Genomic DNA, 72,089 nt, shown 5'->3' on the forward strand with positions numbered 1-72,089 from the left:
AAACTACAGCTCATTAGCCTGAGGCTATGAGTGATCTACCAACCATACAGAAAATTGGCAGCCGTTCTGTCTTTTGTCCTCAAGGAGCCTGTGTATTAAACTAATTGTTAAATATAGCAAACAGACTTGCAGTCCACTCAGACTATTTTTTGCACATGTAAAATAATGGGGTTATTTGGATTTCATTGAAATGCTATCCATATATGTTTTACAAATGTGCAAGCACTTACATGCTTCACAGAAAATCTTCAATATTGGTCTGAGATTTTAAAGAAGCCACTCTAGTGTAAACTGCCTAGTTAGAGGAAAAAAAAAAATCTCTTATTTACAAGGGAGAAATGAGTTAAAATTACATCGAAAGGCTGTTTTGATGGCTAATTCTTAGTAAGTTTGGAGTTGTTTTGTTATATGACAATATTCTTTAGAAGCATACTTAAATATTTGGAATAGGAGTGAAAAATCATATTGTGTTCATTATTCTATGCTATGTCTAATTCATGTACATATATGTATAAAGACTGTGACATGCTTCTCACTTCTGAAATTATAGTTTTTGAAGTGAAAATCATTTGTGATGGTCAAAAATTGCTGAGTGAGATTTGTTCAATATTAACTGATATTATTCCTTATCGTTCTCATTAAAAACTTGTGATGCAGCACAATGACTGTGTTGGTGACAATGAAGATGATTTCATTCTATTTCCTGATTGGAATTTTTAGATTATACCAATCCACTGTCCACATACTTTTTGAGATATAATATAAAATTACCATAACAAAGGAGAACACTATATGCACAGAGAACATTACTATAAGAAGAAATTGAAAACAGCATATAAAACAATCTCTGACTGGAGAAGAATGGGAAGTGGGGGAATGAGGGAAATAGGAGAATTAATTTTATCTAACTTTACTTATAGAAAAGATAGGCCTATAGTCTTATTTAGTTGTCTATTACCCTCCAACTCCTAACCAAAAGGGTTGCTTCATTTTAAAATTTTTCCTTGCGATACTTTACATGAAGAGCTAGTGGATTTTGTTTTAATTACTGAATTTGTTTGTAGCATGTTAAGACCAAAAAAATCTATATGAAACAGAAACAGCTGATAGCTTCTATTCATAAATTTAAAAATAACTATTTTCTGCAGGAGACATTTAGAAAGTACATCTAAAGTCAGATTTAGTCCCAAAATTCTAGAATCAGTAGCTTCTTAAGGACATTTCTTATGTCAAAGAGTATTTTCAATATTGTATAACTTAGGAGAGGTAACTTAACTGTATATTATTTCAGATATTTATAGACTATCTAAAAATCAGGCCATAAATTTAGGAACAAATGCTTACTTTTTTTCCTGCACTCTATGCTAGAATTTTAGTAGATTTTATGTCGGAAAAAACCAAACAAACAAAAAAAGTAGTTGGCTTTGAGTTATGAAAAGCAAAAGAATCACTAGAGTTTAAAAAAAAAGTTTTAGAAACACAAATTGAAAACAACACCCACAGCTCATATGTTTGCAGCACAGATAAAGAAGATTACAAGATTTAACAAGTATGCATTTATATGCATCATATTGTTGAGGAAAAGAGTTGATTTTAGAAGGATTACTCATGTGCTTAAAGCTAAGCATATGCTTTCATGGGTCAAGCATGCAATGATCAGAGCTAGTAGGACTGAACTTTTGTTCCCCTCCCATCAAGAAAATGAAACTTTAAGCCCTCTGTGGTTGCTTCCAGTGTTTGTCCAGGACTTACTTCCATTCCAAAGGAATCCTTGCTGCTTCAGTATATGTTGTATCCAATGATCACACACAAATGGGTGGTGCCATACATCTGAGTGTACTCCAAACAGCTAAATCATGTCTGCAACAAAATCAAAGGTAAACTTTCACTGCCCTCAATAACTGAAGAGTTTGGGTTTAAGTAAAATCAGTTGGCAAATAGCAGCAAGGGAGGTTGCTCTCACATTCTCTTCCATCTTTACTTGTGTTAGAAGTTTAACTTTAATATATTTTCCTTTTTATTTTTAATGGGAAAAATACATCCATATGATGGAGATGATGAGATACAGTTGTAGTTTGACTTGTGAATAATATCATTCAAGTTATGAATTATCTTAATTTAAATCTTTCAAAGATTATGATACAAAGAAAACTGTATTGTTGCTTTAAGATCAGAATTATTTTTAATTGCTCTTAGAAAAATTCCACTGTAGTTATAAAGAAAGTTCATTATGCTTTTTTTTTTTTTTTTCTCAATATCACATATTCCCAAACTGAAACTGGCATTAATAGACATACTAAGTAATCATACCACTATGAACTGGTATCCCAGATATTTATCCAGACTTCTTGGTTTCTTCTAATTTGGTATATGACAAGGTGTTCTGAGAAAACACATAAAGCAGTTGGTGAAGGGAAAATTATCAAATGCAGTATCTATTGTTTTCAAATTCACAATTTTTCTACAGAACATTGATAAAGCTAAAAAAATGGCTTCATATCAAGTGGGTTTGAAAAGACCTCTTTACACATTACTTGCACTTAAATAGTCAGGCAGTACACACAACAATATCTGAAATAGAAAATGGCATTTTTAAAGAGTAGCAATGTCCTTCCAAGATCAGTGTAATTTTTTCCATGAGCTATGATCATATAGGCAAATTCTGCATTCTTTTCCTTAATGCAGACAAGACTGCTCAGGACCAGAGTCATCAAAGTATTTAAAATCCCTTGAGCAGCTAGGACCATCAAAAAGAAAAGATAACATAGACAATATTTCCCTAACATGATGTTTTAATACAAGTCAAGACTTATGTGTGCTTATAAAGTAATTTTAAGCAACCTAAGCTGTAATTAGTAAACCCAAAACCCAAGAAAATGGTCCAGAAATGCTACCATCAAGAGTACATCAAGGTTCTGAATCTTCCACAGACCATTCAAGTTGTAGTCTGCATAGACTTCACTTGATTTTATACCAGCACTAAGACAGAAGCACAGTAAAAAGTCATTGGATGTCTTCATGATACATATAGATATTTTTTCTTAAATAAAAGTCCTCCAAGTGTTTAAAAAATTGTATTTCACATGCCTTCCTTCATTCCTTTTCCAGTATCATGAAGGTATCACCTAAAGACTCTATCCTGTGCCCTGCAAAAGCTTTTTGTCTTCCTTGAAGCATTGCTGGATCTTCTGTTAACACTATAATGCATTAAACAAGAAGCATTAATACCAGCTCTCTCTGTAAGGTTAACTCTGGAAATTCAAGGCAAAACAATACTTTTTTTTTTTTTTAACTGAAGGAGGTGTACAAGGACTCTGTATATGCAGAAACAAATCAAGAGTAAAAGCATGCCATTTTCACAGTAATGTAAGTGGAATTAATGTTACAAAAGGTCTTAGCCTGTTACAATGGACCATTTAAATCACAAGACGGTTGTATAAAATGCACACATTGGGGTTATGTTTTCATTTATACCAATTTAGAAGCATAATAACAGCACTGTAGTTTGCTGAATAAATATTGTAACTAAGAGAAGTTTCAAGTGCATCCTCCTTATAAAATCTCAAACTGAACCTGTTTCAAACTCTTAAATACTGAATTCTTTTCCTTGCATCAGTTTAGCCAGATGAAGAAAAAGTTTATCAAACCCTGATGCTATTAAGGAACTTGTTTCTTGTTTTATCTATTTCCCTCCATGAGAGTGCAATAGAAACAATTAACCAAGTTTCGATTAACTGCTTGAAAAATCACCAGCTGTTTATTCTCAGTCACTTAAACCTTTCATTCTTGACCTAGATTTAGCAAATAACACAGACAATAGCAAGGTTTTTCCCTAGGAAATTTGAACTTGTAGTATATTTATAACAATGGCAAGAGTATCTATGGAAATCTGGATTTAAAACAATTGTCCATTTCCCCATACCTTTTTTTTTTTTTTTTTTTTTTTGTAACTACGTTAAGACCAACTTAATTATCAAGCAAATAGGAAGCTAACAGTGTGGTTTGAATCAGCTGAGAAACATAAAAGAATTCACCACAGACCTGTAAATTCATCTCAACTCTAGCCTCAAGCAAGTCTGTTTTTCTCAACCTGATCATGCTGTCAACAGAGCCTGGCAGGAGGTTTAATTTCTGTGATGCTTAGTTGATGTATGTGTCAATGTATATGTATATGATGTGAAACTTAGACATCTTCCACATTACAGATTGGAATACTTTATACTGGCGAACAGTGGCATCATATAATGTGTGGGTAGTTGACTAGCAATGGACTTAAATGGTGACGGAGATGGGATCACTAATCTAATAACTCTCACACTATTATTAAGATTTTCAATGAGTGCCAATACACAGCCCACTTCACCCCTTCTCTCTTCTTTCCCATGTCCTTTCAACAGATTATTTAAATCACATGAATATTTAATGAAAGTGTCTCATCATTTATTGTTTATTATGCTTGAGGACAGGTCCATAGCTGAGATGCAATCAAAGTTCAGAGCCATTGATAGATGTCTTCCATGAGCCTTTTCCAAAACATCTTAACAAGTTTTGGTCTGAAATAGAATTGTCTTGTAGGACCAGGCAGATTTTACTACACTGAATTAATGCAAATATGGCTGTTCTTGCGGAAAACAGAAGGCACAAAACCCCACAGAGTTCAGAAAAGGAAATTGTCCAATACTCTCTTACACCTGTAATTCCAAAAGACAGTCTGTATGCTGAAAAGCTCTTGGACAACATTCAGTGGCAGTTTTGGTTTTGGGTTTTTTTTGTTTGTTTGTTTTGTTTGGTTGTTTGTTTAGAAGGGAACATTTCCTATTGTCAAAAGACAGAGAGAACAGCAAGTTTCTGTGACTGACAAAGCCGATCATTTGGAAAGTGCGTATTTGGACAGATGCAATAGGTAGTTTGGAGGCGAAGCCAAATAAATGTACTCAGGATGTTTTCTGAAGAAATGAAGCCACTTGGAAAAACACCAGGAGGAATATAAGGTGGATGAAACTGATCTTTAAATTCATTCCACCATTTTTTTGCATCAGATAAATCCATGATTTGGAGTTCTGCCCAAAGGAGAAAAAGTGATATTCTTTCAGTAGACAGTTTTTAAAAAAAACCCTGAAAAGCTTCTTTTCGTGTATACACTCAAGATGATATGAGAAGTTCAGTTTAGGTCATGGTAATTGAAGGGAAATTTTCAGAACTGGCAATTCACCTCTTTACAACTCAGTTTTCTCATCTTTAAAATGGGAGTAGTGAGTGGTATTCAGTTTGTGACAAACAATAGAGTTTTACATGTCTTCAATGAGAGCAGCCAGGTAAGTATGAATGATTTCCTCAGTTTTACAGATGCAGTATCTGAAGCTGAGAAATGTTTCAATAAGTTGAAAATAGGGCAAAGTGTTTTTGTCTGTGGTAAATTCTTCTAGTGATCATGGTAGTAAAATATGAATGCTCCTTCTAACATTTCAAATTATTTACCTTCCTTAAACAAATTATAAACTGTTTTGTTCCTTCTCTGGCTCTTGTTTCATTACTTAACGCTCTTCTATGCTCATTGTAGTGGCGTCTAAATTTGTTTTCTCAGGCCATTTTTGATGACTTTTGTGTGTTTATGGACAAAGCAAAGGAAAATGTAAGTTATGCTGAATTTGAAATAGCGTGAACAGCATAAACATGCTTTTACTAGTAAACTGGGCAAACATGACTTGGAAATCTTAGAGGGAATGTGCAGAGTGCATGTAATACCAACATATCTTTTTCTTACAAAGTGTATTATATCACCAGAGGGACACTTTAAAATGAAACCTTTCAAAGTTTTCAGATACTTCTGTGGCATGCACATTTATAGCTAGCAATTAAACACAGAAATTATGGATAGAATGCAATTGGAAGTGAAAATCTAAAAAGTCTGCACTGATCTAAGAAGACAGCCTGATGCAAAGCATCATCTCCCAAAGGCCCTTCTGTCTACGTAGTTTTGAAACATACACTAAACCAGCTGCCAAACCTGGCTTTTAAATAGAGGCTACAAAAAAGGTGTTCTGAATTTTCAGTGCATGCCACTTTACAAAGGAAAGCAGCACTGTCTGGCTGCCATATAGTCAGGCAAAAGGGAGCCAGCTTGCAAGTGATTAGAATAATGAAACTGGAAAGGATTTGCCACATTATCCAAACATGAAGCAATAGGCTAGTCAAACTAATCCCTGAGGAATAGTTAAAGGAAACAAATGACATGATAGACATAGGGTTACTTCTGGGCAAGATAGCATTAGAGCATGTGGTACTTGCACTCCTGCTCTGCTCACATATTTTCTGAAAGTATGAAAGCAGGGAGAAGGTAAGACAACGATGTGTCTGTGTGACAATACTGAGCTAGTTTTATTTCAGATTCTGCATGTCTTATCTGACTTTTAAAAATAATTAAAATGTTATTAGACTGACTGATATCAGTGGAACATCCACATCCTGTGGAGCCCTTAATTGCAGGAAAAGAAGGGTAATGATCCAGGTTTTAATATGACTGTGTCTATTGTGCCCTGTTGGATGGATTCATTATGCAGTGAGTGAACATTTTTTTCCTCATTATTTAATTATTTCGGAACTGTAAGAAGTAATTCCAGTGATAATCACAACATTTATATTTTAGAAGGATAAATTAACCCCAAATATTTTTTATTTTATAAAAACTCATCACATATGGAAAGAATGACCCAGCTCTATATTCACGTATTGCTGGAGTTGTATCCATACAGAGATCTGAGTAATAAATTATTGCTAGACCTATTGACATTACAAACAGATGAAAACAAGACATGTAGTGGGTATTTCTAGAAGACCTAATTCAAAGTCCACTGTGGTAAAGAGCATAATTCCAAATTCATATACAAGCTGTAACTGGGAATACAAAGGGCAAGGCCTGCATTCTCATTGAAATAACCATGCATAAATGGAAGGACTTAGATGAAGGGCAAAATAGAAACCAAGCTGCTACTGATTATTCTTTTGATGATTTCAGGATGTGCCACAGGTACAGGCTTTTAGCTGAGAGGGAGAAGGGCTCTGGCAGAGCTGTAGCCCTCTACTCAGTACAAACATTGCCTGAACCAACTCACTCATTCACTCACCTCATGCAAGTGAGCCCAAATGGCCATCTTTTCCTTCAAGCCAAGTGTAATGAATACCCCACTATAAAGTTCCTGACTGCAGAGGGAAGTCTTAGGGAACATGGAACATCAAGTTCTGTACCAGAGATGGCTCAGTCCTTTACAGTGTTTCTGACAGATAGGTAGACCATGATTTCAGAGGGATATTGAAGTCCTTCAATGGACAACTCTGCCTACCAAGTTTCTTAATCATGATCAATTAGATACTAGCTTCTGTACTGACACTTAGGGTGCACAATCCTACCACCTTTTGCTCTCAATTTAATGAGGTGCTGAGTATTCTCATTGCTCATATTCAAATCTCACCTTGTTAAAGATCCAATAATCAATTGGCTTCAATAATATTTTTTGAAAATTATTTCCTCAGGTTAATTGCATGTGCTATCTAAAAAGTATTTCTTCCACTTTTTATCAGCTGCTTGATAAAAATATTTTTTGTAACTTTTTCAGAAGAGATGAATTTGGGAAGAGCTTATCAGGTTCTGAAGGAGTGTAATCATCCATTCCTAACCAAGTGATATATTAGATCATTTATTTGTGGCAAGACAGACATTTCAATAGTGCTTATTGTTTCCCATAATGAAAGGTTTAAATCTTCCTTTAGGTTCCTCTGAAATTTAATTTTTGTTGATGGAGACAAGCCAGTTTGTGCAAGATTTTTTTCATGTCAAGGCTTCAGAAATCCCAAACTATTAATTATATTTTTCCACTCCCTAACTCTATGTTGTGAAAAAAGGAGGTGGAGGAAATCAAGTACAATAGAAGCTTTCACACACCTCACCTTTAAAAACAATAAATTCCTTCCCTTTAGCAGGATTATTTATTGAGCTGCTATTTAGTCACTGAAAAGGGATTTTGTCATACACTCTACACCACTCACGAAAACTGCATCCTATTGTATTTCTGTATTTGCATTTGGCAGAAGTGCACAATGCAAGTGAAAAATTTATCTCCTTGGCCAAGTTAACCCCAGAAATGCCCTTTCCACTAGAGAGCTAAGGTTCCATGAATAGTGTGTTCTAAGCCTGAGTGACTTGTGTGTGAATTCCCTTCTACCTACATCTAAGTGTTTGGGGTTTTTTTAAGAGTATAACTTACCTTAATTAAGAACACTTACCTTAATTAAGAACACTATGATAGCAAAATACATTTATTGTCAGTATATTTATTTTTCATGCAAATCAATAATATTATTGGTACATAGTAATAAAAGTCTTTATCTTGCAGCCTTTGCTTAGATAACATTCACACTATCAAACAGCATAGCTTCCATAACACCGTAACACTTCCTGCTGTTTTGTTTTCAGTCTAGGGAAATCTGTGCTTTCTCTTCTCATCTGCAATGCATTCTGAGGTCATGGGCAAAGGCCTGAACAAAATTTTCTCTGAAAAAATCAATAATGATTTATGATATCTGACTTCAAAAAATGTTGTTTCATAAAAATGAGATACAATGAAGCACTAATCTAGTAAGATGACTCTGGGTTCCAGTCCACCTTTTATGTTATTTTCCAGCAGCCAAAATACTGTGTGGCAAAAGGGCTTTTGGTTCTCTGGAGAAGTTACTTCATTTTTCAAATACACTGAATTCATCAGCAAGCTGGCAATTTCACGATGTATGTTATGAATAGGAAATTATTCAGAAAATACTATTGGAATATTCAGAAACTGCTACTCATTCAGCTGCACCAGTGGCTCAGATCCTGGAAGGCAAAGTAGCTTGACTCCAAAACTTTTAAAAGAGATTTAATGATACATAAACTAATGTCATGATTTTGAGGCACAAACCACGATTTTTACACAGTTCAGTCTTGCAGTGTTGCCATTAGTGGTGTATAGTGGGCAAAGGAGCAGGTGTTTAAGCAGATTGCAAACAGTAATTTCTTCCATCTGAAAGGAGGGTGGTTTATTCAGACAAGACTGCCTGGGTAGTTTCTCATAAAGTTTCATAAAATTTTTTATTCCATAAAGAACTGGTTTTATCCACAGTTCAGTACTGGGGATGAATGAGTCATTGCTTCCCACAATGTACAGAGGACCAGGAAATTCATTCATCAGTTACCTCCTCTAAAAAACTTGCTAGGAGTACTTTGGCCCACAAATATGTACATCTGTATGTGCTTGCATGTAGTTACTTGCATGTATATGACCCAGCTTGAGCTTCTATAGGTGGTTTTCCCAGGACTGCATTTCACCATCTCCATGTCTTGTCCCATTTACTATTTTCCTGTTTTATAATGTGATATATGCAGGGATGAACAAGCTAACTCTGCAAAAATTAATGCAAGAGGCTTGAAATACAGGATTAATTAACCTAGACATATTATCTTGATAGAATTATGTCATTTAATGGATTCACATCTACTTCTTTCCACCTCAGTGTGACAACATACAACACTGTTGTTGTCATGCTCTCCCACACCTGTGCTAGACTTTTTGTAAAAGAAAAGATGCTCAGAGGTTTCAGCAAGCTCGGGCACAGACGCCTCTCTCTCCCTAAGAAAAGGGGGAAGTTGGATCCTTCCCTCCTTTCAGAAGGAAAGGGCATAATTCATTTTCCTGGATAGCTGACTATAATGTGGATGCTTTCTACCAGCAGTGGTGGACCTGCTCAGCTCTTCACCTGGCTCAGTGGTAACAATGAGCACATTTGAGTCACTCCACTCTCCTCACATTTAGTTGTAGACTCTGACTGGACTGAAGTAATCTGCTGAATTGGCAGCTTGTGCCAGGGCAAGAAGACTGTCCCTCTGTCCTCTCAAAGGCTGTGCCTTGAGGTGTGGAGGTGGTTCATCACTGTCCACAACTCATTTGGTCAACCACTGAAGCAAATACTTCCCCATTTAATGTCAGCTTCTCATGCTAACCAGCACAATGAATTTGAAGTGATGAGCATCCTCTGATGTTGACATTAGACACATAAAACAGGACATATAACAAAGCAGGACTGATTTGCCTCGGGTCCCCCTAATTCTTTTATTCCCATAGTATAACTATAATTCCATGAAAAATATATATGTTGTCAGAGCATTGCAGCTCCACATTCAGCCACGTTCAGAAACATCCACAAAACTTTCTATGACCGTACCACATGTTCTTAGCAAAATTCTTTGCACAAAGGGTAAGCAGTACTCATAAATATGTGTATAATAAAACAAATTAGCATCATTGCTATCTCCTGTGTCTCACACCTTTTGTTTTAATTTTATAACCTGATTCCTTCCTGAGAGCTAGGAAGAAATAACCTCCTTGCCTTTCACATCAAATCTGAAAGTCATTTGAGAGTCATGATCTACCTTTAAATAATATATTCATTCACCTCACTGGCTGCAACAAGCTTCTTATATACATTTTGTGTATCACGCCTATGTAATATATTAAAACAGCCCTGAAGACATGCTGTTTCTATAGAGGGAATAGGGCAGGCTTTCTAAAAGTTAAATGCTGGGTGAATTTCTGGGGATATTGATAATACTTCCCTGATGTAATGGCATTCAGTTTTTTATGTCATAAACTAGGTTCCTACAAATCAGTACAGAAACTCTCCTGGAAGAGGTCTAAGTTTGTATTCTGGAGCTGTCATTTACAAGCTATTTTAGACTAGATTTATATATAAGAGACTGCTTTACATTTCTTGGAACAGGTGATGCTTTAACATGTACAATCTTTTTCTTCAGCAGCCTTTAATATATGGGTACAAGTATTACCTGTTATTATAGGTAACGCAGAAAATGATGCCTATATTTAAGACTGACTAACAATCTCCACAATAAAGCTCTTGCTTATTATATTGTTAGACTTAAACTGTTCAGGATGAAGTTTCTTGTGCCAGAGAGTTTCCTCAGGTTGCATGTTTGGGGAAAATTTCAAATACAAAAGGTACAGTCATTTCCAAGAAAGAAGTTAAATAAAAAATTCTACTGTTCTGCACACCGAGAATTTTCATTGGAACAAGATGTCCTATGACTACTAGTGAATACAGCAATGGCAAATCAGAAAAAGAGATTATACACTAAGTACAGTCATACTGAGTAATGTAGACACCTTTGGTGATGCCATGGCATGTCCCTCAGAGATCTGGTCTTTCAGTTGTCTGTCTATGGGTTCTCTTTGGAGTGAAATGTGGCTCCTGTTTGGCTCACACATTTGATTTCCTTTTCAGTGGAAGCAAAAATATGATACCAAAATGTCAGGCATGCACACTGGGGAGGAGGCAGAGGGGGCTGTTCCATAAGGGGAGTCAAGCTGGCGGCCATGGGTGACAGCCAGGCTGGCAAGTCAGTGCCACACCAATGGAGTGCCATCCTACTGTGTCCAACTGGGAGAACAGGGCAAGGCTGGCAGTGGGGACTGCGTCTGCCTCAGCACAAGAACCACAGCCACCACCCTAGTGATAGGCCAGTCCACGGTCAAGCCAGAAAGGAAGCTCATCAGGTTGGGATCAGGAGTTACAAGGCTGGGCACAGGCATGGCTGTGGTACAACTCAGAGAAAGACCTAGGATGAGGGCTCCAGCAGAGTGGGGAGCCTTCTCACAAAGTTCCTCAAAGCTCTTCCTCCTCTCAGCTTTGACCAAGGCATGGGAGCTGACCCCAAGCACAGGCAGTCAAAGCCCTCAAAGGGGGAAAGAGGCTACAGATCCAGCAGGTACACTCAGCGCCTTGCCAGTGCCCTACCTAATCTCAGAGTGGAGGTGAATATGACTATCAGGCTCCCAGTCACACCTGGGAGCTCGGACATCTTCCAGTGCCGCCCACACGGGTCCCCTTGAACTGCCATGCTTCAGTGAGGCCACTCTCAGACCTTCCTTGCTTTCAGATGCTGCATGGCTCTGGGGCTTGCCCCTTTACCACTCCATTCAACCTTTCATGAGCACAAACACAAGCCGTGCCAGCACATGTAGTTTCCTTCCCCAGTGTTAGACCCTGAGTTTAGCTATCTAAAATTATCTGTTCTGCCTGCCCCAGTATCCTGGGAACATGGAGTATCAGTCTCACACTCTGTTCTTAGTAAATACCAGGAATTCCACTCACAAAAATTGTTTCTTTTTCATGTAGAGGTGAGGCAAAAACCCGAGCTTGTTGAAGAAACCTGAAGGCATGCAAAAGTGAGGATAGGATTTCAAGAAAGGAAAAGATTCTTTTATAGGTAAGGCACTTAAATGTCTCATTAGAAAATTGCCTCCTACCAGGTTGCCCGTATAGGGCTAGTGAAGTCACTTCAACTTCTTACAATTGACTGCTGAATGTGCTCTTCATTTTCCTTGTGATCTACTTGATAGCTCTCGCATTTGCAGAAGTGTTTGGTCTCAGAAACGTAACTGTGGCTGATTGGAACGCTGTAAATAACATGCTGTAAAAGCATGTAAAGTTCTATAAAATAGTAAACATCCTGGGAAATTGGGATCTAAGCATCTCATCCTGGAACCCAAAATTCATGGACACTTGGATCTTTGAACTAAAGCCTCTGTGGTTTAATTTCCTTTCTGTAAAAAAGGATAAAGATAATACCACTTCATACAAGTACTTGTAAAACTTAATTAGTTTAGATTTGTGGAACACTCTGATGAATGTTTTAAGGATGTACATAGCAAAATTCATAATTCTCCAGTCAATGCAGGTTTAAATGACAGGCTACAGATAAGTTCGGGTATGACACATTGCTTGGAGGTGTGAGACACCAGAATGTACAAAAGACTAAGCTGATGACGCAACTTGGTTGAAGTTAGCTACAAAACTATGTATACAATAATCCAGACCTATCAGGTTCTCCTCTTCCAGTCTGTGAAATCCCCCACATTTGCTCAAGTGAGGAAGAAGGCATTTTGAGAGAGGGAAAGGACTATGGTACTAATTTGCGACCAAACAGCATATTTCTGTTCAAGGCTGCGAGAGTTGGGGCTGCTTAGCCTGGAGAAGAGAAGACTCTGGGGACACCTTATTATAGCTGTTCAGTATATAAAAGGGGCTTTATAAGAAAGACAGAGAAAGGTGTTTTACCAGGATCTGTAGTGACAGGACAAAAGGTAATGTTTTTAAACTGAAGGAGAGTAGATGTAGATTGTACATAAGGAAGACACCTTTTACAGTGAGGCTGGTGAGACATGGGAACAAGTTGCCCAGAGAAGTTGTGGATGGCCCATCATTGGGAGTGTTCAAGTCTGGGTTGGACGGGGCTTTAGTCAACCTGATCTAATGAAAGATGCCCTGCTCATGGCAGGGGGGGTGGGCTAGATGACCTTTGAAGGTCCCATCCAACCCAAACCATTCTGTGATTCTATGAATCTATGATTTTATACTGGGACTTCTTTTTGGTTAGTGCGCCAGTAGGTGATATCCAAGACTACATTACATCCAGCACCTTCAGAGAACAGACTGATCAGAAATCATAGATTAAAGTGAAGGCCACACTATGGTCAAGTGAGACTTGGACTTTATCACATGAAAGTGAAAGACAGAAGCCAACTGGGGAAGTGTGATTCTCACTGTGAGATCAAAATTTAGACAGGTCTAAATATTCTGGTCAGGAATGCCTGCTATTTATGTACCACTGTTGATCATGTTACTCTAATTTTCATCCATTCTGGATTTCTTCTCATCACACTGTTGACCACAGCTTTAGCTGAGTATTGACAATGGTAATATTAGTACTACTTTAGTTTGCTAACATCGCTCTGTTTATTAGGGTTATATTTTGAAGCTCCAGACCTTGATTTGTCAAATAATTAAAAGTGACTTTAATTTTCAGCATGTTTCTATTACTCAAAGCTGGTTAACAAAGGTTAGGCAAGCGCTTAATTTTAGATCTATCTTTATATGCCTTGCTGAATCAGATCTTCAACAATGATACCAAATGGCTACCCTAGGTTATGTAGGGTGTTATAAGTGTTTCTCTTATTGTTGCTTGCTAATCTTTTTAAGGTTTTGTTTGCTTCTTTCTTTTCCCTTGCTAAGCTCCGTACCCTGGAGCTTACACTGTTTTTCTAAATCATGATAGGTTCATTGTTTGTTTAGCTAGGCTATTGTCTAAGCTATATTAAAATTGTCCTCAGAGACAGGGTGACACCCATAATGCATGTATCCTTATTACAGCTAGAGGCACAGCACAAAAGCACTACTAATTTATTACAACAGACAGTGTAACCATTGAACCCAGTTCAACCTTGACCAGAGGACCCAGGTGGCTTAGCCATGCAAAATATGGCTCATTTGTATCTACCTATTTTGTATTCACAGCTGATATATAGCTATTGAGAATATATGGCTATAAGGATATAATAGTTATAGGTAGAAATGGATGAGGTGTCTTTAAATAGGAGATTAGCTTTGATAGTCACTTTCTCTTTTTCCTTTAGGATCAGGTTTTTACAAGACTATTGTAGTCATTGGGCTGATATTGAAGAAAGTACAAAGGGGACCATGAGATGAGGAGAATGAGGGAATAGCTCTAAAGCAGTAAAATGAGGACAGGTACAAATGTTCTGAAATGACTGGGACAATTATCTGCATCTTGTTTACCATCAGTGATAGCTATAAGCAAAATCCTGACTGCAGAAATCTGAGAAATAAAGGTTTTTGTCTCATTTATTTGGACCAGAATCTCATTTGACCAGACCAGTATCTGGAGGAGGAGCCTTGAATTTTACCAATATAACAGCTAGTTTTTTGCCCCACTGATGTTTTCAAATTCAGTTACTGCTTTTCCTTATGCCACATATATTCAAGTATTTGCCTGTGTTCTATCTTATCCAGGGAGAGAAAATAAGGATGCTATCATGATGGGGTTACGGCCTGGAACAAAGAGGTTCCATCACCCCCAAGAAAAATGAAATGAAGATGCGACAAGCATAGAAATTTGTTGGTACCAGAAGCAGGGAGAACCTGGAAGGGTGAGAGAGCTGCAGAATGCCAAATTACATGTGGAATCAGTCCTAAGTTCTCAGCCACAGATGTTTTTTTTTTCAAAAGTCCTCCCTCCTAGCTCTGGATGGCAACTTCAAAGCCAGGAAAGCTGGCAGATAAGAGGGCTAGAATCTGCAGGTGTAATGAGTGCATCGGCAGATATTAACGTAGGGAAAGAAAAAAAGAAAAAAAAAAAAAAAGTGTTCCACCTTACTGCAAAACTATTTTAGTCTCCTGTTAAAGAGAAAAAAGAAATATCCTAAAAGAATTAGATTTCCAGAGTGGGGAGTAGTGGCAGCTTTCATGTTAAAGAGTCCATGACATATGAAGAGAGTTAACCAAAGTTTTATGCACTAAGCGTGAAATAGGAAACGCAGTGCTCACAGTCACTGGTTAAGATCCTCTTATCTCAGTGTGGAAAGAAACTGAACTTTATATGTTTCTGTTGCTGGCAAGGCAGCCTGCTACGGTTATCAGAAATACAGAGGAAAGTCTAGTTAGAGATTTTTTTCCCCCCTTTGGCTTCTATGCAATAACTGTGGCTGATTAATCCAAGTTGACAGAAAAGTCGGCCAGTAGCATAGCATAAATTAGAGGATTTTGTTGTTGTTTACCCCTCTGCCTCCTCCCTTTTTATGGAGTTCTGGTATTGCAGAAATGTGGGGTACTGACACATTTTCTTGTTACTATACATCGTAGATCTATGCAGCTGTGGTTTTTGCGAAGTTAAGCATGTTATTTTCCAAAGATAAAAATATATTAAATGAATTTAGCTACAGGTTGCTTTTGTTTTTACAAAAGAAGAACTGATAGTACTTTTTAAAAGAGATCAAACTTCACCCTTTCTAAATGCTTTAACCATGGCTGACTCACTTAAAATTGGGGCAGGTTAAAGCAACAAATGGATCACAATTTCAAGATGGCCTTTGTCTTAGCCTTCTTGGAAACCCCTAGTAAACCTGTTCTCTTCCCTGTGGCAAGGTCATGACAAGCTTGTTTCTCTTTCTTCCAGTAAGCTTGTTTCAAACTTATTTTTATCTTTGCTTTAAGCTTGTAATCCTCCTTTCCCTTCTCATCTTGAATCAGACCTAAGTCCTCAGATACAGTGGAACCAAACTTTCAATGTTTGAATGCCCCTCTGCAATCCTTTACAAAGGGTTTGTCTTTACAATTAAAGTCAGACAAGTTAGCTGCAGAGCAGGCTTACCTTCAGATTTTGGTCTTTTAACAAGAGATTGAAAGATATGAACCTTTTCAAATAATCCTTTGAATACAATTCCTAAAACAGCCGGGCAAACTGCAAACTTCAGGTAAATCCAAACAACAAATAAACTGATATCTAGACCAGCAGTGACCATTGCTAATTCAGGAAGCTCTTTGACCTTTTGGTTCAAAGTGCTACTGCTGTGCAGTATCTTTTACAGCTGAAAGAGCACATGTTAGAACAAAGAGCAGAAGGAAGTCTTTTAATATGATCTAATACACCTGGGATGCAGGGCCCAGATGTAAGAAATCTAACAGAGAGCAATAAAAGGGGAATGAACCAGCTAAATTAGTAGCAAATTTGTGTACAAAAATGGCCCTTAAAAAAAAAAAAAAAGGTCAGGCCAACTGGCAGAGCAAGATTTAAAGATAACATTGAAGTGCACAAATTCTGCCATCACTCCTCTAGTTTAGGTCTTTCTTCATTCCATAAGTAATCAATTAGACACTTGTTCCAGCCTCTGAGAGCAACATCAACAACACAAAAAATGAGTCTGAATATGATGGAGTCTAATTTATAGACCAGACCTGATGTGTGCCACAATTCTAACAGAAAAGCAATTAAAGAAAAAATTGCTCAGATTTCAGGAATAGAACAGATTTTTTTGTTTCTGTCTTGATTTTTAATCTGGAGTTAGATTATCATACCTGGATGAAAGTGAGGAATGAGGTACCCTTCTCCTTTTGTACAGGTCAGGACTCATGATCCCGCTGCCCAATAGTGCATGACAGAATGGGAGGGAACAAACTGAAGATTAGCCTTTCCCCCTTGCACAGTGAGAGCTGAGGAGAGGCATGCTCAGACACACTGGAATATGAGTGATGAATACTGTGCTGGTCAAAAGTTTTGGAATGAGTTACTTCCTTTTCTTCTCAACCCCATGTCTTCCTCCACCTGTCAATCAGATTGGAAATTTTTCCTTATTTGCAGTTAACAAGTGAAATCTTCTTATGTTGTATTCAAGCAGAGCTGACTTCACAATTTATAGATAAAAAGGTTTTTCAAAATGGTACAGTATTCTCCAGAATAGCACAAGACTATGCACTATTCACACTGAAGACAATTTCACATTTCTTGTCTGTAGAAAGGAACTGGAAAGGACCCAAGACCAAGAGAGAATTTTCTTCTGTTTTCCAGACACATTGGCAGTTTGTTGAAGCTGAGCAATATCTACATATCAAAAGAACACACTTCTTACATGGAAACACAACTTCGTTTTAAAAAACACACAAAAAACCCCCACACAAGAAAATACCCCAAAATATGTCTGCATAATGGAAGCCTGTAGACTATGCTCCAAAAAAATAATTGCAGAAGTGCACAAGATTAATTTAACCTGATCAAATGATTCTTGTACATTTATTGAACTTGCACACTAAATCAAGAATATATTTTTTGACTTATGGGTGATGTGGGGCAGTGGTTTACCTCTGCTAATGCCACAATTACTAGTATATCTTCTGTTTATACAACTTGATGTGAGAACTAATAGAATATATTAATGTGAAAATGTGCTGGAAAAGTATGCCCATTTTTCATCATTATAAATTACATTTTAAATTGGATTCAGTGGTTTTATGCTTCATAACATCCTGAAGAACTTTATTAGTGCTTAGCAGGTTCACACTGTTATCTCTTAGTTTGCTATTTCTATAAGAAATCTATAGAAGAGATCTAGAAATCTCAGCATGTGGTTGTTGAGGCCAGAAAGTTGTCCTTTCATGGAATGACAAGAGACATTGCTTGCTTTGTACTGACTGTAGAGCTATATGATTTATATTTATTTAACTGATTTCTCTTTTTGTTTGATTTCTGAGACACTCTAGCATCCAACATTGCTGCTCTTTTACACCACTGAGAGTTTTCATTGTACCTCACACTACCTCCTCCTTTTTTTAGTGTTTTTTTTGGCTTTGTTTTGCTTTAAAGTTGGAAATTTTAGCTATAAAGAATTAATAAAGAAAAACATACAGTCATTATTTTTCACAACTCTTCTATATTGGTAAGACATCAAGGTTACCTTAATTCTGAAACGTATTTACCCATTTATATATTAAAGACAGTGAAAACAGCATTTAAGGAGTTATTATTCTTGGGCCGCTTTGATTTAATGGTCAATATTTTTTTAATGGCTATGTATATATGCTAACTTTCACGTCACCCTCTGACATAACTATCTAAGAAATGTCAGCTGTGATCCTGTTATAAGAAAATGGCAGATTTTTCTTCTGGTTTTGGTTTGTTTTAGAGGGGGTGTGTGTGGCTCTTTGTTGTTGTTGGTTTTTAACAGTAATTTTATATATAAATTGACAGATTTCTGGTTAATTCTGCTAACTGTGGACCAGGTCCTGAGCTCCTAAAAATCTGTAAATCTTGCACCTTGCAAAACCCAGGGAAGACTCCCTAAATACATCCTCTGGGTAAAAGATAACCAAAAAGAAATCAGAATCATGGTCCTATTGTAGTTGATACTGACTAGGAGAGCTCCTGAAGTTCAGAGGGAGAAGGAAAAGGAACATATCACTGCATGGAGAATTCTTCATAAAGCTGTGCTCAGAGCTGTGGCTGAGGCAACTCCCCACTTTTCCCCACTTTGGGACTTTGGGACAAGAAGTCACAGATGCAGTTTGCGTGACTAAAGTTTTATTCCACACCTCACTGATTTTTGTGATGATACCTTAATGGCTGCCAACTGCATTGTCCCCATCTTGCCACTTGTCACAATATGTAGAGACAAGGAAGATAAAATCATGCCACAAAATCATGCCACTTCAACTAAGTATGAGCAAGTGTTACAGCCTAATGGCACATGTGGCATTATTGTGGTGGAAATTATAATTTTAATCAATGCTGTTCAGTGTTTGTGAAACTTTCTGAAATGTTGTTAGGAAACATATTATGCTGTCCTTATTTTGATGCTGGTTAGTTCTTTTGATTATATTTCTTCCCACAGGCGAAGTCACAGTCCTCCTTTCTGTACCTTCCAATAACAAGTGACAGCAGATTCCCACATCTTCCATTATTGTAGCAATAAGCAAAGATTCTTGTTGACTGTAATAATTTTATAAAGCAAGGCTAGCTATTAGTTTTGCTATCTACTAAGGTGCTTCCCACTAGAATATCTTGCTTTTAATTGCTTATAACTTTTTCAAAATCCTAATGGTTTTGTTAAGAAAAATCACAAAAGTGAGTAGGGTATGGAGTAAAGCTACAGCCCCACCAATCTTGTCACAGAAGGAGGACCCGCTATCCCAGGCTAGCATCTCCATTGTCTCCATTTCAGCAACATCTCTTCTCATCTGTTTACTGTTAACAGTCAAAGGTAAATAGCCGATGTCATTTATGAGCTGCCTAAATCAGCATCTTTAAACACACTAATGCAGAGATAGAGGCAATCATCTCAGTGACCATCAAATTACATGATAGAATATTCTTCTATTCAGCAGAACCAACATGGTAATACTTCTTGGTTTTCAGCTACTTGTTGTTTTTGTGTTTAGGTGTGGTTTATTTAAAACCTGAGAAACAGAGCATAAAATACTGTTAAAAGCACCGTTGCTTTCTTTTGTGCATATATATAAAGATGAAGTTTTTAGTTGTATGTTACATGTTTTTATTTTTCCAACAGACTTTTAGTATAGGAGATGTAAGATGCGCTTGAGAGCAACCAGAGTTGTGTAGAAAATTCATATGCTGGGCATGCTGGGGATCATGAAGTGGACGAGGGAAAGAATTAGAAGAAGACAAGGGAGAGCCTCATAGCTAAAAAAATCTAGTGCTGACCTGGGAAAACTGAGTTTGTGTCTGCTTCTGCCATAACATTCCTATACATTGCTAAGGAAGCTGCCTAAGCCACACTACTATCAATAATTTTATGTCTTGCATATTCTTGAAATGCTGATTTAAAAATATGCTGGATACTTGAAGTTGCAACTGAAGTTACTGGAGCCATGTAAGTTCTCTAAAATTTCTAAAATTCTTTCAAAACTCAGTGTCCAGTTTTTTACACTTGGTGTCAGTAGACATTTCTGACATTACATTTTTTTCATTCTTAAATCTTCATCTGTAAAAAGGGAATAGAATTTCCTCACATAAATGGTTTCTGTGGAAAGAATCCACTATTTCAGATATTTTGTAAAGGCATGTCCTCACAAAACATGCAAGGAAATTAATACACCTGGTTTTACAGAAGGATTTGAAAAGTGTCAGCTTGTTAAAATTAAGACATGAGGCCACAGAGTAAATGAGGCAGACTTCCTACAAAAGGAAAAAAAATTGTTCATGTAATTAAAGCGCACATTGTCATGCATATACCTCAATGAGTGAATTAATGTTGCACAAGCAACCTTAATTCTGTCACCTCGTAACATCAGTTTTGGACTTTGCTTTCCAATAACAGCTTATGTGTGAGCAAGTGTATGTGTAATATAGCGTAGGCTGATCCTAACATAGATGCTTTTTTACTCAAGATCATCAGACTATATACTCACCCCTGAAAGAACATTGATAGTTACAAACTTATCCTATTTACTAAGTCTTAACAGTTTTGTAGTCTATATCACAAGAATATGTTTTAATTATTTGGTGTAGTAGCTTACATCTTTGGAAGTAATACCTCTTGTTTGGAGCTCTAGAGCCTGTAGATAACATTTTGGCACTCATGTTTTTCCTAATGGAAAGTTACTTCTGTAACTGTCCATGGATTTGCAAAGCTCATAGCATTTTTTCTCCAGTTTTGAATATAGTATGGGATCTCTCTTGCAGGAATACAGTGTTATTCAGTGTTACTCAGTTACCCCAGGGGATGGGAAGGATTTTAAAGCATCTGCTGATAACACTGTGTATTGAAAAATACCTTTTTCACATACATGCTAGCAGATATTCATTTACATTTGGTGTCATGATAGAGTTAGCTTTGTGGATCAGAAAGAAGGTATCCTGACAGAGATTTTTTGCATCACTTGTTCCGCATGAATGCAGCTGGAGTGGGGGAGAGTTTGCATAATTCTGCTTCTCTAATACTGTGGCCTCTGGCTCCCTCATGTTTCCCAGCAGAAGGCATTGCTTTCTGAAGAGCCACTGCTGCTTGAGGGCAAAGCTTTCTTTGCTTCCAGACCTCTCTGTTGACATGGGCTTTTACCAAAAGCAAGTTAGTACCACAGTCCCAGCTCCAACGATGGGAAGTTAGACTTCCCTGAGTGTCCAGAACAGCAGTGGTTTCCTTTGCAGCACTACTACTATCATTAAGGGACCTAGAAGTCCTCAAATGTCTTCTGTATACCATCAATTACCTCAGATTACTGCTAGAAAATCAAAAGCGTATGAGACAGACACAATTGTAAGATCTGACCTCTTCCCAAAGTAGATAAAACAAACAAAACCAAACAAAAGGGAGAGCAGTGAATATGACTCTTTGGGGAAATGAAAATGTAAACTTGCCTTTTAACTTCAACAATATTTTTTAAGGAGAAAGGGACATTTTTTCTTCAGAGTAAATCCTGTAACCTTCATTTAACCAGTAAAAAATGACTGAGGTGGGCAAGATTATGAAGGTGAAGTTCTGACAGATATTCTTCCATCCCTGCTAGGACAAAGGTTATGCTCTCGTCTTTTGTGTTTCCTGCCATTTTCTTCCAGGCAGCTGAACCATTCCTTCTGAAAGGTCTCTTTGGTCTGGGGCCCCTACAAGCTCATATAATATCTTCAGCAGGTTTGTGTTTCTTCTCTGTCTCTCTTTTTTTTTTTTTTTTTTTTTTTTTCTTTTCGTTTCTCCCACTGAAACCCGTTTGGAGCTTCTTTAAGGGCTTGAGGTGTGTAAGCTTATAAAATTGTGGCAGCAGCAACAGCCTTGAAGAGGATACAATAACCGCCGTACATCTGCTACGATGTTCTTAAGTATTTGCGGCATGCTGGCTTAAGCCTGTCAGTTTTTGTAAGGGCTACCTGTTACAATGCACCTAATTAGCTTACTGGCTATTTGGAGACAGCTCTACTGGTTTTTCTATCATCCAGTCTTTATTAAGTGAGCTGTTGCTGAGACGAATAGGTTCTTTATAATGATGAGGTCCTTTTTACGCTTATTAGTCCTTAAAGCAAGCCTCTTCTTCTAGAACAAAGTTCTCTCTCTTCCCCCCCCCTTTCCCTCTCTCTCTCATTTTTTTTCTTAAGACTTACAGTAGAAGAAGTAAAGCAGCTTTTTTCTGCTGAAGTATTTTATTAAAAGTTTTAGTGGCTGCACTAAGAGCAAGGTGCCTGTGCCTTTAATCATTTTCATCTTTAAAACAGAACCTTATATTTTCACATCTTCAGCTGTCCCAGAGGGCAGCTAGGCCATCTTTAACAACATTAATTTCTCTTTATGACAGGACTAGTGCTGCCCCAGGTCTTCAGAACTGCCTAAAATGTCTGGAAAAGTAGATAATGAAGAGGATATTAGAATTGTAAACAAGAACAATTTGGTAATAAAAACCATATATTTTCTCCATAGGACTTTGGGCTTAATATTGCAGCAGCAAAAGTGTCATGAGTTGTAATTTGTTGATGGCCACTGTACATTAGTTACTGTAGGAGCATGTGTATAAAGGGCAAGAACTATTGGCTTTGCATTAAAGAACATCTAACATGGGTAATACTAATTTTCTTGTTTTGATTAATCTCTTTTGTTTGCTTTTATCACAGTATAATCTTACAAAAAAATCTCACACGTTCTGCATTGTAAATCCTGCAGCTGGTTAGGAAAAGCTGCTTTCTGTATCTGGAAACACTGGGCAAACACCTCAGCCATGCTGTCCGCCTGAGCTGCGGCACCCCCCTGCCCCAGGAATTAGTCTCACCTCCACAAGGTGCAGATTCCTGAATACAGAGCCAATTGAAAGACTGAAATGCTGGTATCTTTTCTGGTATGATTATGTAGTTTACTAGCTGCACATCCCTGTCTCTGCCTACCCATACATCCTTTATTACTGACAGCGTTTATGAGTGTAATATGATGGAGTAAGAAACAGAAGATTTTTCCCAAGAAGCCAAGCACAGCTCTTTGTCCACAAAGAATGTGGGAGGGAAGTATAAAATGGTAAGCATTGTAGTCTGCAGATGTCATAAACAGGGCTATCTTTTCATCTTAAGGTGCACAGCCACTGAGAAAGTTCATGCTATACTTAACCTTTGGCCCTCTGCTGATCTTTTGTTGCTCTGCATTAGTGTGCTGAAATCTGAAAACATAATCCTTACAATACCTACCACCTTTCTTTCAGTAGCATGGTTTTCCTTCATAATTTGCATCTGCTGCTTTCAGCAGCCTGAACAGTCCATCTTCTTCCCCCAGTCACCAGATTTTAGACTTGCAGTATAAAATAAAACTAAAAAAAAAAAATAAAAAGGACAAACAAAAACTAACCAAAAAATCCCAGACCTTATTGACATATTTCATATTAGTTGATAGCAACATCATGTGTTTCCCGTTAGAAAGTTATAGGGTTAATCAGTTGTCTTGTTTACTCAGAGTATGAAGTATTTCAGCACTAAATGTTTTAAGCTAATTGGTCCAATAGTAAAGTATCACGTTATGCACTTTAGTGAGGAAAATAAATTGGCTGTGTTTTCTGAGATTCTTTACAGAGTATATGCACATCCACCCATCCTCCAGTGCCCCCCACCAACCCCCCTGCCCTGGTCAGGACAACAGCATTTCTATCATTAATTCAACATCAAATTATTTCCTTGGTGAATCAGTCCCGAGGCTAATGAGCTGCCCGTGCTTGCAGTTTGCTTCATTGTTTTTAGTGGAGTTTCAGATGGGGGCATATCACTTTAAGGCTTGATGGTGATAGCAGGATCATTCCCCAGACAGGGCTCACTCAGCCTTGATACAAGCTGAAAGGCTAAAATGAGCACTCTTCTATTATTTAGGCACCTGTCCAGAGGTTGGAAGAAATCCTACTTGTGCGGATTTAGCTAAAGAAAGCAGAGATAACCACCTTGCCTTCTGTGTCTAATAAGATGTGAAAGGGGAGAAATAATGAGTATTACACTGTATTTCTCATGTAAAAGGCTGAGAAACAATACTCTCTGAACACTGGCAGCAATTCCTGTCATTTTCAAATGAAAAGGACTATTTGTTTCCAAATTACACCAGCCACTGGAATGCATACATATATGGCTCCAAAATCCTCATTTTGCAAAGTAAAATTACCTTTCAGTAATTTAGTCACTGCAGGCTTTCCCCTGCTGACTGGTCAGGAGCTATCAGATAGCTTGCAGCTGCAGGCTGAAACGGGACCATTTTTTTTCAGGACAGGCAGTTAGTTAGTAGAGCCATCAGTGTGGCATCTGTCATCCCGCTAGGCCCAAATTGTTTTCTATGATGGATGTCACAGTCTGTATGATCAAAATAGGAGCCCTGCTGCTTTTAATTGCAAAATCGGAGTACTTGCACATTTGTTATTATGCTGAGGTTATTACCTCACACAAAATGAATTAACAGGTGAAAATAATTGATGAGAGGAGTCTTGGGATTTTTAGCCTCTTCAAAGAGACTTTGTAATTATGGCATAATGAATGTTCTGAGACATATCTGTGGGGGGCAGCATGAGACCACCAAAGATCTCTTTAGATTGATGATAAATTCACTGAAATCTACTGTAATACTGCTTAAATTTACTTAGCAATTAGTTTAATAGGCCTACATGATTCATGATAACGTAGTGAGAATTTTTAAATAAGTTTGTTCCATCCATTTATAAATTAAGCCGCTTACCTCAGCTTTCTTCCCAAGGTGATGGAATATGTTAACTAATCAGACTTTCTGAAACAAAGATGATGTTGGGCAGGGATTTTGGTTACTGGAATACATTTCTATTTAAATACTTTGCTGCTTTCTTCTTACACAGTGTGACTCTCCCCCACCCCCCTCCCCCCAACTCATCTCATCAAATTTTGTCCAAATATAGTATTGATAGTCCTTTAGCACAAGGAGACTGTTCAGTTGTCTTGTGAAGTAAATCGTTCAAGCATTTTGTAATCTGAAGTAATTGTTCCTGGCTTTCTGACCACTATTCCATTCAGACTTGGTCATGTTTCAAATTCATTCAGCCCCTGAGTACAGCCAGACTGATGCACTCCAGTCCATCTCTCCTCTCCCTCTGACACTCTTTAGTTTCACAAGGTGTCTGAGGCACAGCGCGCTTTCTCTACAGGCCGTCCTGTTGATGCTGAGGGAAAAATGCACTTTTTTATTTTATTTTTGCATTCCTGTATCAAACAAACAGCGACTGGCTCACGGAGCAGGAGGTTTGCATGTGATGTCCATTCAATTAAGCATATAAGCAGATTTTAAATATCAGATTTTAAAAGTGCCAAAAAGTAAAAATTGTCTGATTAATTCAATAACTAGTAAATAATTCACCGTATAAGACTCACAGGGGAAAGCCTCCACATGGTGTATGAGCAAAGTTCATCCTTTTTCTGTTGCACATTACGTTATTGACATACCAGATACATTCAAACACCTCAAGGTTACTCATTAATTTGCGAGAGTTGAAATCTAATTTAATTCCAGCTACTACTGACAACCTGAAGATTCTTCAATAGAGTTTGTAACAGATCTGCCTTCAGTTCAGACCGTGGGGTAAGGGAAATATGCGACAGAGGAAAGGAGAAGTTGTTACTAATTAGAAAATAACGAAAAGATACCTATCTTGGGAACTTGGCTGATAGGTCACATGGGGCTTTTCACTAATTTACTATACTTCCATAACCTCTCTCCACACCCGCAATACATTATTTATTATCATCCCAGGTATAAGACACACAGAGATTGGGTAAGATTAAATATAGACGGATATGCACACAGTTTACTTTCCTCACAAGACAATGACACTTTGTTTTGTGAGAATTCCATTTATTCTTGAAAGAATTTCTAACTGCAGCTTTGAATGGTTTTCTAAATAATACGTACATCACCCCGGTGAGCTAAAATGACATGTATCATTGGGACATGCAGCTGATGTTCAGTTAATTCCTTTTAAATTCTGATTCCCTTTCCTCATGCACACACCATTTAAAAAAAAAAAAAAAAAAAAGAAAAAGAAAAAGAAAAAGAAAAGAAAAGAAAATCTTTGTGGTTTCTTCTTTATTTTATTGTACCTACATTTTACATCAGTAGTTTTGTCTCTTTTTCTACATCATGAATTCCTTTCAGATTTACTGTCAATGTTTGGTATTTAAAAGTATATAGTATCAAAGGGTCTCAGGAAAAGAAAGAGAAAATGCCTAGCAAGAAAATATAATAAATGCAAGACAAGTAGTGGATTGCCCCACATGTGAAGCGGACTGTGGTAACTCATATCAGGCTTCCTGTCACTTGCTGAGACATTTTTCATAAACCCTCACACGCTTGCATTTATCTTCAGTATAAACCCCAAGATGAATTCTCCAAAGACATTAACAATAGATAAATGCTTATTAAACAAAACAGTCTATTCAAGAATAAGTATAGCATCTGTACTAGATGCAGTAAGATGTTTATAAAATCGGATACACATTGTGTCTTTTGGCTTGACACTATATGTTGTTCTATGAAAATTTTTCCAGCATTTGGTTATAATCTTGATAAACATGAGATAAAAGACCACCAGAAGCTCTAGTTTAAATAATACCACCTCTGGTGCCAGTTTGATTCATAATATATAGGTGGACTCTCTGGATAACTTACAATATAGTAGTATTAAAATTAGGGAGAAACAGGGCCAAGGGAAGATGACTCTGGATATATTTCATGTCGGTGGACATGGCAATATTGTTATGGAAGTCTTTTTGTTAAAAGCATTTCAGAATCCAACTCATAACTTAGAGAACAGTAGAATGCACCATTTCAGTCCCTGGTGAATTCTGAAAAAAAAAAAAAAAAAAAAGTCTCCTACAAAAAAGAATGGCAAAGCCTCACAAAAACACAAAGGGAAAAAACAATACAAAACAGAACAAAACCCCAGCAGAATTGTGCATACTTTATGATAGCTTTAAGACAAATGATACATGAAAATGTGCTACATAATTGACTGCAAAAGCAAATACCAGTTGCCTCTTTCTTCTGAATGCACTGTGCAAGTGCAAATGTTTGTATGGTGGCCAGTGTCTCCAAACAGTTTCAAATAAAGTGTTGTTTTTCTAAATCTGGTTTTATAGCTACACATTTGATATGTTGTTTAACTATCCTGGAGTGTAAGATGGACAGAATAGAAATAGCTGCATTATTCATAGATCACTATAAAATATTGGGGAGGTTATGGTTTCTGAATTACTCACATCAGCAGGCAAATCCAAATCCTACAATTACTACCTAAAATTGCAAGGTTAATATGTAATAAGGTTGCAAATTAATCTCATGGATGATGTAAGAATGTTAGCATTACGTGTAACCTTGGTTCTGATAGCCATTTCATTCAGTAATTAAACTGAATTCGACTCTGGATCTGTTTTCTTTAGATGGCCCCTGTTTCTGAGTAATACCCCGTAGGAGCCCCACACTACTGATGTATTACATTAATATATCATCAGAAGCAGTTGTCATTCCAATGATATATTAGTGTAATACACGAGAATGAGGCTCACTGATGATGTATTTAGTCCTTACAATATGGCATTGTCCAGGGAAGCAAGGGTCCAATAAGAGATTCATTACAATTACAGTATGAAGTCAGCTAATGCACTGCAGGTTGGGAGATGCATTTCTGGTACCAGGTAGGTAACTTTCATGCTAAATCCAATGTCTTGTGATTTTTTCTGGTGCTTCAGACTACAAAATTTGTGACTGCAGTTGAAAATAATTCCCAAAAATGCACAAGCCTTACCCTATCGCTATTTACATCTCTCTTTTTCTTCTGTGCTGGTCTTCGTGAGCTATGTATAAATTGTTTCTTTTCTCTTCCTCTTGGTGTATTTCTCTGCTCTGAATATGTAATCATCTTAGACCTGGAACCTGCATTTCATGAATGATTGGAAAGCATTTCTCACTTCCTGGAATCTCCCATAAGCAAATACTAATTAAGAATAATGGTAAGATCTGCATCCTGTTTTGGGTGCTGGCTCGATAACTTGTCATCAGAGCTTTCATAGCTGCTGAAGCTGTCCCTCCCCAGTGAAAGATAAAGTTTCTGGTATCACTGTGAGTCAGTGATACTGCTGAAATAACAAGTCATCTTTCTCACTTTTTACCTTAGTGAAGGCTGGATGTGGATGCTTATTTCCTCTCCTATAAGAAGTGGTCCTTGTTGCCAGAGCTACCAAACAAGGAAGATTCAAAGAAAGCCATTTTGTTTAAGGGTTACTAATACATTTTCTGCTAATAGACCCTGCAAAACATACTTTAAGTGTAGGTGAATTAGAGACTTGTATTCAGCACGCTCTATCTACCCCCTGCTGCTCTTTCTGAGAGGACAAGAAAAAGAGGAAAAAAGGGAGACTTTCAAATGTTTATAATATAGGGCTAAAAGAAAGAGGGGTTTTTTATGCATTGAGAAAGCAGTTACTGCTCACTCTCCTATAGCTTTTGATTGCATCATAAATAAAACGGTAGTGCAAGTCATCCTGGACACAGGATGTATTGAGATACTGGCTGGAAGGCCAGTTGAGAAGTTAAAATTATGGTGGCAGACCCCTAGGTTGGTGATGGCTGGACACAAAATGAAGTGATATACTCATTTATTATAGAGGAAAGGCAAATGTGCAGTAGTTTTATAGCCTCTTCTGGCCAAAGTATCCTGCTGAAACCATTCATGTTTTGAAGAAGTTTCTTGTCTTTCTTGTCCTAGGATCATTAACTTGGGCAGAACGAAGAAAAAATCCCAAAATAAAACAAAGAAGAGATGGGAAGATATTGAAATATAGGGTAGCCTGATGAACTTCAATTGGCAACATCCTCTGTGCCAGCAAACCTGATTCCACCTCTGCAAAAGGAAAAGCGGAAGAAAATTAATGTGGTGGGTAAGGGAAATTACATGTGCCAATAGGATGAAGAGTGCTGCAAGTATAATCAGTGGGTCTGCAATGATTCATGTATGTGGGGATACACCACCACCCCCCTCCCTCCCCCCATCTTCTAGATATTTCTGGAACTTTAAACTAGTTGACATGATCGCTAGCTATTTGTAGACTAATAGTAACTTCAACATGGACTAAGAACCTGTGTCCCCTGAATACCAGTCACCCCACTGCTACCTACAGTTTTTGCTGATGTTGGTCAGATGAAAAACAATAAAGCTATACCTCTAGGGACTTCATTGTGATGACTGATCAGCTGAGTAGTGGGTTGTGTGCTGCCAGATGATGCCCACCTAGGTGCTCATGTTCTATTTCTGGGTATGCAGTTCAGGATTTCCTTCAAGTCATTTTTTCTTTACTTAGAGATTGCATCCACACCTGGATTTGGCCTGAGGCATCAGAAGTTCCCTGGCTACCCTGCTATTCTAACACCCCTCAAACAAAGGTTTCAAAGCCCTTGAAAATCTTAAAGGCCAGACAGTCTGTGGCCTTACAAGGCATGAGATCTGGAAGAGGAACCTTTGGCCTCTTGTGTCTCTCTTCACCTGCTCCCATGCTAACAGCTGGCACAGCTGCAGTCTTTTTGCTGAGACTGAGATGAGTGATCCCATCGTGCTCACTCCCCAGAGCTGCTGAGGGGAAGTAGTCACCTCCATGGGGCAAACAGGAGCTGGTAGAAAGCAGCTAATCTGAACCAGGTAATCTGAGTGGTAACCTCAGAACAGACCACGGTGACCCAGGTGCAGCCTGCATGGACCCTGTGAAGTGCTGTGTCTGTCTGCAAGGTGTGCTGACTGCAACCGTCGCTGTCACTTCAAAGTGCAAGAATAAGCCTTGATTACTCAACACATTACTTCAAAACATGTATCTCTAGCTTTCCTTCAACCTGCCTGACTGGGGAAACCGAGGCATGGAGCCACAAAGTAATTTGCCCACATTGATACTTTCTTATTCTAAATGCTCTACCCAAAAAAATCTGTGCTAACCTTTATTTAACACTTTAGTTTAGCTTAGATAATTTTTCACTAATATCCCTTTCTATTTCAGACTCTGCATGTGTGTTAAGATCTGCCTTTTCTAGATCATTCACATGACTAGCTTCCTGAGAATGCTTTAGCGTTAACTTTTTATTTATAAGGACCTATTCTACAACTTAATGGAAAGAATGCATTAAATCTGTTTTAATTTTTATTAGAGATTATTTTTTAAAAATCTGAGGTTCCTTGTATCTCCTACTTTTATTAAGATTGATCATGATTGCATATAAATGTCCAATTTAGCAAGATATTATACCCAATGTCCATGAGTTTTCCAAAATATTATTCTCATTTCAAGCAGCATTCTTCCTGGACTTGATATTAAGTAGTCTAATTCTTTTCTACATATGCTGTCAAAAGAACCATGAAGTCGTGGACTCAAATTTCTCTGTATTTTTGCTGAATAAAGCTATTATCTAGATGCATGTGTGCTTAAAAGAAGCTAGTAAAAAAGGGAAAGGAGAAAAAGAAAAAAACATATTTCAATGTCATCATAAAACAACAGAGGAAAGGCAAATCGTAATTAGCATTTAACGCTCCAATGTAGTGGGCCAATTAGACTTTGAGTATTATATTAAATGTGTCTTTCAAACTAGATAAAAATGTGTTTTTTTCATGCATAGCTATTACATAAAACTCTTTATTTTCCTCCAAATGTGTTTTCATATAAACAGACTTAATTAATTGTCTGGAGAATTAAATAGTCTGTATATAGCAAATGTACTGTACCAATTAAATACGTTGATTATATATTTCTAAATTACTACTGTGTTTATACTAAATTAATCAACAATATCTACACTACCTAAGGTAAAGTTTCCTAATAGGGGTTCTTCTGTCTTTGTTTGCCAGTTATTATACTTTGCACGAGTAGAGTCTAGTGCTGACCAAATATAAATGGTTCTTTTGTCAACAAAGAATAAGAAAAGAAGAAAAGGTTAAATGAGCACTAGGGGGTGGGGAAGAAGAATAAGAAGGTACAATGTCACCTCCATGCTGTGACAGCCATGAATCAATTATTCACGTAGCAATTGGTAATATTTCTGAAATGCTGCAGACTAGCAAGAAAATGTAAAAAGCATTTTCCTGGAGACTTCATGATTTTTCCAAGTAAAAACCATAAACAAAAACCGAATGGGGCAAAGTATGTGTGGGGGGGAACATGCTGAAGAGATCAACAATAGTGGAGGGATATATTATTATGGAAAATACATTCAGAAAGCTGGCAACGGAAAAAGAAAGAGTATACAGGATGAAAGGATGAAAGTGCTGGGCTCAGCTAGTTATAGTGAGATTAATGTGACTTAAAAAAAAAAAACAAAACACATTACAATATCTAACAATACCAACATGTATTGATTTCAAATTTATTTCCTGTACCAACACTGGTAGCATAACACACAGGGAAAAAGAAGGGAGAGAGAGATCTGCAGAAATGCTTAACATCATGGTAAATGGAAGGAGAGGAACTGTCACAAAAGGAAAATGAATTCTGACCATCACTCGAGTTGTGTGCTTTCCACATTAGGCCTTGCTGTAGGTACAATTTCAGAGGAGCATATGCCTTACACAAAATCATGTTTTCTTAAGAGAAACAAGAACATGAAATTTAGTATCCCCTGATAACAATGTACAGAATGCAGTTTAGAGCAAAATGTTTTCAATCCTGACCTTAAATACTATTTCTGCTTCCAGTGGTAGGTTTTCTTTAGGCTCAGAGATTCCAAGCAGTGCACATTTTCTCAAAGCTAGTGCAAAATCTCAGTTCAGCCATATGATATTTTATTCAATTAGAAAATAACAAACTAAAGGCTGGGGTGAATCAGAGGGAAAAAATGCCATATGGTATGTTTTTCTCCACTTAATTTGTAGACAAGTGACTGTAAGATGAAAGGGCAAATCACAGAAATGCGGGCGAAATTTCAGCCAGAGCAGTCAGTGTCTACACTAAAATAGAAGGGGTCCAATCTTTCTTTCACGGGATTATAAATGGTTTGTATGGGCTGTAATGAGAGACCCTTCGAGGGAAGATCAGGGCCCCAAACTTTTTATTTTTAACTGCTTAACCATCTGACTTTTTACTCTCTAATTTTCAATGCTCCCTCAGATCTTTGTGTGACTCCCCGGTTTGTCATGCATTCCAAGCCACAGGATGTGTCAGCTTAGTGATATTCATTAGCTGGTCTGTGCGCCTCCCATCTCCTACAGCCTCCCTTTCCTCAGCTCTGATTTCCCTGTTTCTCATAGAGGAAATGTCCCCTTTTCACCACTGCTTTTTTTTTCTCCCTCCCTTTTTCATTTGTCCAATCTCTTCCCTGAGAATGATTGTTTCTTTTACTTTTGCACACTTGGGCTTGGTTCCTCCTACCCTTTACTCTCCATTAGAAAGCTTCACCTTCACACACACAAAACCCAGATTGCACACTGTGGTACAAATGAAGTCCCCAAATTATCAAGTGCAAAATTAGCATTAAAAATCATAAGACAACAAACAATAGGGCTTTTTATATGGTTTTTGTAATTGCATGAAACTAGTTACTTTGGCAATTATTGTTTGTGCCTCATTAGCATGCAAAATGGCTTTTTAGACTAACCCGCACACAAAAGAAACGATTTGTGATGAGAACTGTGCTTTGTTTAATGTTAGACACCATTGTATTTGCTTTCCTAATATAACAGTTCTAATTAGTACCTAGCACTCATCCTGAGTTTTTCAGCTTGAAAATGCTGAAGGTGACAATTGAGTCACAATTCCATGGCACTCTTTGTCAGTACCTGTCAAAATATAGCTAAGTCTTTAGGAATTGTGATCTAAATACTAAAAAAAGTTAATAGTCCAGAACAAATCTCTCTGTAGGTAAATTTAAAAAAAAAATAAAAATTGTAGATTAACCTCTGGTTAAAAGCATCGTATTATGAATACCTCACGGTTAAATGTGGTCTTGGCAAGACTGTCATCTGTCCAAATACTGACTTTGCATTGTTTTTGTCATCTGACCTTTATATGTTCACCTGACTCTTTAATTGTTGGTGATTCATTCAAACAACATGGGTGGATTAGTGACAAAACTTAGAATCCGTTCATCATTATATGCAAACTTTTCAAAGGTGATTGCTCACTTGTCTTTGAAGAGTAATTTATTAAAAAAAAAAAAAAAATCACACTCCAGAATTGTAACAATCATGACTTTGTTTCACTTATGTTTTCTGACTATAGTTTAAATCTTTCACAGAGCAGCTAGATGAAGTGGTAGGGGAAACATGAAGACTCCTGCTGGGGGGTTGTCTCCAGCTTCATGTTTGTGTATGCGTAAGTTCAGAAAGAGCCAGTCCAATGACACTTTGTCAGTGTTGTTTTGTAATTATCACAGTATGAAGTGATAATGTGTGTTTTCTTTTCAATAATAGATATTTATAAAGAACTTTGCCCTTCACAGGCTTGGACTGTGTTTTGGCTCATAAACATCAGACTTCCATACTTTCTAGTTTGCTTAGACCCACTGAGAAGCTGACTATCCAAAGCAAAATTGCCCACTCGGTACCCATAATTAAAAACTTCCCTCTCAACTGGCCTCTTTCTAGCTCATTAACTTTCAAGGAAGTAAATTTTTGGTGTGTTTTATTCTATCCTGTTTTCAAAGGATTGAATGCAATGAGCTCCGAACTCTTTTTTTTTTTTTTTTTTTCTGGTACCTAGTCTTGGTGATGCTGCAGTGAAATCAGCTGGTATATCTGCTGACTTCAGTAAATACAAAACAGAGCCACCAGTTATTCTGTGCCTCAGTCTCCTTTCTGAACATGGAGAAGACAACGTCCCTGGCTGACCTCGTGCAGCAATGGCACTGAAGTGACCAGTACATGCACAAAGTGTATTAATTCTGCTTGTCCTCATCGCTCACTGTGGATCTTCAGTTACAAACAAATGTAGTTCACGACATTATGATTTGTCCAGTGGAAGCTGTATTTTCACAAAAATAAGCCAGTTGAAGAGAAAGCACATGAATCAGGGATGGAGGTGGAGGGAAAGGAGGATCTGGTTACTGGTCACAGGTTCTGTAACTTCCCCCTCCACTGCCTCCTTTTGTCACTGCTCCAGAAAGAGGATTATCCTATCCTTTCTCATGGTGTTACGTGTTGCAGCGTCTGCCTGACACAGTGCCTGCATCTCAAGCTATACAACTGTGCTTATCCTTCTTAGGCGAGTGGATATACACAAAAACCATGAGAATTTGAAAGCGAGTTCTCATTCTCTACCTATGAAATTATACTGCCCCACAATAATCAAGAATATTCAAAACTTTATATCTATTATTAATTTGTGTTGGGATGGATAAACTGGGTACGTGTATGGCAATTTTATCAAAACAAAATTTCATCAGCAAGTGATAGCATAAATAAGTATTGGGGAGAAACAGAGAAAATTACAAAGAGACAGAAACTGAACTAAGCCACTGGCTTCCAAACCATGCTTGATTTTTATTCTTCATGGTCAGGTTGCAAGGTCTTCAAAGGTATTTAGATGACTGGCTGTCTACTCACAGGTGTTCCAAAGTTTCCACTAGCTGGTTTGAAACCGACTTTAAGATAAAGTCCAAGAGACTTCAAACCCAAATATTTCATTTGAGAACATGTTTTGCAACTAAGGCCTGATTTTGCACATGCACGTGCATAATGCAATCTCACAAAAAGCCATGGGGACATATGCATAAGCCTCATAGTTAAGGCACAGGAAACTGGCTCCGTATTTTTCATGTTCTGGCAGGTGAAGGGATTTCATTGCAAATAAATGTCTCGGTTACATATTCTGAGAGGAAATTTTATCTTCTAAACATTTTAATCATGTAATTCAATAAACCATAAGATTATAGTTGAATAGTTAATACATACAATAATCAATAAAATAGTTAATAAAATAATATAATTAATAGAATTATGAAATGAATGGTGTTTAAGCAAGTTTACATGACACTATGAAGCATGCATAGTGCCAGGATCAGGATTCTACCTCCACTTGGTGCTCTGCAGAGAGACTAGGTTGAGCCCCAAGAGTAATGTAGCAACAGAAGTGTTGCGCTGTGGCTTGAACGGAGTCCAGCTACTCAACCAATTAGCTTATACCCCAGAGAACAGTCGTCAGTTGTCAAAGACATCTGGTTATTTTAGAAAAAGACCCAACTACTAGAAGATACCTCTGGAAAGTCAGGGGTTTGTTTTACTGCTGTTGTAGTTCTGCTCCTTCCAGAGGAGGAAAAGGATGTGGGATAAATGGAGCAACAACTGTTGCAGCGAGATGCCAAAATGGTGCTGCAGTAAACTTCAGATCTTCCCAACAGCAGTCATCATCACCCATCCTTTCCTTATTTTCCATATTTTCACCTCTCTCCCAAGAGTGTCGAATTCTTAATAAGCTGTTATTAAACAGCTTCCTGTTTCAGTTCCTGTCTTCCCTCTTCCATTTTCTCTGATAAGATCATTTCCTGTTGGAATGATACAATACAGTGTTTCTTAAGGCACTGAGAAACTGACTGTGCTGGGCACTCCGCCACTCTGGCCACCCCAGTTCAAAGCTAGTGAGCTCTAGGCAGCAGAGCCCCTCAACACCAGTGTGTCTGGTTTCCTGCCTCTGTGAATAGAACTGCCCAAATAACTCCTCTAATTAGTCAACCATTCTGTCCACTGATATATTTCTACACCTTTCTGTCCCATCCTGCTCTTTTTCCAAAAGCCTTCTACCTGCCTTACCATGAAAATCTCAGTGGAGTGACATGAGAACAAAACTGAGCGAGTAGAAGCAGGATAAGATCCTTACTCTTTGATCCATCTGGACTAGTGCATGCTTCTTTGAGCTGTGCTGCTTGCAGAACCCAGATTAGATCAGGAATCCATGAATGGCAATGTGCTCCATACTAAAAACATTATGGTTACAGCTATGTTAGAAGATGGACATTGCCGGAGACCATTATCAGACAGCAGGACTTAGAATTTAAATCCATATATTCATGTTCTCTTGTCCCCAGAAAAGGATGACTATGTCCAAATGACCTATTTGAAATGGTCCTTTGTCCTGGCATTATCTGGAAGAGAGATGGTTAGCTGAGGCCAAAACGATTCCAGGGACTGTGTTAGCAATTTAATTGTATGGACAATCATGCCTCAGTGATTGTGCCAACAGAATAGATGTAGGCTAGGGATCTCAGTTTATCCCTGTAGAGAATGGGCTTAGTGACACTGTATTGCATGCATTGCAGCCTGGTTGTGAAGTTTAACTGATATTTATAAAATATGTCAAATCCTTGCATACAAAATGCTACATAAGTAATAAGTATTAATAAACGTGATTATATTAAACCAGGTCTGTTTTCAGTCATGTTTTATATGACCAAAGTTGTAGCAGTAAGTGAGCTTTCATATGAAAGATCAAACATTTTGCTTTTCATTGTAAGCCATTCTTTGTAAGCTTTTCCAATGAAAACAGCAGAATATCTCATACATATTGAAATTCAACAGCATTCTTAAAGACTAAGCGTTCATTTGCAAGTGGCAAGCAATAATACTGAATTTCTCTTTACCAGACAATTTTTAGCATGTATTTCAAGCTTAATGTTGTCAATAAGTAACAAATTAGCAAGCTTAAATTTTGCAATAAAGCTAAATAAATTTGTGTTTTGTACAACCACACATCAGGTGCATTTTAGCTTTAATCTAAACCTAAGCAAGCAAGATTTCCTGCTTTGTTAAATTCATTTTAAAGTTGAAGTCTGTCACATCCAGCCTAACTAGTCCTTAGCACTTAATTTTTTTTTTTTCAAAAATTACATTCAGGAAGAAGAGAGACATCACAGTTTAAGTAAAAGATGGTTCTAAACCTCTGCAGCAGACTTTTTAGTTTCCTCTCTTGTGTTAAGGGAAAAAACAGGGGCTTGCAGGGGTGGGGTACTAGCACTGACAATTCTCATGTTCTGACATAGGACTTGCCTCTTTTGATGCCAATCTAAACTTAAAAGTGCTACTGACACAACTCTGACAGAGTGTGGGAAAAAAAAAAAATCCCTAAGTGACACAGGTATCATGTTTTCCTTGCTATATTACCTCTTATTCTTTTTGGTAACTGGTATAGAAGTAACTGTTAAAAAGGAATCTTTTGACTATATAAAGTACCTCTCCATTCAAAGAATTTTCTAGTATAATTCACATAACAACTTCTTTTTAGTGTAGACCAGGCCTGGGGCTCTGGCTTTGTGTTATGGATAAATCTTCACAGGTAATATACAGGATTTTAACTCCACTACAGTGGTTGGAGCTTACGGTGTGTGAAGTGGGATTCCTAACTCATCTTCAATTCATTTCAAAACTCAGTCCCCAAATAACCAATATTTCAGTGCTGTGTCCTTTCTCTTAAAGCACAGGGAAAAGCCTCATGACTCTGCAGTGAATATGAGAGTCTGCATGAGGCACTCTTTGAAGAGCTGTTCACGGCTGCAGTGGCAGAGGAAACCAAGTCTGTTTGCTAAGGAGAGGGCAGCAGGTTTTGTTTTACAGTTATAGCTCTGTATTGGGACAGGATTCTGGCAGAAAAAGATGGCAGAGCTCATGACTAAGAGCCCTGCGACTATGCTTTACATGCTGTAACTCATATAGGAGCAAATCCTCAAAACCCTGCTTGTGCTGATGTGTCTTTTCCAGTCACAGGGATAAACTCATGCCTGACTAAATTCCCTGACTTTCTGACTATTTTCCATTTCATGTACGTGTTTGAACCTTCAGAACTCCAGAGTGTTCCTAGACCAGATGCGTGGTTTCCTTGGTGGCTTACTTTCTTCTTCCCTGTGAAACTTTAGGCTGCTGAACTCGGCTGTAGGGTTTTTTACCCTACCTGGATGCTTATACATGCCAAACACATCTTTTTAATTTCTGTCTTCCCTCTCAGCCCTGTTCCTTCCAATTCCAATTTCATCCCAAAAAACATTGTCTGTCAACCAAAGAAAGGGAAAGGGATTGTTTTCAACATTTTTTTTTTTTCCCCCCTCAAAAACACTTTAGGAACTTTAATTTTAAAACACTTTAATTTTTGTTTCAGCCATTCGAAGAAAACTGAGTTAAGACAGTTGCACCATTTCTACAAGTTCCAGTAAAGGAACCCTGAATCATACATGGCATATGCATGTACATAAGGATCCAGAGCTTATCTCTTTGAGCAACTTAAAAACGAAAAGGAACTCAGCCTTTGCAGAAGACATTTCCAAGAAACATCACGGAATACAAAGCCATGTATCACCCCTCTTTGGTGAATGTTATGTCCTCTTAGCTAAGGAGGAATTATTTCTCATATCCGTGGGGATATACTTACATAGCAGGTATTGGAGACAAGTGGCAATTGAGCAGTGAACTACCACAGGGCTTACTGGTGCCTGTTTAAGCTGCACTTTGAGGCATGAGGCCAGGGGTTGAGTGCTTTCAATCACCCAAGAAGTGTGTCAGTAGCCAAGCAAACTCATCCACTGTGTCTTATTGCTGCTGGAGTATGTTTCTGTCATTGAAAGTTTAATTATCTGAGCTTGCTGAAGTCCTGTGCTCAACTCAGAGACCTTTCTGCATTTGTCTATACCTGTTACATGTCATTAATTTTGGAACACCGCATCTCATCAATTTTAAGGAATATTCAATGTATTAATCAATTAATTTAAAGAAAAACTGTAAACCCAGAAACAAAAGGCAAAAAATTGAGTTGGCAGAGGGTCCTTATTTATTGAACATAATAGTTTCAAGTACCTTTGCAACTGTGTGTAGAACAGATAAGGGACAAACAATATCCTTGCACACTTTGCCGATCCTTGCTGCATCCTCCAAACAGACTTCAGCAGGGTGGCACATAGACAGTCTGAATAATGTGACTCCCAGTCCAGTTACAGTAACTGATAAAGAAGGGTTGTTGCATAGCTGTTCTGAGAGAAAAAGAGAGAGTGAGCACAGAGAGGTCTTTTTCAGGGAAAATGTGTGCATATTAAAATTATCACAGAGCTTTAGGCATGGCAGCGAGTAGTGGAATGACGAGAAACTCTACTACAGAGGGTAGATGGGAAGGGAGTCAAGAACCTGTAGAAGAGGCATATGATGTGGTCTTCAGATAGAGATGGGAGGAAAGGAAGAAAGTAACTCCCTTGTCATGGCAGGGCAACATGGAGCACTGGAGTGGGGGCACTGGAGATGCATGTGAAGGATTGAGTGTGGGGCTGATAAGGATAAACTAGTCTTGAGTTGCATAGGAGTGTGCAGTTTTCTCTGAAAACATGGAAATTTTATGGTTCAGTGGAAGAGAACAAATTACATGTGGACTTCTATTAAATCTGAAATAATTATGTATCCACAAAGTTACAAAGTTTGTTTAAAATAATCTTTTTATGTACCATCTTTTCACACTGGGACAGATTATATGTAGGTTTTATAAAGGTTATACATCTTCATTCTGTGTTCCCTACAGTATACATAATGTGCTTAAACTGTTTCTAAATGCTCTCTTTCTGAGAACAATTTAGGGGACAAAGAGCCTTTCCTTAGACTCCTGAAGCATTAGAGTTCAGCTGTCCTATCAACACCTGTTTGGGTGCTAAGGCTATTTCTAAGCAACGCACACAGAAGAGATCTCCAGGCTCATGCCTGGATGAGCCTATGGCATAGAGCATCCCCCTTGGGGGCTGGATTTCCTGTGGAGGAAAGCTGTGTACCCATGCCAGATGTAAGTCACAATATTCAGCAGAAGGAAAGGAGGAATGTCAGATGTGATTGAGCTCTGTCAGAGGTGCAGTTTAGATAATGTCTGAGGCCTTTTTTTATCAATATAAGGAGAAAGTGGAAAAAACACATTGTATCAGAAACCACCGTATTTTATAGGAAGAAAACTGGAGGAGTACTGATGCTGCATAGTAAGAAAACACAGACTTGATGGTCCCTTTCATGTCTCTTCCTCCAGTTCACAGTGCACCCAAGGACTCCCCTCCACTTCCCCTCACCTCCCCGTTGATGGCCTGTCTAGGATGATGAAAAGTCTTGAAGGTGTTTTGCAGCTGATGATGCCTTCTTGTTGACTCATTCCCAGTCTCCCAACTCTTGTTGACTCATTCTCCCAATCAAGAGTAATGTGTTTGTTTGTTATTCTTTTTTATTTTCCTTTGCCACTCATTGCTATGTAGCTAGCTGCATGTCCTTACCATGCTAGACATGCCACCTCTCTCAGTACTAAAGGTCACAATGATAGCTAGCAAAACACTGGCATTAGTATGCAGAGCTCATAATCCCAGAAAGGTGGTGAAGGAACCGAAGAAGATGAAAAAAGGCTCATCCATCACAGAAAGAAAGCATTCAATGGAAAACTCACCCTACAGTTATTGCATCCATGCAACATACTTCGCGGCTTCCTCCATTTCTCTGTGTGTAGATTGTACAGACTTCTTACATTTACATGCACTTATACAGTGTCCAAACCATGATCCCAGGGAAGTTAACTCACTGCAGGCATACAACAACTCTGAATTTTCTGTAGGAAGCAGGAATTTGTAAGATCAGCTCTAAAGAAGAGAGTTTTGTCACTGAATGCCAAATAGGAAATCTCTAACTGAAGACCACTTAAGGTCTTAGGCTTCTTTAAACTCTGAGGCATTTTTGCCTTAGGAATATTTTTAGGGAAATACACTGAGAAAATATCATTAAATGCGTATCACAGAGAGAAAAACCTAACCAAACCAAAACTGAAGCACCCCCACATACCCTTCGCTGAAAGTTTAGCTTTGTCTATTAGCTGAGGAGATGTGATTTTGCTTTATTTTAAGGTGGGTATAAAGTCGTATTCTAACTGATACTTTAAAATCCATATACATGATTTTTCTGACTGATGTAAAACCCCATGTTAATTTCCCAAGAAGCCTAATGCTGCACTGGCCAAGAACACAGGATGTGTATTTACTGTGTACTCAGCAGTCATTTTTGTTCTCCAGAGGCATCACAGTTTAGTGAGAAGATGCCTTCAGAAGATGTCCACTAATGATGACACATGAAGTGCTGGTAAAAATACAATTACATTCTTTTAGATTAAGCACATTTGCTCAAATTCATGTTTGGGTACTTCTGATCCAGCCATGTAATGGTGTTTACCATGCATAATATCTTTTCTCTTACCAGCTAAAAAAAAAAAAGTAATTTATGTCAAAAAGTAAAAAACACTCACCAAATACATCATTATGCTTCTAACTGTGTGCTATTGAAGGCATTAAAGCAATTTAGTAATGTCAAGTTTAAAATGTAATGGGCTTGATGGATTTTTGTTTTAATCTTTGGCTTAGAAATTATTATTATATTTTTATAATAGTTTTTGTATACTTTAGTCATTTAAGACTCAAAATACATGAATGCTGTGTGCCAGATCATCAGTTATATTTTCTTAAAATTGTAACACTTGCTGAAATTTATTTTGATCAATGTTTAACAAATTATGATCTTTACCTCAGCCTAGACCATAAACATTATTTCAGCACTTCCCTTCCCCTAAAATCCCCTAGGAATCAGTTAGAAAGAAGTACACCTTAATTATAGTTAGGATTTAACTAATGAAGTAAGAAATAGCTATTGCTTCCCTAATCTAACTCAAATATTGTTATTAAATTAGGAAACCTGATTTATTTTTTAAACAAGATAAATGTTAGATGCAGATATTTTTCCTGTGTGCAGTATGTACACTTTTGTGAAGCTTTGCCACTCCCTTGTTGGGGTCCCAGGCTGTGCAGCAGAAAGCACCCTCCTGCTGAGGTCACTTAGGTGCAGCTTTCTGGTGTGCATGTGTAGTGAGCAATACAAGGGCTCTTGTTCAAGTCCCTGATACAGTAACGTGCCACTTGAGAAGCCCTATCTGCTGGAAGTAGCTATCTCAGTAGCAGTTTCAAAGCTACATACATACATGTGTGTGTCATCTTCATTTGTGTGTGGAATAAAAGTTAGTATACTGGGTGAACAGCTTTAAAAACTGAATGCAGACTTCACTCGTTCATGATTATACGCATCTTTCCTTAACTTTTTACAGTTTTTAATTTGCAAAATAATGGGGTATTCATACTGGTCTGAAATACTTACTCTATCATTTATGTTCTCTGCTTGTTAATTTTCATGTCTTTAATGTCTTTCTGTTCACCACCACTACCTGAAGATAGTCTTTGAAACACACTTTTGTGCTTTTAACTAGTTGCTTGACAAGTAGTGGTTGGAAAAATAGTTTCTAACCAAGAAAGAAATTTTAAATAAGATATTGCTTTTCTCCCAGCTGAACCAAGGCCTTGTATACATTTTGGCAGGCTGGATTTTGGACATTTTTTACATGATAAATCAAGTTCATAAATTATTAGTGAGTGGACTATGGAGCCTTTCCACTCTGGGACTGTAGTTCATACCCAGGATAAACTGGCTACCTAGAGACTCAGAGACATGATCAAATTACCAAACATCAGCTGAACTTCAATGGTTGTCCATCCACACACTCCTAGTTGGTTCAAAGGTAAGATAATGTAATTTCACTTAAAGCCTATAGCCTATATTGTAGATGAGGCCGAACGGGCAGCATGCTATGAATGAACACATACATGTGTGACCTAATGTTCTGTAATTCGTTAAGCTTCAGAAACTTGGTCTGGGCCATAAATCACACATGTTGTGTATAATCTCAGTGTCAATTCCAGGTGACAGGCACCTATACCCTGGCATTAACCCTTAATTTCCTGGTAGTCTTTGAAGGACTTTTGACATGATGATACACTTTGGTCTGGTTCATTATTTTTGTGCTCTTATAGTGGCAAAAAAGGGAGATAGCAAATAGCCTTATCTCCCTACTAACACTCTATTAGCATGAGACACTCTAGAGGGTGCATGTCTGGCTTTATGGCACCCTGTGTCATCCTCCTCTCAAACCCTAAAAACCCAGGACATTAAAAATGAGGTAGATGAGATGCTGGGGCAATACTGCTTATTTTTTTAAACTTTCTACACTTTTTTTGAAATACTTGCTAATGAAAGCCACAAAAAAAAAAAAAAATTAAACTGAAGAAGAGAGGGTTTTATGCTCTTTTTCAGGAAGTAGACAGATCTGTGAATTTCAGAATTTGCTCTATATATAGATTGAGCAAATAAACCACAAAGAACAAATGTATGTTTTAAGTGAGGTTTCTTTGCAGAACTTCACAAAGAGCCATCATTGAAAATACTGAAAATTATTTTGTGGTTATGCAAAGTATATGACTCATATGTGAGCAGACAGAGATACGTGATTAAAAAAATAAATCACAACTTAATCATATTTGTCTCATTTTTTTGGTTTCACACAGTTTTTATACTTCAAATGTGGTGATTGCAGTTTCCTTTGCTATGTTTGTGTAAATGATGTTTGTCTGAACAATGTAGTTTGGAGGTTAAGAAATTGCACTCAGACTTAATGACTAACATAAAATTAAAAATTTTATATAGAATTGCAACAAGATCATCTTGGGTACATCTTTATTTTCCAAGGATCTGGAATCCCTGTCTCTGGCCTCCTGATCTCTGGTACTGGTCTGCAGTAGATCCACCCTTGGTGACATAAGTAAATACTCTAATCTGCTTCTTCAGATGGTACTTAACTCACCTTTTAATGCAATAATTGCCACATTATTTTTAGGAATCTGAAGCAGGTATAGAGAATAAATTTATTTTCTGCAGCTATGTTCACATTAATTTAATTTATGCTCAGCAGTTACTGCATTGTGATATTCAACACAGAATATCCAATTCTTAAACAAGGTTGTCTTATGAAGGTACAGGGTCAGAATAATATTTATGGGAGTAATGCTTAAAATCAGAAACCTCCTGACCTTTTTCTCACAAGTATATTTTATATATTTCTCTTAATCAAGTGAGGAATTTAGGGCTTGATTAAAAAAAAAAAAAAAGGTGTAACAGCAAAAGGATCCTTCCTATCCCTCTTTTGTCTGCAAAGTCAATAAAATTATAAAACAGTTATATGCCCATTTGTTTTTAAGGAGGTACTTATGGAGACCAGATATTCCTAAAAGTATTATTATATCTTGTAGTGCACTTGATGTTGCTTATTGTTGTCAAGGCCTTCTGCACTCCACTCTTTGGTAAATTCAAGCATGTAAAGCTCTTCCTTCATATACCTCCCAGGACATGAACCCAAGTGTGTTTATTTGTAAATATGATTATATACTTAATGCTGCTGCTATGATTGAGAAGAACACAGGACCACTACTATAACATGAATGCAAGCAAGGTCAGGTTAAACCGCTTTATCTTGTGTTTGCCATGGGTAGGGGCACACTGTTCTGCTGACTTGGTAACTTCTCAGGCCATTATAATTGCACAGAAGGTCTAAATCTAACCTTTCAGGTAAGCTTAATAGTAATACAGTTCAGTCCTTCCAAGCATCTATCTGGGCTGTTAAAATACCATAATCAGTGAAAGTATAGCTCTTTAAGTAACATTACCTTTCCATCATGATTTTACTCGCTTTACAAAGGGAACAATAGTGTCCTCCTGTAATGCTGTAAGGCTTCCTTCATTAATGCACGTATGGCACCTTAAAATTTATGAATAATAGATTCTGGACTTTAATGAGAAATAATAATGATTTATTTAAAAATCATTGGTCCCGTACTAAAGAAAATTCTCTGTCAACTTCAACAAATTAGAGGCTTCTTACTTTTTTAAAAGAAAAAGTTGATCTGTTGCTTGTTTATTTCATCAAATGAATATAAAGTTTTATCATAGTATTTCCATACTAAGTGTTCTTTATCATGCAATAATAGTTCGATAAAACTCTCAAAAAATGGAACAAAACTTGGAGGGAGGATAACTACTTTCATATTATAAATTATATGTAAAATGGATGGTTTTCATAATGATACATAATGCACTGCTTTAACTGTCTACATTGTATTGTACAATGCTTTGTCTGTGTGGAATTGCACCAGCTGTACCTGCTGTGCCTTTGTAGAGTCCTATTCAGCACTCCTTATTCACTCCCTCCTTTGGCAAAGCCCCCTCTGAAGTCAGTGTGTGATATGCTACAGTAAGAAGTGCTGAATAGGACCCTTAAATGATAACTCCTTGGAGGAGGAAACTGCCACTTTTCTCACACTTCTCTTACTGTATAATGCAATTTGGACTGAAGATGCTATGAAAATACTACTAATAATAGACTGAGCAACTACATCAGGCAAATAATGGCAGTTCTCAAGAAATGCTCTCCTTTTTCCAGCATAAAGGAATCAAAGAAGGCTCGATATACCAACATTGATGATACTTTTAGATACTGTGAGCACTAGCTTTTTAAATTTTGCACACAAAGTCCAGAAACATTATATGAAATGTTAAAATGTCAAAAATTAATAGTTTTCAGAAAAATATTATAAACTCACAAGATTTATTAACCATTGGTACATTTTCAGTCTCTGGGCCATAACTATGCCTTAGACCTAAATCTTCTACTAGTAAATACGGTATGGTTATTTATCTTTTGAGGTTAATTTAAGTACTTTATTAATTCATTTTTAGGTTTTTCAAAATTGAAACTCCACAGAATCTTTGCCTCTTCAAAAATTCAAGTTCTGTTGGGCTTCCACAGTTTTACTCATTAGCTTTGATAAACTATCTGTGCCAACAAAACCCAGCCAATTTTACATGTAAAAAAAGAACACTTTAAACAATTTAACTAAACGTCTTTACAGCTTTGGTTTTAATTAGATGTTTTGCTTCTTTGGCTTACTGGAAAGAGCTAGATAGCTTCTAACCATGTCAGTCTATGTAACAGCAGGTGTCAGCTTTAACTGCCACTGAAAATTTTAAATGTGTTCAATTAACAGAATCCCTTAGAGAATGATACTTTTTATGTTCATTTGTCTTATGCAAGGTTTGCAACATTTTAATTCTATACACTGCTTGTGTTGATTCTGTGACCCAATTATGCCTAAAATTTTTTAATGTTAGAGTACATTCAGTTAGTGTTCTCATCTTAATATAATCCATCAGGAACATGGATTGTGCCACAGGTGTCATTTGGGAAGGTAAATCTCTGTCTCTCTTTTCAGGAAACCAGAGCAATCTTGACACCAGAGCAGTAAGTGGTTATCTGAGCAATGATAGGTGAGAAAACTGATAGCTTTGAGATCTGAAATGGATGCCTCCTCATATTCTGATAGTATACAAACCTACATGTCTAGCTAGATATCTTTGTAGGCTTTCCTGGGACAGGAGTAAAAGAACTGCAGAACTTGGCAGACACTGTAGAACAGGACTGACGTGTATATAAGCTGTGTGTGCAAATACATACAAACACCAGCATAAACGCAAGTAAAAGTAAGCATGCTCAATCTTCAGCTACCAGCAGGCAGTTAGATTTTTCAATTTATGTTAACTCTGTGTGTTATTGTGCTACCTACATTACCATATTAAAAATCCTCTTCTGTATCATGCCACATATCCAAGCATTTTTCTCATGGCAAAAATGAATCAGCTATAATATCATGAGATCACCTAGAACAGAGAAGATTCTTTGGAAAAAGGTTTCAATGATGTCATGACTGACCCATTTTCCTTGAAAATAAGATACATATCAGGATAAAAGTTACATAAGACAACTGTCCTATTTACCCACTACTATTTACTTTAAATTTTATTACATCAGGAATGATAGGATATCAAAACTCTGCCTTGTTTCCCTCTGACCAGGTCTTAGGAAGAGTTTCCAGTGAGTCAATGTCTAACTTGAACAAACAAGAAAGGTGTCTTGACAGCGTTATATAGGACCAGTCAAGAGCTAGGGAGTGGCAAACTATGAGTAAACCAGACACACACCATACGTGGGCCTGTCATGTTTTCCTGTGTGCCAGGTCTTAAGAACTGGGAACAAATCCTGAAACCCTTGCATATAAATTAATGATTATATTATGGTATCTTTGGTTAACATGACATTTTAAAAGACATTTTAAACTAGGTATGAAATAGATTCTGAACATATTGCAACTCCAGACAATAAAATTCAAAACCAATCTAAGTGAAAAAAATCATCTGTGATATACAATGGTGATGGATAACCAGAACAAAAGAATCCAGACTTGGGCAAATCATGGCTGCAGGAAATGATGTTTCAAAGTCAGAGGAAGCTGATCACATCACCTGCTTGAATTGAAAGACATCCTTCAGCATGTCAAAAGTGTTTTCCTCAAAAGCAGATCAGGAAGAGATAGGTGAACCTCTCAAAATGTTCCAGGAACACTGCATGCATGAAAGAAGAAAGAAAAATAGGGATGCTATGCAGAAGAAATTAAAAAACAAAGTGAAGAAGCTGGAAGAGACTGCAACATTTTTAAGCTGTTTTTAATTGAAAAAGGTTTGTTTGAAAAATAGAATTCAAGAAAGTGTTAGGGGGGAAAAAAAGCCCCCAAAATAGCAAAACTGATGGGTATACAAAAGAGATGAATAAAGGAAAATCTTAAAAACCTGTAGAGACTTCGACTGTAAGGGATGATCTAGCAGCAAATACATAAAGAAAAAAAAATAACATAGCTGTTGGAAGAACTCTGGATGTACATTGGCATTACAAGAGAGAAAAGATAGAACTGGGAAGACAGATCGATCTTTCTTCCATTTCTGGGTCATAAGGAGACACCTGTAAAGGCAACAAACAAGTTCTGTACAGAAGAAAAAGTTTCCAGAAACTACCAAAAATCAAGGAAGGTTCTTATCATGTGACAGTGGTACAAAAATCACAAAAAATGTTGCTTCTCAGGATACTGAGAAGGAACTTTTGTATTCAAATAAGGGAAATAATGTTATAGTCAGAGCTTTGTCAGCTTCCTGTGTCTGCTCTCTATCGATGTCTCTTGCTCCCTGCTATGCTTTTAAAGGAAAGAATGCACATGCTGTTAGTTCTACCACACCCATTTCTTATAATGAGGAAATTTTAAAATTATTACTAACGTTTGACAAGTCCAGATGAGTCTGTATCTTTACCACTTCTCCAGAGCTGACATGCTTGTGTTCATAAGGGCTCACATGAATACCAAGCTGTTGGATTCAGTGAACTTGACTTGTTTTATATTAGCATATTTTTATGCTGTTAAAATATTGATAAAAGACTGAATGTAAAGGAGAACTGAGTTCCTGAGTCCAGTACAAAAAATTAAGATTGTCCTGGATGAATAAGTATTAGAGTTACAAAATAATTTACAAAGTAACAATCACATTTTAATCTGAATTATTTTATTTGCACTCATGTTCTTTATACTGTTGAGTCAGTTTTCTCTTCCACTTTTTTGAATGTTAGAATACCAGGAAATTTTCTCTTTGGTCTCATTTTAAAATTACTTTTAGACTCGTGGTGTCTGTGTGTGACATTTGATAAAGTCATACCTCTCTTTAAAATCAGTTAATGAGGTCCTTGGCTATCTTCATCAATGGTTTCTATGTCTAAAGCCCTTACTTATCCGACTGATGATAGCTACGTTAGCCTAGATTGATAATCTGAGACTGTACTAGTTAATAGAGTGTGGGTGGCTGCAGATATTTGGAAATCCAAAGCATGATAGTTATGTGGGTTATTGACTCAAGGCCCTGGTGGAAAAGAAACAGAGATGTTAAATTAATGAAAAAAGTAAAGTATGACAAATTTAATGTAGATAAAATTTGTTTCATTTATATGTATTTTCCATAGACAGACTATTTACTTCTAAATTCTGAGTTATAACCTATTTTCAAAATAACAGTATTTTGCTTGCTACCTGAATTATCTTCTAATGTTCGACAACTTTGCCATTTGTTTGGGGTTGTGTTTTGCAGAGGTAGTGGCAAAAAACACAAAATAAATAAAGATAGACTTTAAGAAACAAGAGTAAATCTTAATCACAGAGAGAATTCAGATTGTTACTTGCCTGGCATACACAAATAAGCTGTTCATAATAATGCTAATATCACAAGCCAAACTAGAAAGGAAACTTCATACTTATATGCAAACATTGGAAAAGCATATTTCTACCTAAAATATGTTTTCAACTACATATGTGCTCTTACAGTCTTTTGTAATTTTTCTCCTTGCCTATTTATATGTGTACTGTCTGTATACTTCAGCTGTATTTGCAGTCATTAGTTGTGAAGAATGTAATGATTTTTGAGAGTGTAAAAGTGTCCATAAAAATAAACCACATTGTGCTACAGTCTAGTTTAATCCACAAGCAACAGGAGTAAGTTCTCATTTCAGCATTTTAAACTTACCAGGGTAATTGAACAAAATGAGTCTGTACCAGGAAATTTTCAAAGTATCTCAAATGGAATTTGTATTTCACAATACAAAACATTGTACAAAACATTATCAAGCATAACACAGTTGTGACTGCTGAAAGCTATTTTTTTTTCCCTAGGAGTACTTTGAAAACCCTTGGCAGAGAAACAATGAAGATTTCTACCAGAATCTCAAAACGCTTTTCTCTCTGCTCTCTCTCCAGAGACTTGGCTGTTCAATACGCTAACCACTATACCTTGTACTTTTTCTTGTTATCTCACTTGCACTGGGTGCTAGTTATTGGTCTGGGGAATAAAAATCAGATCATATTCTAGCAGCTAGCCATCAGACTCAGCTTTCCAAGAGGCAAAGGGAGCGTTATCCAAAGTTCAAATGCTTGCACAGTATTTGGGTTTTGTTCCTTACACTGACGTTTCTAAAGCTATTGCCTGCTGTTCTTGTAGGAAACAGAGCTTGGTCTGGGGTACATGATCAGCTCCATATTGCTGAGCGCATCCTGGTCGGGTGGTTTCTAGTTTACTGGCCCAGAAAAGGCAAGTATGTGGTTGGAAGGAGAGGGGAAAGAAACCAGGGCAACTGTTCTGCTTGGACTTGATTCCTCCAGCCCAGAGATTTTATATCACATCCTCTCTCTCTTGGGAAGACATTATTAATTATTATTATTATTATTATAGCCTTGTAGTAACATATGAATAACATTTTTTTTTCTTTGAGGTAGGTTAACTTCTCTCGTCGTTTCTTTTCTTAAATTGTAACTCTCCAGTAGGTAGTGGTATTAATTAGCTGAATTAGAAGTTGCATACAAAAATTTTCTAGACATTATGATGTGAATATAGCATTTAATGAGGACTGTGAAACCAAAAATGACATTTTTTCCCTATAATTAAAAGAAAACTTAAAAGCATTTTTTATTCAGTCACATTTCTTACTTTTGAAAGACCTTCGAACAGTCTGAGCTACTGAATATATTTGAAATATTTGGCTTTTGTACTGAAAAATCATCCACAATTAAAACTATCATTCTGCAATAGTCAACTCAAAAATATTCTGTAGACCATTGTATTTAGTACTAGAGTGAAAGTAGTTCATACGTAACATAGAATGTTATGGGTATGCATGTAAAGTGGTTAAATCCCTGAAAAAATTCAACCCTTTCTAGACAGCAGTCGGAAGAAATGGGCTATTTTACCTCACTGTTGTTGAATCCTCAGTTATTTTAATCCTACTGATGCAAAGTGTATGAAAAGTTTTGTCAAAGTTCTCTGCGTGTTAAAGAAAATATAAGGCTGTATTAAATTGCAAAATTGTCCAATGGAAGAAATGGAAGTCACTGTGAACTCTTTATATATAGTTCCTAGTGCACTTTTGTCCTGGTTCAGCTAGGATAGGGTTAAGTTTTCCCAGCAGAGAGGGGGAAGGGATCTCCAGCCGGGTTATTCATACCATGCTGACTGTCAGGTTCAGGCGCGGGAGCATGGGACCTTTTTCCTTTGTGGCTTTGGTGATGGGAAGCACGTGAGCGAGCTGTCTGTAACCACTGCGGTATTTCTCTGTATGTCTTTTGTCTTGTTCACTGTTATTGCTGTTCATTGTTGTTATAATTGCCACTGTTGTTGTTCAGATTGTTTATCACACTGTTGTATTAAATTTCTTCTTATTTTAACCCGGGGTTTGTGCCTCACTTCCAGCCTGACTGGCTGAGGGTGGGAGAGGGGCAACGGCAACGTGATCTCTGGTCCCAGCAGGGCCTAAACCAACAGAACTTTGTATTTGTCTTTGTCATAAGCCTTTGTCAGTTGAAGTGTGTCAGGATTATATATGAAATATCATAACCTTTGTTTCTATTTCTGACTTTGAATAGTTGAGGTGTTATGTGTATGCGTTTGTTTGTGTTTTTTTTGTTTGTTTGTTTTGTTTTTTTTCCCTATGTTTGTTGTATCTCTACAAGTTGTCAATGACCCTACAGCTCACAAGGGCTACAATCCATAATGAAAAATGAAAGGCCCTGAATTACAAATAAAACTAACATAATTTTCAAAACTATCTCCTTATGTAATAACTCAGACTATTTGTAAACACAGAAATGGTCTATGTGTCTCAAAATGAAGCAAATAAACAACTAAATAAATAATAAGTAATAAATTAGAAAATCCAAAACCTCTGAGGATATCTCTGTTTTCTAGAAGTACTTACTGCAGTAAATTTGTTGGGTTTTAGGACATAAATGACAACAACAATTTCATTTTTTATTGTGACCCTTTTAGCTTCCACTTCTATTGTTAAAGCCTGAATGAAGTGTTTTGTTGCTTAGAGTCAGCTTCCTAGTTAAGAACTTCTTAAGACTGACCTTTCTTCTAAGACAGCAGTGGCAGGTGCCCAGATCCCAGTGCCACTGTGCAGCAGGATGGGATGCAGCTGTAGAGACACTGGAGTCAGCTCTGGCAGTCTGCACTGGTAGGAGAGTGGGCACGGATGCAAATCATGCCCCTGACTATCTGGGAAGCACTGTAAGCTGCTGGGACCAATGGGGGTGGACAGGAGATCAACCTGTAGGAGTTGTTCCTCCCTTGCCTGTGGGACTGGCACAGCATGGCCCCTCCTGCCTGTGCCCTACTTTGCCTGGGATGTGCGCTCATGCTCTGCTCCCTGAGGGGATTGGCTCCAGACCTCAAAGCCGGACAGCTGCATGGAGCTGGCACAGGGACCGCTGGCTGCCCGCTGGTCTGCTCCCACTTGTGGTTTGTGAGGTCGCCCACCTCCTGCTCATCTTGGGAAGCACCATCATTGCAACCCCACTCGACCAGAATGTGGCACAGACACTACTGCACTGTTTCCTTGTCTATAGAGCCACCTGAAGACCTGAAGTCAAAATGTGCATTTGTTGTGTGTTCTATTAAAGCATGAACCTCTATTATGAAGGTTACAGAAGACATTACTGAGTTGAATAGGTTTTATGAAATGTTCTAAAACACTTGAAACCTAAGGAAGGTATTTGTTTTAATTCAAGTGTCTTTGTATCTCAGTGACTTGGCCCACACTTCCTTTCAGATTCATTTGTATTTAACTCCTCATTGTTTCACAAAGTGATAGACAATGACCTCAACATGCTTCCTTCCCAGACGACACAGTAGTGTCTGGGAAGAAGGATAAGAGGAGTGGATGGAATTTTTACTTTGAGTCTTTATCACCGCATCTTATGGCTAAAAAGATCTTCTAAAAATAATCTGAGGGAGTTTAATTTCTTTAAGTAATGTATGCATTTCTACATATCCACTGACATGCCTACTTCTTTCCACTGACTACAGATGGAAATAGGCCATGGTCATTGTCCTCTGATGTGGATATGAGTTATGTGTCAAAAACATGGACTCTCAGGCCTTGGTTTATCAAAATTCACAGTTCAAGTATCCTCTTCTCCTAACATTAGTTACTTGAAATAAAGAACCATCTTCTTGGTTCCAGCTGAAAGAAAAGGGCCCAAGTTGTTAAACTGTGTGATTTAAATATGCATATAGTCTTGGAGAGTTTTACAGGGACCGTTGAAATGATTTTAAAGAGATTCTCTGCTCATTTGACCTTTGAATCATAAGCAACACTGTAGTTGTGTCATCTGAGAGAGATGCTAAAAATAAAAATATGTGGCTCAGGCCTTAAAAAGTAAATTTCAATAAAATTGAATGTTGGAACTGGGATCTTTTAAAGAAAAATAAAACCTCTGTTTGGGATAACTATAGCGGGAAATTGCCTTTAATGTCTCCGTCAAATACAACAAACACAGTCAAACCTGTGAAGTTTCCCTGAGTTCAGGCTGGTTATCTCACAAATCTGTGCAAAGCTCTGGTGAATAATTTATACCAGGCTTGAGGTGACAAGTTAAACACGCCCATTTTGTCTAAAATGCTATGAAGGCATCAAGATGGAGCCAAGCTGCAGGGTGAGTAGAGCTCAGCTGATGGGAATCTGAGCATGTCGAGAAAGGGGATGCTGCTGTAAAGAAAATGAAATGTAATGAGATACTTTTTCATGCATAATTCATGGATAAAAACATGACTGCATAAAAAGCCATGGATTTTAACAAGGCAGGGCTGCAATCATACACATTATCTTCCCAGAGGAACTTTATATAATATTGGTCAAAAAGAGAAGGTTCTGAATACCAGTACAAAATAAAGCTGACATGTTTTCAAATGCAGTAGAATTTACTTTAATGTACAATGGCTGTAAAGGAAACAATTTATATTTACACCTCAAAATGCTTCCTAGAAAAAAATTACTTTAAAACATATGCCTGTATTTCCTAGCTTAAAGAAAAAAGTAAGATGAGGAATGAGAAAAATACCTCATATGGATAAAAAAATCTAAAATGCATAAGCAGTATTTTGTTGAGTGTGTTGTTAGGATTGTGCTTTGAAATCTTTTGCAAGCATTTTCACTTTTTAGAAGCAAAACTTTTGATAGGAATGACTGCTGTGAACAGGCTTTAAAAAAGATAAAATGTTAGCTATTGTCACCATAAAATTTAATTTGGTTGCATTTGCAAAAGCAAATACTGTAATTCAGCTTTCAAGAACAGTTTAGTGGCTAGCACATGACTGTCTGAAATGGTGTTTAACGCTTGGGGTATTTAGTTGAAGGGATTAAAAATGGAATGTTGATTAAAGCTTGGGATGTCTTAAATTTATCACCACAAAATCCTAATGACAGACTTAGCTGGAAGGAACAGGGGTGCCTCCTTTAGCTGTTCACTTAGTAGGAGCAGATCACATACAGAAAAGGCACCAGAACAAGTCATAGGGAGCTTCAGAATCACACAAGCTGAAGGAATCTGTGAAGTTATTTGTTTAGTTTACACTGCACAATCTCAATATTTGTAAGGAAAGTAAAATAGCCATTTTGCATCCAGTTATGGTTTTATAGTCCTGACAGTTGGGTGAAGAATGCATTAAGGGTTCGAAATGATTGATGTTTCAAAGTGTTCACCTTCCATGGGATTTTTTTTTTTCCATCTCAGTTGTATGGTATAAGAGGCAGAGGAAATACTACAAAGAGGAGTGGGTTGAGTTGGTTTAGTCACTAAACAATCTAAGCCATTTAAATCAAATTATGTCATTAACCCCTATTCACAGGGACTCCAAATTCCTTCAGGTTTTGACAGTATAAAAATAAATATGCTCTTTCTGAGCTAGGCAATAATTTAATATCTGATTATAGAATTTTATCAGTTCACAGCTTTTATAGCAATTCAAGCTAAAGGAAATACATACCTTCCTTTTGATCTTTCAGACTAGCAGTACAATATTTTCATCTATGTTCTCTAACTGTGCCCCTTCACAGAATGCTTTACCTTCTTGTCTATTGTCTGCATTTTTAATTTTTCTTAATGTTTTCTCAATAGAAAACACTGCTCCTCTGCAGCTTTTGCAGACATTGCTTAGCCTTTAAATAGCATGACAATGATTTGTCTCACAGTCTGCCTTAGGGAAATCTGATTATTTATTGGTTTAATCCAGGACTGACTTGTCATACTTGCTCATCCCCCATGTAGAAGATTTTAGAACTTGTGATCATCCTGGTCTTTGAATAGCTAATTTTCTATAATGGTTTCCCTGCTTTTAATAATTCTGTGTTGTTAAGGGAGACAAGGAAGGAGGAAGAGGGCATGAGGATCATTCAGTTCAAGTTGAGACTATCTCCCAGCTCCTGCTGTAGAATTCATAAAGGAATCATTTCCATCTGCTCCCCTCTACTTCTTAGAGAACATGCCATCATTCATATGCTTCCATTGGCTTCAGATTTTGTCGATTGTTTAGTCTCACTGACAGAGCCATTTCCAAGCATGGAAAGGGTTTGTTTGCTTTATACCTGCTCCAAGGGAAGTTCTCCTGTTTTCCACCAGTCTGAATGTCTAGCCAAATCATTGGAAATGTAAAGTATCTGAAATGGGAATCAAGTGATAACATTATTAAAGTCCCCATCTCGGGACCATGTGACGCAGGCTATGCAGTTAGAAAGATGCAGCTAAGCTGAGCTCCTATAATTTGTTTTCTATTTTCTTCTTAACTTTGAAGAGAGCCTCTTGAAGGTTGTATGATGGGATTGTGTCAGATGTGTGCAGGGTCAGGGACTCTGTGGTGCTGTATCAACGCACTCTGCTTTCAGCCTTAGTGACTTGAGCATAAGTTTTTGTCTTGACCTATAGGGAAATACTACTTGTTTGACCTTGCAGGGCACTGGGACACATGATAAAAGCACCCCAAATTCTGTCTGGCAATCTTCAGAACAAAATCCCAAAAAATTTCCTCGAATGAACCAAGACAAACATTAGTATTCACCAGACACAATATTATAGCAAGGTTATGTGAAAAACCACATCAAGCGCCTGTCAGTAAGCATATCCTTTTATACCAGGGTCATTAACTAATGATTTCTGAAGTAGTTTAAATATTCCAGTCAGTTGGACAAGGTGTGGTAAAAGCTGTAACCCGGGAGACAAAAATCCTTAGTTCTGATACTATTTCTAAAACTGGTTTCTTTGTGGGTTTTGGCAAAGTACTTAATCTCTTCATTTCTATCACTAAAATAGTAGTCACAATAATAGTGGGAATGGTAATAATATTCCAGATGAAGTTGAATATTAATTTGTGGCTAAATTATTTTATATATAGTATAATATAAACTTTAAGATGTATGGTATAGATGTTTAGGTGTGTCTGGTACTTGATGTTAGGCCTTGTTAAGAATTCATGCTCAGTGTTGTTTCTTCTGGAATAAATGTTGGTCAAGTTTAACCATTGACATGATACTACCAGAAAAATTGTACACTGAACAGCAACATGGTAGGCCTGTCAGAAGGCTGGAGGCAGTCAGAAGAAAAGAGGGTTTCTTTTAACACGAATCATCACCAAAGTTACCAAGAATATTCAGAATATTCACATCGTATATATTCTACACTCTTTTGCTTTTTAAGATGTGAAAATGAGACATATGCAGTGGTGTTTTAATTTAGATAATAATTTTCTATCTTTGGCAGAAAAATAATAGAACTGAAGAAAAAGACTGCTATCAATGCATTCTCTTGCAAAATGGCACTAATAAAATTAAATAATAAAGTGAAACCATACTATATTTAGCCATACCTACAGTGTTGTAGTGTCATAGATGAAGTGCTGTCAATGCTAGGGATGGAAAGGAAATAGGGACAATAGTGTAAGTGGGAAATTTCATACTTTATGTACTAAACAGAGTTCAAAGCAACTGATATGTGACACTAGTTCATCCTTTTCTCGCTCTTCAGACTTCAAAAATCCAACTTGGAAAATCCCTCATTACAGGACACAACGCCTATACACATGCAGCAGTATTTTTCCTTCCTGTCCTTTCTCCAACCCTAACAGCCCTTTCTCAGATATATCTGGTTAATCTTACTGATTTATTTTAATATCCTAGTGAAGTATTTTTGGAAAGGCAATAACTTCATATCTCCTCATTCTAAACTTATTCACTGTAAGTAAGGCTTCCCTTCTGGAGGAGAGGACACAAAGTGTCTACCTCTCCAGTATTTGGCTGAATTTCATTCTATTTATTTTTCAGACATGGTGACAGAAACAAAAGAAATGACTGTAGAATTAATCCACTTTGGTATGGGACTACTTGACTGGTTGATGTTAGCAAGGGCTGTCATTTTATCTGTCAAATCAGGAGGTGGAATGCCACTGCAGCCAGAGACACAGGTGTCATGATCCCATGTTGCATGCAATGGCAGGGGCTGAGTGATATTTTCATGCTGCTTCCAGCCCTGTTTGCTGGGATTCTGTATGATTTAAGCATTTGAGATACATCTGAGCCATCTTTAAACTAATTCACGTACAGGCAAACATGGCTGTGAAAGCAGGATGCTTTTTATGTGCTTATGCAGGGTAAGACAATGGTTTTGCTGAGCCTAGTGCTGTGACTATGCTTGCACTATTAGCTGTGGTAGCAGATATGCAGTTAGATTAGGCAGATCTATTCAATGGGCAACTGTGTCCATGGTTTATGGTACAGACATGATTCAGCATGGCTAGAAAATTGTTTTATGAATATCCACAGTGGGACCCGGCCATTCTCATTTAGCAGCAAACCCAAAGGATTAATCCAAGCCACATGATGCAACTGTACAAATGCCCTACATTAAATATAGACAATGGTGAGGGGCAAGATGCTCTGAAGACCTTAAGATGGCAATTGAGTCACTCCAACTTCAGAACTCCCATTCTTCACTGGCTTTTAAGGTAATATAGATACTTGCCTCCAAGAAGGGATACAGTTTACTAAGAAAAGAAGCAATCAGTATGTAATCGATAGCAAATGTTAGATACAGTCAGTATCCATTCTGCCTAGAATCTTTACAGGATGTAATGGTCCACTTACTGAGTGTGTCTGGTGCAGTAAAAAAGAGGGAAGGACTACAGTTTGATCTCCTGTGGTCTGTCATGGTTCCAGGACTACCTGTTTTATCTTTACCCCAGTGAAGCCTGCACCAGCTGCTGGTCATAGTAAATACCTTTTTCTGTATCTATTTTGCTCATTTTATATTCATGAAACTATTCAACCTTGAGACACAGCAAAACAAAGCTTATTTACCAAATGTCTTTTTTTTTTCCCTTCTAATTTTGCTCCATGTAGTCTATTAACATTTTGTGAGAAAGCTTTGTTGGCTCAACAAAAAGATAAATGGATCCCAGGGTTCAGATCTCATTGAGTTCATCTGAATGAACTGAAACACACCAAACTATAGTAGGCAACCATACAGTTGCAGATGAGCAGGCAGGTGATTTAATCTTCACTGCATCTCTTGGACATGAGGATCTTGTTGCATAAACCTACCCAGGAATATCATACGCATAATGACCCACAGTATAGGCTGTATACATTGGTATGCAGTGGTAACTTCAGCAATGTCAGGTCTTACTACTTTGACAGATCATCTCTGTGAGATAGGTCCTTAAGCTATGACCATTTATGTTTGGACCATATTTCACCTACCAGATTGAGATTTCAAATTTGAACACAGAACTGAGTATTACAACTGTGAGTTAAACCTGAGATCTGTTTTGCCATCTGATGACTATATTAAAAACTATACATATAAATAAGTTGAACAATACAACACCCTGAACCTGTGCCAATGCATGGTGCTTCTAACAAAGATAGAACTCATTCTGGAATTTAACCTTTCCTTGCCGCTTGCAGAAAACTATCATGCTTTATATAATAAGAATGCATTGTGAACAGATGAACACCAACACACAGTGCCATTACTGCAATGTATAGTGTGTCCTTTGGGATATACAATGTGACCTTGATAAAATATGATCCTAATAATTACATTTGTTTTTACAAAATATAAAACAAGTTCTACTTCAAACTGTAATGGTACCCATCGTGGGCCTGATTGTGCCCTCAAACTATCAGGAAAATTTCAGGTGATGTCTCTGACAATTTGCATGCATATCAAGGGCACAGCATAGTTTTAAGATTGAGAAACAGGACTAGTTAACTGACTGACTGGACATCTTCTGATATAAGATAATCAATTTAGACTACAGATAATTTACAGTTTTGGGTAAGACATAATGATCATCAAAGTGAAAGGCAAAGCAGAGATAAGGAGTTTCACTAGACACTTTAGGTATTAGTCACAGTTTGGAGGGGTAAAAAAGGCTTCTGGTCAATACTTTATATAATATAATATTACTGTGGCGGTGGCCATGTTTTAGGCTTAGAGAATGCTACACATATGGCCTTCTGAGGATGTCTTCTTGCTATATCTGTGTCATACAGATAGTGACAATAACCAGTACAGAATTTTGAATAGCAAAATAGTTTTGCTGATCAACATGATTTTACAAAGAACATGTCTCATCAAACTAATTTGATATTTTTTTTTGAAAATAACAAACTTGCTGATGTAGCAAACTATGTTTGTATAAATTTCTAAGAAGTTTTCAAAAGCATTCTACATTACAGAAAAAAATCAGATTGCATTAGTACTGCATATATTGGATCGGCAAAAATGGGGATCTGGTGGATTACAAAATCAGGAAAAATTGTTTGAAAAGAGGTTAAATGATGGCTTTAATTACTCTTGGCAAAATCCCATACAGGTGCACTTTTAGACCCATTTGTGCAGTATAGTTACCAAAGGGGAAACATAAAGTTACTAATGACAAATTATGCAGATGATTCAAAATATAATTATCAATATAATTAATAATAATTAATGTAGAGTCAAATCCATGAGAAGTGTTGATTTCTAAGGTGGAGTTCTTTGCAAAATGTATTTTAGCAACATGACATCCAGGAACAAGCAATGTAGGTCACACTTGCAAGGTGACATTTGGGAAGGCATTGGCTATTAGGCTGTCCTAATCTTCTATCTATGATGGGGAATGTGATCCTTGAATACATAAACCGAAGGACGTGATAAGAATAAAAAGGTAGCATTACATTTTTGCATGGAATTAGCACCATGTTTAAAATATTGGTCTATGATAATTTCAGAAAAGTTGAATAAAAATTATTAGACTGATTAACTTGAACAAAGAACTTAGTCAATTTACTTTCTAGAAGAAGGTCAAGACCAGTCTTGATGACAATGTCCTAGGAAAGTAGGGGGATTTTTGTATAGTACCATATTTAATTTAGAAGAAAAAAGCTTTTTTTGCTCTTAGTAGCAGTAATCTGAAGTTAGGCAAATTCAGTGCACAGTTTTAGCCGTGAGAGTAATGAAGCATTAGAACAATTTACCTGTAAAAGTAATGGATTTTCTATCACCTGAAATCTCTAAATTAAGACTACATGTCTTTCTGGAAGATATACTATAGCTTAAACCAAAGTTATGGGTTTGATTTGGAAATTACTGAGTGATATTCTTTGCCCTTTGCTATAGCGAGAGGTGAGCCTAGATGATAGTAATGGCCTCTTATGGCCTTGAAACCTATGAATCTATGTTGTGGCTTAGCTTAATGAACAACACAGCAGAAAACAGTGCCTGTAATTCTTCATACCACCCTCTCCCTGTCTTCACTGCCTAAAAGCACAGATGACCAAAATTATACAAAATGTTACAAATTTTAAAAATCTAATACAAACTTTCCTGCTATATTGGAAATGCAAGAACTCAGGGATTTTAAGGGAACTGCTGCCATGCTATATCTTGGTAAAAAGAAGGCAAAGCAGCTTAAAGGCTATTTTGTAGATTTTGAGCAAAACTCTAACCATTAAGTCTGTCTCTCTGTCTCTTTCTCTTACACTCTCTCTGATACGTCTCAAACCCAAGTAAACGATGATTAAAGTTCTTGTAGTGCATTAATTTTTTTAAAAATAGTATGAATTAAAATATTTAAATAGCATTAATAAAATTATTTTAAAAATATTATTAACGTAAATAATTTCAGGACACTCCCAGGAAATCTGTTTTTTAATAGGACTCCCTGTTAAGTTGTTTTAGTCATCTTGTTGACTGTTTCATATGTTATGGTAGCATGCTTTCCACTTACATGCTTACTTAAACAAGCACCTTTCAGGGTATTTTCATAGTAACATACCTATGCAATATTTGTGGCAACAAACGTTTTTTTCTTAGATTATAATAAAGTCCAACACACAAATGGGAAGCACCTAAGAAAGTTTCAGTGCCACTGTCTGAAAACTGTAGTTGAGTTTCCATTAATTTATTTTATCACCCTATTTACAACTTATGTTTAAAATTATGTACTTATTTTGTATTTCTTGTTATCATTTGTGTAACGTAAGTTGTTATTTCATATTCTCGACCTAATCGGTATGAATGCAGATCTTCAGTTAAAACATCGTAATTATGATCCTTCTCTGATGTGTGCTTGATGAAAGCTGTGCATATTTAATTTCTAAATAAGCATCTCTCTTTAGAATTTCAACAAGAAGGAAGTCAGGTAGGATTCCTTTACTGAAATTGTAGTGATCACCATGGTCATGGCCTGTGGTCAGTGCTTCATTCATGGACATATTCCTATCTCCTTTTAAAAGAATCACATGTTCACATATAGACATGTTAATTTGCTCCAGACATGAAATAATGATGAGATTTCACTAAAAATTGAGCTATGATGTCACAAGCTTGTGGGGAAATGAAACTCCTCTACATACTCTTTTTATAGCCTTCTCTAGTCTTTTTACAGCTTCTTCAGTCTTTGCCACTTGACCGATCTATTGGTATCTACAAATGGAAGGATTACATCCTAAAGCAAAGAGATTTTTTTTCTTAATCATATCTTAGGCTTAAGGTCTACTGTACTAACCACACGGGGAAATTAGAATAAGCTATTAGAAAATGAAGGCTTTAATTCATACATAAAGACCGAACATATCATTTCCAAGGCATTCTTGCATATTTCATTTTAATCTGCAGAGTGCACTTTTTTTTTCCTCCTTTGTACAGTATTGGATACTGGATGAGATTCATTATCCTTCTTCTCCCCTGGGTGCATGCGATCCTTTCTCTGTGACCCAGATAACAAAAAATCCAAATCCAAAACATGGGGTGATACCCAGACAATCAGAAAGGGCATAGACATTTTTAACTTTCTCTGTATCTGTGTATTCATTGAGTACAACAGATATGAGAAAAAAATACTCCCTTGGACAGAAAGAGGATATGTATCTTGGTGTTTTAAAGGCTATTTTTACATGGTTATCCAATTAAAGAATATCTTTATTGTAAAAAGGAATAAGTGTAGTCATTTAGCTCTCTTGAAAAGTGTCGCTGTGAGTACCATGGAGAAAGGAAAAAAATCCACTGGTCAGGATCAGTTGGTCTCAGCAATTGTCTTCTGACATTTCATTATGGTAGTAGAACAGACATATTCTGGAGAGACTGGGAGCTCAATGTTATGGTGCAAATTTTAAGAACCCAAGCAGTTCAGAGCACACATCAGACTCTTGTTCGTCAGTCTATTCGTACTGAGTATTGGTGAACTTCAGCATTCATTAACAAATAACATATATTGATTTTTTTTTTTTTTTTTTTTTTTTTTGTCGGAGTGGATATATGTGAACAGTAAATCCAGAAACAAGAGGGTAAATGTTTTATCATTATTATTTAACCCATTATTTATTCTTTTTTTTTATAATAAAATATTGAAGCTTGTTTTGTTTTGATTTTCTGGAAGACAAATTCAAATAATTCGAAACATATATAGAAAGAATTATTATACAATATTCAGCTAGGAACCAGTTGCCATTCTTATCACCAGTTTATAAAATGAGGCAGGCAAGAGATATAAGGTAAGTGGCAAAAATGCAGCTGAAAACTGGCAAATCAAGCTAAAAGTTATATATCCTGAAGATCAGAGTTTTCCCAACTCATTAATTTCTTCCCCCCTTAAAAAAAACCACTCCAAAACAGGGGAAATTTTAACATTATGCCAAGTGTTGACAGTATATACATGGAAACGGTTTACTTCAGATTTTAGAAACTAATTTCTTTTATAACATAATTTGTCTTCTAATGACCTCTGTGTTATTTCTATAAGCATCTAAAAGTTGTCACGTTATTGAAAATAACCACTTCTCAAATGTGTGAAGGAGTTCAGGTCATTATTCGCCTAGAGGGTTAATGCTTCATGGTGTTATAGATTATATATATATTATTTTGTTACAGTACAACCAGAAAGAAAATATGTAAGGAAGACCTAAAGTAACACTAACATAGTAATAATTACAAATAGCCAGAACAGATGAAATAACAGATAATCTGGAAAAAAATGAAGCAGAAATATTTTTAATGCTTGAAGAATCATTAGTTCTTTTACTTCCCTTGCTAATCTACTTCTTGGTGCATGCAGGAGTAGAAACAAAATAATAAATCAAAATAGGACCTTATTTTCTAATTCCAGAAACAATAATCTCCACTTAAAAAGTGTTTAACAACACTTTCCTCTTTATTTGAGAACAGGAACATTCTGAAAAATGAAGGAATTCCTTATCGTTAACCTCTGTGTTATGTTATCCTTACCAAAAACGGAAAAGGGGAAGAGAATATTACATATTCTACCACACACAAAGACTCAAAGCAGATGTAGAAAATTGACAAGGAACTGATGAAAAAATTTCCTTCTCTGAACTATCACACTTGTGAAGAATTAAAGAATTGTACAGTGAACCTGGAAATATGCAAAATGCTGGAGTCTAAACTTTTAAAGGTTTACCCTGAAATACATAGATCTACATGGTCTCCATGTAGTTTAATTCAGACTCTAAACTTGCAGCTGAATTTAAGAATATCTTTTAACTCACCTATCATAGGCTTTATAATGTTTCATCACCAGCTTGACAGAGCATTGTTTTACAGCCTTGGGAACTTTTAGGTAGACAAAAGACAACAACAGCACTGAAGAGCCACCAGGTGTTTCCCAAATTGCATATGGTAGTGGTAACTTGTTCCTGACAAAACCTGAATTATTGTAATGTCTAGCCTGAAGCAATGCCAGGCATTTTGCTCATGCTCTGTATATCAAAGTCAGTCCACTACTTTGCCTTCTAATAATTTATTTTTCAGCCTTATGTTTAGTGCCAATTACAGTAGATGCTTAAGAGTACTACTGCTATTTCATAGGAGTGTCTACTAAAGCGAGTCTTCAGCATTTCTGAACGGTTTATATGCTAAGTCCCAGACCATCTTAGTGAAAAGTTGAGAATACTTAGATTTTGACTTGTAAATGCTTACCTGTATGGGACTCAAGGCTCTCTGTTGAGTAGAAGCCATTACAGGTTTTCTTGACAACTTTATTAGGAAATACCTAGAGCAGCTTTCAACAACATTGCTACTGGCACTGTCGTGCCTTTGGTGTCTGCATCTCACAGAATCACAGAATCATCTAAGTTGGAAAGGACCTGGAGATCATCTAGTCCAACCGTTCGCCTAGCACAGTTCCCACGTACAGCATATCCTTAAGCTCCAAATTGACCCTACTCTTGAACACCTCCAGGGATGGGGACTCCACCACCTTCCTGGGCAGCCCATTCCAATGCCTGACAACCCGTTCTGTAAAGAAATGCTTCCTAATATCTTCTCCGAACTTTCCCTGGCGCAACTTGAGGCCATTCCCTCTTGTCCTGTCACTTTCTACTAGGCTAAAGAGGCTCATCCCCAGCTCTCTGCACCCTCCTTTCAGGGAGCTGTAGAGGGTGATGAGGTGTCCCCTCAGCCTCCTCTTCTCCAGACTAAACACCCCCAGTTCCCTCAGCCGGTCCTCACAGGACATGTGTTCTGGACCCTTGACCAGCTTTGTAGCCCTTCTCTGGACATGTTCGAGTAACTCTATGTCCTTTTTGCAGCGAGGGGCCCAAAACTGAACACAGTCATCAAGGAGCGGCCTCACCAGCGCCAAGTACAGGGGTAAGACCCCTTCCCTGTCCCTGCTGGCCACGCTATTGCTGACACAAGCCAGGATGCCATTGGCCTTCTTGGCCACCTGGGCACACTGCTGGCTCCTGTTCAGCTGGCTGTCAATCAACCCCCCCAGGTCCCTCTCTGACTGGCAGCTCTCCAGCCACTCCTCCCTAAGCCTGTAGCCCTGCTGGGGGTTGTTGTGGCCCAAGGGCAGCCCCCGGCATTTGCCCTTATTGAAACTGCTCCAGTTGGCCTCAGCCCATGGCTCCAGCCTGTCCAGGTCTCTCTGCAGAGCCTCCCTACCCTCGAGCAGATCAACACTCCCACCCAACTGGGTGTCATCTGCAAACTGACTGAGGGTGCACTCGATCCCCTCGTCTAGATCATCAATGATGTTAAACAGGAGTGGCCCCAAAACGGAGCCCTGGGGGACACATCTTGTGACCGGCTGCCAACTGGATTTAACTCCGTTCACCACAACTCTTTGGGCCCGGTAGTCCAGGCAGTTTTTTATCCAGCGAAGTGTGCGATTGTCCATACCTCGAACAGTCATTTTTGCCAGGAGAATGCTGTGGGAAACGGTGTCAAAAGCCTTGCTAAAGTCAAGATAAATTACATCCACAGCCTTTCCCTCATCCAATAAGCAGGTCGCCCTGTCATAGAAGGAGATCGGGTTTGTCAATCAGGAGCTGCCTTTCATAAACCCATGCTGACTGGGCCTGAGCATCTGGTTGTCCCTCATGTGTTGCATGATGGTGTCTGAAGCACAGTATTAATTTTTGTTAGGACTTTGGACAGCTTCTTTTTTAATTAACTCTCTGCTGTGTACTTATGCAAAGGAAGGCAAAGGCAAAAGTTTTCCGTAATCTCTTGTACTTGATGCAGAATGTGGTGCTGTCCATGATGATCTTTTTGTACCTTGGTGACTGTTTCCACAGCCTGGGTCTGACTCCTGTGAAAGATCTTTTCGGAACACTGTCAGCCATCTTGGGCCATCTTGGGCTTTAAAGAGTGTTCACTACATCATACAAATTAACTGGAGTGAGAACTTATCTTTGGCTCAGCCATCTGGGACATCAATGTAGAGAGTAGAGATCAGATTTGGAGGTGTCAGCAAGATGTACTGAAACATTTTGCACTGGTTAAAGCTCCTAAGGGCATGTGGCTTCATGCCAAGTACTATTGAATTGCTATAAGCCAAATGAAGTCATGAGATCATGTTATCCTCTTTTGCAATGGCATGAAGCCTCTAAGGCCTTCTATCAGAAAGAGTAGAAATGCTTAATAATAGATGCTGCTATTGAGATTTAAATATTAATGTGTCTATACATACATATTCTCAGACTGTTTTGTGTAAGAACATTGTCCTTTATTAACTCACTGAGCTTTTGGAGCTGAAGTGAGTACTCTTACAGTGAAGTAATGTGTTTGTGAAGCTCTGTTACTGTTTATCCTTTTTTATGCAAATAGTTTTACCCATCCCTGCTCAGGTTTTATTCCTCTGTCATTAGGAATCCATTTCTGCCTTAGAATTCAAAAAGAAAAACCATGCTGAAATGCTTTTTTTATGAGATATGTAAGAAATTTTAAAAATATATTTGTTAGATGATCTGATTTTCCCAAAATTAATTTTGTTTACAAGAAACCAGTGTTGTTATGTTTGGTACTTATGCTCAGCCTAGCTTCAGAGCTGGAATCTCAGATCCTCCACAAAACTAAATGTTGCAAAGTGCTTTGACTAATGTAATTGTTAGATGTTCCCTGACTAGCTAATGACTACATACTCATATTGATATTATGGGATGGTCCCTTCAGGGAAAGCCTCATATTGTTTCCTGTCAGCATGAGTCAGTTTGCCTGCTGAAGTGAAGTGCTACATGCAATTCAGAGTGTTCAAGAATAAAGTCTGATTAGTTGATGCTGAGGTGTACATGACAAATAAAACACTAAGTGTAAGCTAATAATCCAAATGGTTCCCTAAAAAGAAACATTAAGACAGTACAAAGTTGTTTTTCATCAATAAAAGTGGGTGAATGTTTTTAGACTGCCATGCAGGGTCTTAAAATACACATAGATAAAATTATCTTTGCCTTCAAGTCGAAGAGGTCTAGTTGTAAGAAAGGAGGAAAATACAATGAAGAATGAAGAAGATATTTCCTGTTTTATTCTAGTTTGAAGTTTTGTAGAAATCAAATGTCTCGTGTATTTATTATATTCATTACCAGGCTAAACAAGTTTATTTTTCTGGCTAAATTATCTATTTAAGGAACAGTTTCTAACAAGCTCTTTGGGATGCACATTAAGAAAGTGGTGATGTTTCTAAAGCTGAGGGCCTTAGTGAACCTCAACATACGTAGAAGTCAATCTGAAACATTATGATGGGTTTCACCAACTGATGTCTGGTCAAATTCATATACATGCCCAGAGGTTAAACCAGATCCTCAGTCTTGGTACTGTATGAACAAATATACATAGCATACCTTATTGTGGCTTACTGCTATCCCCTTGGGGAATTAAAGTCTGCAAGTGAAAAGATAACTGGTTGCTCCTGCTTTGCCTACATAACTATCTAGTCAAATATCAGAGAGTTATCAAAAGCTTATCCAGTCCATGTCTCAGAAGATCTGAGCTCAGCAGCAGTACTACAAATGTTCCGGTCTTTAGAATACAGCACATCATCTTTTAACCTAGGAAGAAGAAAAAGCTCAGAAGCGGGAAACAGTGTCAGCTATCCTGCTTGTCTCAAGGAAGCAAAAAAAAAAAGAATCTTTTTTTTTTTTTTTTTCATTATGAGGTAGCCAGGTGAGTCATGATATAGGTATAGTGGGATCCTATAGTGGAATAATACCCTACTGCAGATATTAGAAAAAGTTTAATCGTATAAGGACCTATAAAGAAAGAATGTCCACAAGGCTTTAATGAATAAAACATAATAAATGAATAAAAATTAAGAAAATAATTTTTAATTTTTAATGCCAAGGCTGAAGAATGAGAAAGAGGGAAAAGTTACAAAGACATGCAGGAAAAATGGCTGTCAGAGTAAAGAGTCCTGTAATACCATTGTTGATCACTTTGAGTTAATAAATCCATTAAGAAGCAGCTTAAATTATATTAAATTGCTTAACTGCTGGTACAGTTTTCACAAAGATATTTTTCAGTTAGAACATCTTCCAAGAGATGGTGTGAACATGCTGCCACAGAAGGCACACCAGTGGGCCTCAGTTGAGAGGAAGGACTGAGAAAACCATCAAGAGGAGGAGAAGGCGAAAAAACATGCAATGCAACTGCCTTGTTGAGGCACAGACCAATCTGCACTTTCTGAAATAAAGCCTCTTTCTACTATGGACAGAGGAAAAGAGGTCTGACACTTGGATTACTTGGAAGAGGTAGTATACAATCTGTCAAGCCGATAGTGAAAGAAAAAGCTGCCATTGAAGGGTGCTATTTTCAGTTATATAGAACTTTGCCAAACTTTAACCCCGCAGAATAATTTCTTAATGCCAAATATCTGGTTTGCATTCAATTTGTATTAAACATTCCATGCAATCTATTGTATTATTGCGGAAAAAACAACTGGGGAAAACACGTGAGATTCACATTTTAAAACCTGTGATTTTTCCACTAAGGATATCCACAATATCAGTGCAGTATCTATATTTTTGAGAAAGGAATTGAAATTTAGCACAGGAGGATTTTCTGTAAAGAATATGTCATGAAAACTTAATTTATACATGGTCAATGGGCTTGTTAGTGATTTGCAAAATTCCTTGAAAATATGGTCTGTAATGAACAAACTCTTGCCTTGCAACTGCAGGACTGAATAAAAATGTCCTATCAACTTTTTCCTGATTGCCGCAAGCTACTATGTCACTGAGACTCAGAAGTGAGGGCAGAAAGACCATCTCTTCATATATCTACTGTACTAGCTTTACAGAAACTTGAAAAATAGAAGAACTTCACTAAGAGGCAGAAAGAAAAAACACAGAAAATGCAGTTAAAGAATAAGGAAAAGGAGAGAATGAGGTGATGGTATTTGAGGGTGATAGTTAACATAACACAAGATCAAAAGAAAAGGTTGGAAGAGTCAAGAAAGAACAACAGTCCTGGAAACAGAAAACCATGGAGCACTGGGACTAGGGCTTAGAGTAACAAGTTGATGTCCGTGCTGAAGCCAAGAACCCTGCAATGGTAAACATGAAATGGGCAAGACCAGAAAGTTGACAAGCTGGAAAGAAACAAGGAGCTACTGAGCCAGCTCTGAGTTGAAAAATGAAATAAAGAAATTGCCCACTGAACCACAAAGTGCAATCCAGGACTGTGAAACACGGCAAAGCGAGTAGCAGTTCTCTGCATATAGTGCCTTACGAAGTAGAGGCAGATACTATACTGCTGCTGGTGGTTACATAGGTTAGGCTGAAGGGCAGAAAACAGTGATGATGGCTTCTGAAAGCTCTCACTGTGCTGATGAACTGTGTGCACGCTAACAAAGCATAAACTTCTGGTTGGAAGTGTGGCAGAAAATTGCATTTCTTTACCAAAAATTATAAAGTTTTTTGCAGTCACAGCATCAACAAGAATGCCAGAGTTAAATTAGTCCGTGAAATGGCATTTCCAATGTTTCCATTCTTTCATGTGTTTCCATTTACAACCTTAAAGTTAATTAACAGATGGGTGTGTGTATGAGAGTTTGTAGGTGTATGCAGACAATGTAGGCTGCAGGAGAAGAAACAGGTTTCATGCTCGCATAGGCTTCCCATACCAGTCATTGCAGAAGACAGAATCTGATAATTCAGAAATGACATTCAGTTGCTTTCACCAAGACTACTAGCTTCCTTCCATAGATCTGTCCTCTTCCTGAACACTTATAACATAACCCTGATTCATCCCTAAAGCCTGGTCAGTCCTGATATCTCAATGAGACAAAGAGTGTCTGTGAAAAGTATGTGACTGTGAGGCTCATTAAAGACATCTATATTGGATAAATGCTGATTCTGTGATTTTACTATCTTCTTACTGCAGATTTTTTGTTAATGTTACCTTAGAGGGTTCACTCAGAAAGGAGAACATGTAAGGGTATGCTTGGTGATAGCTATTTTTTATAACAAACTGCCTAACTTTGGGTTAACTGTGCTTGGTTTGTTTGTTTGTTTGTTTGTTTATTTGTTTTTTTAATTTACAGTGCTGATTGATTTTGTGAAGACAGAAACACTGATCTTTGGAATTCCTTGCTGTATCATTTCTGGCCTATAAAAGAAAAGGAAGAAATTATTATTCCACGGTTTTTATTTTTCCAAGTACTCACAATCTTTTCACAGAGGCTGAATATCAATCCATATGCATATGTCTGAAGAGTTACCTATAAATTATTGCATTATTAATCACATTTGTTTTATTATACAATGACTGCTACAACTGGTTCCACCTACATCTGTAGAAATGCATGAAAGATTTTAGTAATGCAGATTTTTGCTGTCTGCTTTAGCAACCTATATTTAATGCTTTAAGGATTAGTAGCATGATATGACAAGTGCTTTCCACTGTTTCTTTGTTATAGTATGCCTGCCTCTAGGTCCATAACTTTCAGATACAACTCCCCTTCCCACCCTCTTGTCAAACCAAAGAGGGACAGCCACTGGACAACGTTACTTACTCTCTTACAGTTTGCTGTATACATATTTTTTCTTGAGCTATGCCCAGGTATGAACAGGTCCAGGAAGCAATAAACAATTAAAAAAATTAAACATGAGGAGTGAATAATCTTATCAGTAGTTTTTTTAATCAGTAATTTTATTTCATTAAATACTTCATTGTGGATAGTTTGATTCTGAAATGAAAACTATTTCCACCAGGAAAATGATTCTTTGGGGTACAGCTACACCATAACTTTGTTCAAAAGTGTGCTTAAGAATAGGGGAAACAAGGGAGCATAATATTCTCCTATTTTCTTCATATGCTTAACATACAGAGATGTTTAACTCCTTCCAGAGCTTGATACAAAGCCACAAGAAATCAAATGAGGCCCTTCAACTCATCATTGGCTTCTGCAGAATTCAGACCAAACCATCTATACGCAGCTAGAAAAGTAGATCTACTACTGATCATTCACATAAAATATGCAGAAATAATCATTACATTTATCATGCCTACACCACTAAAAATTATACTGGCTTTCAAGTGCAGGATTATGGAAATTGTAATTGATTTCAGTTGGTTTTGCATTATCCACAATGCCAACTTAGTAGAACAGTAAGAGACATACCTTTCTAAGGATAGAAAAAATACTCTCTCAGACTGAGTTTGTTCTCAGAGAAGGGTATGGTGGGAAATGTGAAGCCTCCTGAGTAGGGATCTCCCTACCTCCAGATTTATATATGTTTCAGGACTAGAGCAGAGTAACATGCACGAATTTTAAGCTTAAAAGTGGCAGTGTTATGCTCAGTATGACTTTTGTGGTGTAAGAGTTAGACAAATCCTTCACCACCTTTCAGATTGAGAACAGGTGAATTCAGCAGGTGGTTAACTAGTAATACAGCACAGTATCAATACTTCTTTTTAGTTTATGGGTTTTGTTTTGGTATCTTGCAGGGAAGAACTGAAAGAATGCACTGTGCTGATATTCTTACATGCTTGTCTCCCAAATATATTTTCTTAAAGAGCAACTACTGATACATAATTATAGAAATCCCACTGAGCACAGTTATAATCACCTCTCCACCCAAATATCTGTTCTTAATTTTATTATATGTAATATGAAGCTCTGTGGAAACAATAATAAAAGTTAATTAAAGATACATTATACAACAGCTTTTCCAGTTGAGCAGACTGAAGCTACAGCTTAAATCCCTTGCACCCTGTAAATACGCATTTAGTTCTTTGACTTTGATATCAAGTGTCCAGTCATTGTTTCCTCTGGGGAAATATTCTCAGCAGAAAAGCTGAGAATCCTACAGTCAA

The sequence above is a fragment of the Athene noctua genome, chromosome 2 (genome assembly GCF_965140245.1).
Source record: "Athene noctua chromosome 2, bAthNoc1.hap1.1, whole genome shotgun sequence".
Lineage (NCBI taxonomy): Eukaryota > Metazoa > Chordata > Aves > Strigiformes > Strigidae > Athene > Athene noctua.